This window comes from Cetorhinus maximus, chromosome 16, assembly GCF_964194155.1.
Source record: "Cetorhinus maximus chromosome 16, sCetMax3.hap1.1, whole genome shotgun sequence".
In the NCBI taxonomy this organism is placed as follows: domain Eukaryota; kingdom Metazoa; phylum Chordata; class Chondrichthyes; order Lamniformes; family Cetorhinidae; genus Cetorhinus; species Cetorhinus maximus.
Window position 1 is genome coordinate 16,435,724 of NC_135894.1, and position 72,089 is coordinate 16,507,812.

A 72,089-nucleotide genomic window follows, 5' to 3' on the forward strand; every position below is an offset into this window, starting at 1 on the left:
GGCCTCTGCTTCCCGCCCTGCCTTCTACACACTTTCTGATTGGCTCCTTTCTGATAGCAACAATCCATGGTTGGCTCCTACATCCTGAGTCATTTCCAGGTGCCTGAGATTTTTGAGGGGTTATTACGTCTGCAGGGATGGCTGCTTGGAGATAAGGGGGACCCACTGAAACGCTGGCTGATGACACCAGTGCATCATCCTCAGAGTCATTCCGAGGAGAGGTACAATGCTGTTCACAGCTCCACAGGGTCCCTTATAGATCAGACCATAGGGCTTCTGAAGATGCGCTTCAGATGCTTGGACCACTCAGGTGGCTCACTGCAATGCACTCCTGACAGGGTTCCCTGCATCATCTCAGTGGGTTGTGCCCTTCACAATCTGGCAATGCAAAGAGGTGAACTCATGCCAGAGGATGAGCTGGAGGAGGATGAGAGCTCATCGGAGGATGAAGATCCAGAGGCCCAGGAACCTCACGAGGCTGCTGAGGGTCAGTGTGAGCGTGATCATACCATGAAGGCGGAAGACATGGGAGACATGCCCGTGATATGTTAATTGCTGACAGGTTCCAGGAAGAGTAAAGTTAAGTGAGGGAATTTGGCCACATCCCTCCTAGTCCTCAATGCCATTTTCTTTCATCTCAGAGGATGTCCACCCACTTGCGTGAGAATGAGTCCCACACTCACACTTGCACGTTCTGGCCTCATGAATCACCAGGCCATGATCTTTGCTTTGGTCCATGGGGCCCTGTCAGTACCATGCACAAACATGCAGTAAGTGTTTCCGGTGATCACACACCAGTTGTACATTGATGAAATGATAGCCCTTGTGGTTTATAACCAGTAGGGGCTGCTACCATGGAGCCCATATAGCCACATGGGTGCAGTCTATTGCACGCTGCACACTTACTAGGCCTGAGATGGTGGCGAAGCCCGTGAATCACACAGCCTGGCTGTCTTCACCCAGAGCAAACCTGATATAACGATGGGCCTTCCTGTAAAGGGCATCTGTGACCTCCTTTATACACCAATGTGTTGCGGATTGAGAGATGCCACACAGGTCCCCTGTTGAACCCTAGAAAGACCCAGAGGCCAAGAAATTGAGTGCTGCGATCACCTTCACTGGCAGGGGATACCCTCCAACTCCACGTGGCATCAGGTCTTCACGGAGAATGTGGCATATGTGATGTACCAGAGCTCGAGACAAGCACAGACGTGCATGGCATTGCCTGTCACTCACTTGTAAATAGGAGACTCTTCTACGATAAACCCTAGGTCTGTCAAGTCACCCCCATTGTCTGGGTCTCTCCTCCTGACCCTCCTGTTCATGTTGTGGCTCCATTTGACCATGTCCCTCCTGCTGGAGCTGTGCACAGCATAGCCTCTCCCTCCTTCGCCTCCCCATTGCATTAGGACCCTGACAAAGGCAGCATTGAGCCCTGGATCCACATCTGCTTTTACCTTCTCTCTGAAAGGAAACACTGAAGATATTAATGATTCAAGGGGCAAGAAAGTGAAGCTCAGAGGATGACACGTTTGGAAACTGTAAGGGTCCTTGGTTTTTTGTGCCCTACAGGCCTGGTGGCTGGTGCTGCCCTGCCCCTGAGACACTAGCACACACATCGAGCTGACCAATGTGGCATTGCAGATATGTAACAACTTGAGCCCTGTGTGGGATGCTAAAGGTTCAGTGAGATGAGTGACCCAACCTAACTCTGTGCTCCAATCTCTGATGTGGTATATTAATGACCAATCAGCTGCTCATGGTCAATGAGTGGATGCCCTTTGGCCTGTTAAGAATGTCACATCTGGTAACAGGCCTTCATTGATATAATGCCATATATGATACAGCTTCATCTCCTCCACTATCGCCCGCATTCACAAATTCTACATTCTTATGTGTTACTCTTGAGATGCAGCGACAGTGATGTGAAGCCACTGAGTTCTGAATAGCCCTTTAACAGTGCGAATGAAGCCATTGGCTTTCGGTGGCTTACATCACAAGGAGGTCTTCCTCCTTTCTTTCTAAACAGACTTCTGCTTACTCCGGCGGCAACAAGAGTTTAGAGGGTGACCCCAGAAAGGCCCCTCTCATGTTCGCCCTTCCCCCTCACTGCCATCGCACAGCCTTCCCTCCCCATTGCCCCCCTCGTGTTCATCAACCCCACCCTCGCCTCACAGCCCACCCCCAGTTGAAGTGCTAGTTTCTAAAAGTGAAGGCCTGAATGAGTACCACACAATGTAGGCAAAGGGCAGGGGCAAACCAGCCCTACAACCCCAGCAACAAGACCAGTGCTGCGCTATGGCAGGTAGGCTCTGTATGTTTCACTCACCTCGAAGTCACGAGCGAACTGAGGTCCGACTTGTGCACACCACCACTTTTCAAACGGGTTTGAGGCCGATGCCATTTCCCGCTGGCATGGCGCAAGATTAGAAAGCCTGGCAAGATGCAGGCGAGCAGCTGTTTTAATGAGCATTCATGGCATGTTAATGAATGCAAATGGCATTCGCGCCACTAGTCAGGGGGAATAACCGACCCGCCATTAACCCACCATCGGGAGAATTACAGCCTATTTTTACGACAGCAGATTTGCGACTTTTTGCCTGCTGCTGGATTCTCCACCGCCGTCCGCCAGGAAACCCGCTACAGGCGGGATGGGGAAATTCCACCCTTTAACGCAGATGGCCAAAAGCTTGGCCAAAGAGGTAGGTTTTAAGGAATGTCTTATTGGAGAAAGGGAGGTAGAGATACAAGTGGTTTAGGGAGGGAATTCCAGAGCTTAGGGTCCAGGCAGCTGAAGGTATGGTCGCAAATAGTGAAGCAATGAAATTTGGGGATACGCAATTGGCCAGAATTGAAGGAGCGTTTTGGAGCTGCAGAGGGTCACACAGTTAGGTAGAGATGAGGAAACAATGTGAGCTTATGGGTGCATCTATCACGTGACTGGCATGTCATGGCTATCTATGACTACAGGGAATAGAAATGAGCCCAAGGTGAGATACAGTTCTGCTACTGTTTTACGTTCCTGATTTCAGTCAAATGAATTGTCCGCAGGTCTAATTTATTCTCCAAAACCTTGGATTTAGAGTAGCATATTGATCCACAATAACAAGTCAAAATAATACACCGTCTTAAAAATCATCTGCTTTCCAGTTTATTTATTCAATTTACAGGGTAGAACAATTTTTGCCTTTGCAATCACTGGCTCAGTTTACACTTTCAGATACAAGCACTTATTAAAGGTTTGTAAAGGAGCACTTAAGATAGTGCGAGTTATTAACACACAGAAGCACATGACGAACACACAATATACATCATTGGAACAGGTGTATATCATTCAGTCCCTAGACACTGCCTCGCCATTCAATGAGTTTGTGGCTAATCTGTATCTCAACCCCACCCACCCGTACCCGACAGAAGTCAACCTCGGTCTTGAAAACTCCAATTGTCCCAGCATCCATTCACTTCTGTGGAAAGAGTTCCAGATTTATACTGCCCTTCAGCTATTGATGGCCTGCAATTCCTTCCAAAATACATTAAAAAGTCAAAGCAAAGTCAGAAGCATTTTTAACAATCTATTAACCTCAAAAGTAAAGACCATGTTTCATGATCGATCTACGGTGTATCAAAAACATGGTCTGTGCACTTTAGACACAAGCGAACAGAAATAAAACCAGCCCATTTCACTAGAATCCCTGGATTCAGCTGTATTTCTAATGAGCAGGAATTTATTGACCTTAGGATCAAAGCAATGTTCTACCTTAATTATGGATGACAGCATGGTCCCTGTACAGCTTAATCTTACCAATTTACTCATGAGAGTCAAGTTAATTATCTTTCAGCATCTCTTGGTCTTTTGAAGAATCAAAACAGATACTCTTGGCTAAAATTATATCACTCAGTTCAATAGAGAGCCAGTGTGCAATGACTTTTGATTGGTCTTTGTCAATAATGAGGATTAATCCACTAATTTGGATCAGCCAGCTCTGCCATTCTTTTCATCCCATCTTCACTCTTCATCTCCACTGGTCCAACCTTGCTTAGTGGTTTGGTAAAAGCTCCCTAGATTTTGTCATGTGCCAAAATCATTCAATGTCAAAAATCAATGAGATATAAAAGCAAACAGTTGTTTTAAATGCGCATGACTGGATTCAGTGCCGGGCAATGGGGCAAAACAGGTAGTAGTGACTTGGGAGCCAGATTTCTTCTCCATTCAAGTCAACATGAAAGACTTGCTGAAAGAATAGCAACAACTTGCATTCATATAGTGCCTTTAACATGGTCAGACGTTCCAAGGCACTTCACGAGAGCATTCGCAAACAAAATTTGACACCACACTACATAAGGAGATATTGTAACAGAAAGTCAAAAGCTTGGTCAAAGAGCTAGGTTTTAAGGAGTGACTTGAAGGAGGTAAGAAAGAGTGGTACAGAGGCAGAGGGATATAGAGGAAGGATTCCAGTGCTAAAATCTCATCAATTTTGTTGGAGGAGGTGATGGCATAGTGGTTTTGTCACTGGATTAGTAATGCACTGGGGACCTGGGTTCAAATCCTGCCACAGCAATTGGTGGAATTTGAATTTAACTTTTTTTTAAAACTGGAATTAAAAGCCTATTTTTAAATGCCCCCTGAATGAGGGCAATTAGGTTAGGAATGGGCAATAAATGCTAACCTAGCCAGCAACACTCATGAACAAGTAAAAAAAAACCTAAAGCCATGGCTGCCAATGGTACAGCAATTAAAATTGGGGCTACTGAAGGGACCAGAATTGGAGAGAGACAGGTATCTTGGACGCTTACAAAAGCAAAATGCTGTGTACTTTGGAGGTCAGGAAATGCTCACGCTATTTTTAGCACTGGTCTATGGCTTTTGTACGAACTACGGGCGGGATTTTAGTCAACAGACCTTTTGCTGGTCCATCAAATTTTCCGCTCCACGATTCCGGCGGTGGGCGGGTCCGGCCTATATGTGGGCATTTGAGATAAATTGGTTCATCTTACGAGTCCAGGACACTTCCACCGTAGACTATGTCATGAAATGGTAAATTTTTTATTAGATATCGGTACTTAAAGTTTTAGTGCTCTATTTATCACAATCAAAATTAATATCATAAATCCATTGAATTATTCTTAATCCAATGAATTTTTCCTATGTTGACTATTCAATGTGCATTACAAAGAAAACAATGAATGCTCCCCTACATAGTCAGTGACATAGCAACTTTGTGCAACCTATTTACCAGATGCAATAACGAGCCATCATGTCATCACAAATTGTCACGCGTGGTCACACCCACCCACCTACACACACGCACACCCACCTACCCACACACATCCTAATAGTCTAATAGTCATAATAAAAACAATGCTGAATTCTTGCCCTTAAAAAGGCATTCAACATACTTGACATATGGGAAAATGGATCTTATCATCTTTTTCACCTAGTCCAATACTTTAATGTAGGAACTTTGTAATATAATAACATATACTAATATTTTCAATAGCTTGATGTTAAGCTCATAATGTTAATAATTGCGTTCCTGAAAACATGAACTCAAATTCCAACATGGCAAATTGACAATCTGAATCTAGTTTAAGAAAAAAATTTGGAAATAGAGAATTGGTATCCATAAAAATGACCATAATACTGCTTTTTGTTATAACTGGTCCACAAATACATTTTAGGGAAGGAAAGCTACTGTCCATGCCCAGTCAGGCCCACTGTATCTGGCTCCAGTCTCATTGACAGAAAAGTAAACTCCTGATTATATGGGATACAGTTCATTTAGAAGAGAGGCCATTGGCACTAGCATAAGGGAATATCTAAAGTAGACCTGAATTTGTAACAGAGTGTAGAACAGCTACACAAATACAAATTTCACTCTGAGTGACACCTTAATTCAACAAATTGGCTTAATTAACAGCTTCTTGCCAGATAAGAATAATGTGCTATCCTCATCAAAGACTTTTGTGCGACTCTAAGAGACAAAATGTGGCTATTATTCTGTGCCAATTGCAGCACCACCAAGTTCTCAACTTTCTGTTGGTCGAGGTAATGAATTATGTTTCAGGGAATAGACCGTTTTGTCTAATATGGCACCTAATGACAATATCAAGCATGTCAATGCTGTGCACTGCTGCTGTTATTGTAGAGTCTTCTCTTGGCTGTATAACAAAAGCACATCAATGCTGACATTGATGACAACCTCAATAATTAAGTAAGCAATGCAACAGGTTTATTCTACTCCACCTCTTGCATCTTTGAATTAGAATGCACATCAAGTGATAACTCAAAATTATCATGGTAGGAAAATTTAATCTCTTGATATGAAAGGATTAGGTCCAGTGATCATTTGTACAAGCAGAAATGGTTTGATGTCTTGAGGAAGACAAAGCTATCACACATGTCCCCTATGAGAATGCTGTTAACCAAATTGTTTCCTTCAATCAATACTACCACACTTACAGATGCACTCTCAGGCCAGATGTGATCAAGTACGCAATGAATATGAATGAGCAAAAGAAGCCTGAGGTAATCAGAGTTCTGCTGAAGTGTTAGCTGAATCTGTTCATCACGTGGGAAATAGAAAGTCAATTAATTTGCAGTTTTGTTGATGCTAATTGGTTTCAAAGGACATGTTCTGTTTGGAGCAGTATTGCTACATTAAGTCTACAACACATCACTTAGGTTGTGAGCCTGTGCAACAGGAGGAATATTCTAGATCTCTATTAGATTAGTCATGTTCATTTTATTCACAACCACAAGTGGCAACCCTATGTCACTCATGAGATACGAGTCGAATAACTACAAGCTAATTGTGAATATTGCACCTTAATTTACAAGATTGCAGTAAACATTGAAAATTGGACACCTGCCTTTCACCTAATCACATTTCAAAGTGTGGATAATGTATTTCTGAATCTCTATCACTGACAACCAGTCACCAATCACCATGTGGTCAATTCAATTCAATACCGTGTCAGACATTTCACTTTGAGTGTTTTGAGGTTTTCAGATTCCAGTAAGTCACACACAGAAGCTGATTGTTCTTGGCCTCATAACAGGAAATACCCAACACTATTAACAGGCGTAACTACTAAATCTAAAGACAGGAAAATGATTCTATCATAGAAAATATAGGTTACGCAATTGCGCCTGCCTCCTTTAGTCAAATTTTCATATACTGACATACTCTAAACTCAATGAAATAGAAGGTAGCCCCAGCAGAGGCAGTGTACAATCCTGAAACAAAAGGCCCAAGGGTCGAAAGAAATTGGCTCTTGGGCCTCATCCACATCCATGAGGCAAGCTGCCTATGTGGAGACAAGAGATGTCAAATTGAGGCTGCTTGCCTGGCAGAGCCTTTGCTAAGTCCTTGCAAGGGGAATTGGAATGGCTGTGAAGGCGAATGGTGACTCCTGTAGATTTAAAGGAGCACTATTGCTCCGACTCCATGGAAATTGTCTTTGAAAAACATTGAACAAAAATTTATCTTTGGAGTTGTGGGAGCCAGTGAAGAACGCCTGAGTGGAGCAGGCCGAACCCTTCACCCACTAATAAGGAGGTCAGTTTGTCAAAGGGGAGACGATGGTGTAGTGGTATTGTCACTGGACTAGTATTCCAGAGACCCAGGGTAATGCTCTAGGGACCTGGGTTTGAATCCCACCACAGCAGATAGTGGAATTTGAATCCAATTAAAATCTAGAATTAAAAGTCTAATGATGACCATAAAACCATTGTCGATTGTTATAAAAACACATCTGGTTCACTAATGTCCTTTAGGGAAGGAAATCTGTTGTCCTCACCTGGCCTGGCCTACATGTGACTACAGACCCACAGCAATGTGGTTGACTCTTAAATGCCCTCTGAACTAGAGCAACTAGGGATGGGTAATAAATGCTGCCTGGCCAGTGACACCCACATCCAATGAATGAATTAAAAAAAAACAGGGGTCTTATAATGAGCACCAGACCTTTAGTTTACATATTTAAAGGCTCTTTATCAGATGCCTAAAAAAAATTGGCCCCACCAATTTATCAGTGGGAGCTGCACCTGCATAGATTGGGTACAGACTGTCTCACTGCCAGAATGGTGTATTATGTGAGGTTTAACACTCAATAATTACTCAGCATTTCTCTAGGTATTTTGATTGAATCCCTTTTCTTGTTGAATGGAAATTATTGAACTGTATTGGGAGTGACTACAAATAGTATCAAATATGTGACTGTAAATATATTAGACATGCCTTATGACACTGTAAAACGAATCACGAGGATGGGTTTTCCATTTCCTTGTCCAAAATGAGATAACCTGAATGCTATGAATGGACATTAGAAAAGATTGGGGGCAAGGAGCCTTTGATTTCAGATGTGCACTTGTGGCATGTAAGGTGCCTGACTATGGGCAAGGCCTCAGAAAATTCAGTCTCCTGTAGCAGACGCGATTGCTGTCCATGATGGTCTCAAACAGCCTGAGGTCAGTTTTACTTTTGACCTGTATATGCAGCAGCTTTCACAAACTCTTTATAACAGCTAATATTTGCACATTGCTCACAGTGACTGAAGCACAAAGGATTTAAGTGATGGCTACAGATATGCCACTCAGAAGGATCATGGACATTTAACCCAATCCAGTGGTCCTGGAGATTTTGTGATCAAATCATTTATTTCTTTAGAAGTTCCATAACGATTGGCATCTGGTCTAACTTGCAATTATATACATAACGAAACATCACTTCACAGGAGCACAATTAGACAAAAATTGTCATTGAGCCAAATAAGGAGACATGAAAACAGGTGACAAGATGTTTACTCAAAGAAGATTTCAAAGAGTGGCTCAAAGGAGGAGAGATAGATGGAGAGGTTTGGGGAGGAAATTCTAGAACTTATGGCTTATCCTCCCCGTGGTATCTTCTCAGTAGTGGGCCTGACATTCTATACTTGCCTGACATGCAATCAAAGCCAGCAGTCACTTCACCGTACTTACTCAGCACAATTGTAGTTGAAGTACGGGCAGCTCTGTCTATTGTCACACTTCTTTGCTTTCAAATATAGTTCCAATGCTCGGATTTTCAAAATGTACAGACGGCCAAAGGTTCATGACTACTCCAGTGGAAATCTGGTGAAATATATTTTTAATTCTTTCATGGAGTGTGGGCATCACTGGCAAGGCCAGCATTTGTTACCCATCCCATTCTGCCAGAATGACCAGAAACAAAGACAGAGCTCAGATACCCGGCTTTGGCCTCATGTTTTGATGATGGTCTTCACAAGATGGAGCCTCTGCCTGGCCCTTACAAGACCATGGTCATAAGTGGGGTGGAGCAGAGATGCCCTATGTTGGGCTTTCAAGTGGATACTGGTATAGGATTGGTGCAGGTATGTATTTTACAATGCCAGGCATGAAGGCTGACTCAGCAATGGGTGTGGGAGGCACCTTGGAGACCAGGGTTCAATCATGGCCCAGACCTCTGAAGATTTGGAATGAAGGTAGGCAAAGTTTCCAGGGAGGGGAACACGATATTTCCACCGGGCTGTGCCTCATCTGCCAGAATCTCCAGCCTTTCACAACAGCTGGAAACTCAGATAGGCCCCTCCTGGTGGAACCACCTGAAAATGTGGAATGTGAAAATGAAAACCCCCTGTTTCTGTGAACTCTGACAGGGTCTGGGGGAGCTGCATTCGCTCAAATATGTTCACTCAGATGCTCTGCGCTCTCTATTTCCAGGGCCATATTCATCCCTGGTGGGCCACAGCCAGCTTCTTCTTCACTTATCCGACTTCCCTCTCTGTCTTGCATTTCTACAACACTTTTCATAGTCTCAGGATGTCTTAACATGCTTTACTGCCAATGAAGTACGTTTGAAATGTAGTTACTGTTATAACAATGTAGGGAACACAGCAGCCAATTTACAAGCTGCAAAGCCCCACAAATCTAAATCTGATAATAACCAGACAATCTGTTTTATGCTGTTGGTTGATGGATAAATATTAACCAGGACACCAGGGAGAACATCCCTGCTCTTCTTCAAAATAATGCCATGGGATCTTTTACATCTACCCAAGGGAGCAGACAGGATCCACAAAACAACACCTTGGACAATGCAGCTCTACCCCAGTACTATACTGGAGTGTCAGCCTGGATTTTGTGCTCATGTGCTCATGTCCCTGGCTGGGGGCTTGATCCCACAACCTTCTGGCACAGACCGAGCGTGCTACCACTAAACCACAGTTGACAGCCTCCTCCAACTTTACAACCCTCTGAGAATGTTGTTGCTCCAAATCTGGCCTCCATCAATCTTAAATTAGGTTTGTTTCTTCTTGGTTTAATCTCTAAATGGAGTCATGTTTTCAAAAATGAGACATTTTGCCTTGTCTGCTGTTCTTATGTTTACAGCACCAGCTGAGAACCCACTGAGCCTTGACATGTAAAGTGCAAATCAATATATTCACAAGTACAGTGTAGTATTCATTCCCATCCACAAATGCCCCAGCATATCTTATGAAACAGAACACTGTTGATCCTAAGCTTCGATGCTAGTTGAACGGAATCCTTAAATATAGCGAGCAATCATGGTTTTGAACCATAATATAGCAGAGACCCATGGCTAACCTTTCTAACAGTGAACAGTAGTGAAAAAGCCAAGAGAGCTGAAATCTGATAAAAACAAAAAACTGCGGATGCTGGAAATCCAAAACAAAAAATAAACAATACCTGGAAAAACTCAGCAGGTCTGGCAGCAGCGGCGGAGAAGAGTACAGTTGACGTTTCGAGTCCTCATACCTGGAAAAACTCAGCAGGTCTGACAGCATCGGCGGAGAAGAGCACAGTTGACGTTTCGAGTCCTCATGAGGACTCGAAACGTCAACTGCACTCTTCTCCGCCGATGCTGCCAGACCTGCTGAGTTTTTCCAGGTATTTTTTATTTAGAGCTGAAATCTGTCTAGAGATGGCAGCTAACAAGGATAATGAATCAATAATGTACCTGATCTTCTTTGCACTACACAATGGTTTTTTGACGCATATCTATCAAGACATTAACCATGACAATACAGTGTGTGACTATTTAGCATTTTTGTCTCAAATTACTTTCTCCCCCATTTTATTGGAAATTTTAACCCATTTTAAAATGAATTGTTGAACAGAAGAGAAAAGGATTTGATACAAAACATTACCATGGGTTCATATACTAACACCAACACAATGTTGTTCAAAAGTCACTATCAGCTTGCTCAGCTTAATTTTAGCAATAAAGGATATCACTAGTAAAGTTATTAATGTAACAAATCTCACCTTGCCATCTTACCTATTTTCCCAGAAACATATGAAGATAGAGACCCGAGATTAATTCCTGTTTGATACAGCACCCAAAAGTTTTCAAAAAGGGCAATTTGTTCTGGGTAAACTCTTCACCACTGGCTAAGGTCCATGCCTCTTGTTAGTAATATAAAATGGGAATCTCTCAGCATACGTAGGAATTTCCATACCACAGCAAAAGCTTCAAGGTGTTCCTGCTTCACAAGCTAGCCATCGGTTACAGTAGAATTACACTTGAAATTGACAAGTTCCATTTTTGTTGGAAATCCCACCACCAGCAGCTTGCATTTAGATAGCTCTCGCAATGTGGTTGGAGCATTATCGGACAAGAAAAAAGAATTGACACCAAGCCAGCTAAGGATAGATAACCAAAAGCCTGGTCAAAGAGGTGGGTTTAAGGGGTGGCTTAAAAGGACGAGAAAGTTAGAAAGGAGGAGTGCTTTAGGGAGGCAATTCTAGAGCTTAGGGCCTAAGCAGCTAAAGGCACAGCCGCCAATGGTGGAGTGATGAAGATTAGGTGTGCAGAGAAGGCCAGAACTGGAGGAGCACAGAGATCTTGAAGGGTTTTTAGGGCTGCAGACAGTTACAGAGATGGGGAGAGCATCAGTCCCTAGGAGCTCCACTGTAATCCGATACACTACAGCCAACTTTGTATTTTGCTGGGGAGCCTAGACCACAGAGAGAAGAAAGCAGGGGCATATCATCATCTTTGTGAAATTGTGGGGTAGCGAGGCTACAATTTCTCCAATACCCATATCTACAGTGTGCTTAACTCCCACTGTGTCACCATGGTGACCTGACCTCTTTGACCAGCAATGGGATATGGATATTCAAGCATGCTAGCATGGGAAGAACAATGATTTAACCATAGTTGGTCGATTTTGAGCGTAATGAAATGAAGCGAACTCCACAATCCAATATTCATGAAATACATCAACAACAAACTTACAAACATAGGCACAAACACTTCTTCTGTGCGTTACTTGCAACAAAATTATGAACCCATCTTCTGCTTGCACATTAGCACTGAGGTGTCAATTTTACCTCCCAAAGCGGCTGTCGCAGTGCTTTACACAATGGGTAGAATTTCCCTCCCGTTGGGAGGGTTGCGCGGGGGCGGGTCCACGCCATTTTACGCGGGCGGGCCAATTAAGGCCCGCCCAGCGTGACGCGCGCTCGGAAGCACTGAGCACTCCCCGTGCGGGCTGGGGGGAGGGGCGTGAAAGAGCGCAGCTCCGTGCCTCAGGGAGATTAGGTTAAATTTCAAAAATTTGAATAAAGAAGAAAAAAAATTGAAGACATGTCCCCTCGTGTGACTGTGTCACATGAGCTGGGACATGTCAATGGACTTTAATAAAAAAATTAATTTAATTTATAAACCCTTCATGAAACCTCATCCCGCCCCTGGATGAGCTTCCATGAAAAATGCGAAGGCCGCCTGGGCTCTTCGCCTGCCCCCCGCCAACCTTAAGGTTTCTCAAAAGGCTTAATTAGTTCATTAACGGCCTTAACGGGCCTTTGGTTGTTCGGCGGGCGCTCAGCCAACTTAGCTGCACGCCCACTGAACTGAAAACCTAAATGACGCGCGGTGACATTGGGACGCACGCCCGTTTTACGCCTTGGCGAGTGGGCCCTGCCCTCGCTTGCAGAGCCGAAGATTCAGCCCCAATGGGAGTGGTGCCCATGATATCGCTTTCTGCAAGATTTTCCATCCATTTGTTTGTGTAAACGCTGTGGGCCCCAAAGCCATTGACAGCCCCCTCCCCCCACCCCACCCACCCACCACCCTAGCCCCATCAAGGTCTGCGTCAACAGCACTAGATTGTAAAACTTACTGCTTGGCACAATGAAGAATTCTCTTAGCACAGTTCAGCTTCTTCCCTCCAAATTGTCTACATATTTCTACACATAATAGGCTAATGAAATGTTGGCCTTTATCTCATGAGGGTTGGGATCCAAAGGGATTGAAGTTATACTAAAGTATAGTCCAGATGGTTCGACCCCCATCTGGAATACTGTTTCCAGCCCTCTCCCGGGAAGGGAACAGTGGCCTTGGAGGGAATGCAGTTCAGATTCATTATAATGACACCAGGGCTGTGGTTGTACAGGCTAGGGCTGTGTTTGTTCACACAGATGCATTTAAGGGGAAGCAAAACACACATGAGGGAGAAAAGAATGGAAGGATATGCTGATACGGTGAAACGAAGTAGGGTGGGAAGAGGCTCAGGTGGAGAATAAACACCAGCATAGACCAATGGGCTGAGTGGCCTGTTTCTGTGCTGTAAAATTCTAAGTAACATGTTGATGCAAATACAGTTTAATATTACACAGGGACCCTGACCAGACTCCTTCTGAACTCAATAGGTAAATAAGGAAATTAATGCAAGGTCTTTAACACTGACATTTTCTGTGCTAACCATGAATCCAAACAGACTCTGGAATTATTCCCCATTTTGCCTTGCACAGTAGCTCTTAGCTAGTGTCTTGTAGTCTGTTACATCACTGACCAGTATCAACGTGCTATGCATTTATTAATCACTATTTTTTTTACCCCTAGTGGGCACACTTCTCAGACAAAGCTGGGCAGCTGAGATGTTAGTATAATATGCATCATCTACCAGGTCATCAGACTTTGCAAAAGAGCTGAGGGTTTGGCTTCTCATCCTTCACTCATCTAAAAGAACACAATGAACTCGCCGTGGGTCAGTCGTCATCTCTTAATCCAGTGCATTGCTGATGGCTCCTCTCCCGAGCAAGACTGTTTTCGAGTCACGTTTTGTTGATCAAGTGATCAGAATTCAGTTCACTCAAAGGCCACCTCAATGCTGAGACTTCAGTCTTACCCTTTACCTTATAAAATCAGAACTGGGTAAGGCTGGCACAGTGAGCATGCAAGAGGTCAGTTGAACATGATGGACTCAGGGTCCTGATTTGCCATTTGGGCCATGTGCCTTAGTACGTCCTTTTTAGTTAAGATGCCCAGGAGACGTCTGTAAACAGAAGAAAAAAATACTTGCAATAATTACATTAAATAATTGATGTGCATTCATGTGGTTCAAGGCATAGAAGAGGTTACAATTATCTGATGGTGTTAGAAAGCCTGTGTTTTCCTGCAGGCCATTGTGGAGTGGGAATGTGTTTTAAAAAGCTTTGCCAACGCCAGGCTGGATTTATTGCCCACTCAGGAAGTGTTTGGTGGCAATATTTATTATGGTGTCCTCCAAAGTCGCCATCATCCTTCCCGGGAAAATGGTACCATCAGTATGTCCTCTGATATACTATCCTCATATAGCTCCGGGATTTCACTTGCTACATCCATCTCCGAACTCGGAGAACAGTTTGTCAATGCTCCGCCTGAATCCAACCTATCAACATCATCATTATCCAATCACCAGGGTTTCTGACTTTAACTCTGGGTCCTTGTCTATTACCTCCTATTTCCTACTCACCATCTGGTTTGCATGAATCCTGGTTTTTATGTAACCAATGTAATTTAGCATCCACATTTTGCTTGCCACCCTGAGCCCGAGCCCATCATTCTATTCTACTTTTGCCTCTTTCCTCTTTACCCCTCCTAGACTCTTTCCTATCATTGTACCTAATTTCCTTTCTCCTCTCTCAGATCCCTGGCCCTGACAATTCCCTGCTCCGACCCTTCAGTACTCCTTGGCTTTGCTGCTTCTTTGCTGCATCCCGGGCTTGATTCCCTCTTAAATAAGCCTACCGTTTCTCTCCGTGCCTCTCTTGGCATCCTCTGACAGGCCGGCCTAGTCCTGCTCCTAATATGTATGTTTGTATGTATGTGTGTGCCAGCCATGCGTTGGTAGCACTCTCACCTCTAAATCATAAGGTTCCAGGTTCAAGTCCCATAGAGTCATTGAGGTCTACAGCACAGAAAAAGGCCCTTCGGCCCATCGAGTCTGTGCCGGTCAAACAAGTACCTAACTATTCTAATCCCATTTTCCAGCACTAGGCCCATAGCCTTGTATGCCATGGCATCGCAAGTGCACATCCAAATACTCCTTAAATATTATGAGGGTTTCTGCCTCTACCAACCTTTCAGGCAGTGAGTTCCAGATTCCCACCACCATCTGGGTGAAAATATTCTTCCTCACATCCCCTCTAAACCTCCTGCCCCTTACTTTAAATCTATGCCCACTTGAGCATACAAGTCAAGGCTGGCACTCCAGTGCAGTACTGTGGGAGCACTGCATTGTCAGAGGAGTTGTTAAACTGTGGTGCCATCTGCCTACTGAGGTGGAAGTAAAAGATCCCATGTCACTCGTTTGAAGAAAAGCAGGGGAGTTCTCCATGGTATAAGAAATTTCCACTATTTTTTGTTCTTGTTTCAGATTTCCAGCATCCACAGTATTTTTTATTTTTGCTTTTTTATTAGTGTTCTGGCCGATATTTATCCCTCAATTAGCATCACAAAAAAAAGATACCTGGTCATTATTACATTGCTGTTTGAGGGGGTTTTGCTGAGTGCATATTGGCCGCCACATTTCCTGAATTACAACAGTCAATATACTTCAACAAAGTATTTAATTGGTTGTAAAGTGCTTTGAGGCATTTGGAGGTTGTGAAAAACGCTATAGGAATGCAAGCCTTTCTCTCCCTTTTCTCAGTGAGGCACTCGGCACTGGTTCATTACAAGCTGCCCCAATTGCACCACCTCATTGACCCCCCCCTGCCCAGTGCGCCCAGGTGCATCCCCTGCATGATTCCCTGCCCCCCCCCCGATTTTCAGAAGGAACTTCTGAAGTAAGCCGCGTGGTAAACAGCACTGGTTCATGGGACTAACAACACAGAGCGAGAAAAACAGTATAAACTGGGAAATAAGAATACTGGTCTGACCTGGTCTTGTATACCTTAAAATGGAACACAAATAAAAACTGGGAAGTAAGAGTACTGATCTGAACTGTCTTTTTCCTGCTGGGGACAGGAAAAGCTCATTCCAAGGATCTGAAATCCAATAATTTCCAATAAGGGCATTAAACTCCCCTTTCAAAAGGCCAGAGGGAGGAGTTAGATACTAGTGCACTCAGTTACACACAATAACATCACCAGCAGTCACTTCTACCCTCCTGTGCCCCTGTACCTCCCTCTCCTCCTTTAAGATGCTCCTTAAAACTTATCTCTCTCTGATCAAGCTTTTGGCCATCTGTTCCAGTCTCTCAGATGTTGTTTGATAATGCTCCTGTGGGTACCTTGAGATGCTCCACTACACTAAAGGCGCTACATAAATACAACTTGTCGGTGTTTCAAAAATAACATGACCTCTATTTTGTCCTATGCTTGACAGTTTCTCGTCGAGATGACAGTCATTCTAATGATTTGGTATCCATAAAGACCTTTCTCATTGTGCCTTCTTGCAGATGGATATTCCGTGGGAAGGCAGTAAACTGATTGAAAAGCTGCCCTTTGCCCTGCCGCTTGCAAAAGCTACTTACCCACTGCGAGTGACCAAACATTGCCGGAGGCCAAGCTTACGAAAGATGTCCACCACCGTCTCCATGGGTGTGTGGTCCGTCACAGTGAAGGGGCTCAGGTTGAGAATCCTCCGCAGTTTGAGTGGGCAGGGGCTGTTACCAAGCAGTGGCGGTGGATCCTCAGTGAAATACACAATGGAGTTGCTGACCACTCCATCTTGTACCTTTCTTGCATTTTCTGACATAGATAGGAAAAGTCAAAAATTGGGAGGAAACAAAATCTTAGCATTCTGATTAATTAATTTTTGATTTCCCCATGCACCCTGCCCCCTCCCACACTAGACATCTCAACACCCGCCCCCACCCTAGCCCCCACTCCCCCCCAACAACTTTCTCCCTTCCTCCCCAGAAGACATTGGAAACATAGCCCGGGATGAATCAATGAGCATTATCAAATGTCTAATAGAATCACAGAATCACAGTGCAGAAAAGGCCCTTCGGCCCATCGAGTATGCCCAGACACGTGAGAAACACCTGACCTACCTACCTAATCCCATTTACCAGCACTTGACCCATAGCCTTGAATGTTATGACGTGCCAAGTGCTCAAATAGGTACTTTTTAAAGGATGTGAGGCAACCCGCCTCCACCACCCTCCCAGGCAGTGCATTCCAGACTGTCACCACCATCTGGGTAAAAAGGTTTTTCCTCACACCCCCCCCTAAACCTCCTGCCCCTCACCTTGAACTTATATCTCAGCCAACGTTCCTAGGCAGCAAACGCAAGGACCAGGTCATCTTCTTGGTGTATCATAATCAACCTCACTCCTACCTTCATCCCAAATTTACAAATGTACACTTTCCAGCAGAGAGGACAGAATTACTGAGGGAAGAATGCACGACTGATTCTTCCACCAATTTCAGCAACGTGCAATCTGTGCTGAGATTGCCTGACTCGACACAAACTAGGCATCAAGTCTGAGCCATTTTGGGACAGCCTTCCTTTGGTGTCACACACCAACCCCTCCACCAGCAGCCACCCCCTCCCCACCCAAACCCCATTTAATTTATGTAGCTACTTAACTGTTCACGTATTTTCAAACTGTATTTTGCCACCATTAATTTATACTGAGGAACACTTTGATAAATACAGTTTAGCGTCTTCTGCAAATTTTGATAATGTGCCTCTGATTTCTGAGTCCAAATCATTTATGTAAATAGTGAACAACATATCTAGGCCTTAATTATAAATCCCATGTAACTTTTGCCTTCATACATTATTGCCTTGTAAATGGAGGATTTTTTGTGTTGTGAGTTTTTCAGAGCCCCTGTCCTTTGATGTTGCCAGTCAGCTTTAGCTAGTTTTCTGGTTTTGCAATTAATTTAATTAATTAATTGAATTTAAGTGGCATGGAGGGATTAGCAGGCTGATTATAATCTGACCAGCCATTACATCAATGATCCCTCCAGGGACAGAGGGCCAGAATCATTTTCTACTAGCCAATAGGCGGGTCAGCCCAATATGGAAGGAGAGCGTTATGAGCTTCCCAACCCAACCCAACTCCCTCGATTGGGGGAGGGAGGGTGTTCGGGGGGGGGTGGGGGGTGGAGGGGGGTAGGGGTGAGGGGCCACACCCATACCACTGGACGTGAGTACTCCGCTGGAGGTGAACCCAGAATTTGGGGAGGCAGTGACATCGTGCTATTATCACTGGACTAGTAACCCAGGGTAATGCTGTGGGCACTCGGGTTCGAATCCCACCACGGCAGATAGTGAAAATTTCAATTCAATAAAAAAACCAGGAATTAAAAGTCTGACCGCAAAACCATTGCCGATTGTCATAAAAACCCATCTGGTTCACTAATGTCCTTTAGGGAAGGAAATCTGCCATCCTTACCTAGTCTGGCCTATTCCAGACCCACAGCAATGTGGTTAACTCTTAACTGCCCTCTGAACAAGGGCAATTAGGGGTGGGCAATATATGCTGGCTTAACCAGCGATGCCCGCATCCCATGAATGAATATATTTTTAAAAATTCAGAGCTGCAGCTCCAACTTCCACTCGCTAGGACTGTCTTGAGCAGGAGCTCAAACCCAGTACCTCTGGTTAGGAGACTGGAATGTAACCACTAAGCCAAAGGCTCACTTCAACTTAAAACATTAAAAAAACACTGTCAGGCTCAATTCGCAATTCTGTGCTGAAATTGAAGTCAAAATTCAATGTAAAAGAAACAGCTGCCAAGCTAGAAAACTTACTTATTGCGGGAATGAGATCCCTTCTCTGGACAAAGCCAATGAGCCGCTCCGATTCCTTAGTGACAACAACAGGGAAGCCGTTGTAATCTGTATCTTTAATAAGGGTCTCCACGTCCTCCACTGTCATACTGCCTTGGGTCAGAACTGAGAGGGGAGGCTCAGTGCGTCTTGGCCTCATGACATCAGTTGCCAGTGTCCTGTGCCTGAACTCGTCCTTTGAATCCAAGAAAGGGTAGCCATTCAAGTGTATGTGCGCTTCGTAAATACCCACTTTCCCAAAGGCGTCTGCCACCCACTTGCTGGTCACTGCTGCAGCCATTAATGGTACAATGTACTCCAAACCTCCAGTTAACTCGAACATGATCACAACCAGAGACACCGTCATACGAGTCACTCCACCTGCAGTAGAATTATCAACAGCCAGAATGAAACACTTTGAAACTTCTCATTTAAATTGGTGCCCTGACAAGTGATAAGGCTGGCACAGTATTATTTAAAATTCTCATCCTTGTCTTCAAACCCCTCCATGGCCTCGCCCCTCTCTATGTCTGTAACCTCCTTCACCTGTACAACCCTATGAAATCTCTGCACTCTTCTAACTCTGGTCTCTTGCACATCCCCAACTTTCTTCACTCCACTCTTGGTGGCCATGCTTTCAACTGTCTGTTTAAGCTCTGGAACTGTCCCCCCCCCCCCCAACCCCCGCTAAACTTTTGCAGCTCCCCATCCCTCACTCCTCCTTTCACAGGCATCTTAAAACCTACTTCTTTAATCTTTTCACCAGGTTTCTGATCACCTCTGTGACTTGCTGCCAATTTTTTTTTTGCCTGATTACAGTCTTGTGAAGAACCTTGCAATATTTTACTGCATTAATGGTGCTATATAAATGCAAATTGTTGTTGTTTATTCCGAAGTAGTTACAATCTCTCATCAGAACAGGAAATGGTTGAGTTTACACAACATTCCTGTCATGAACTAAACCCAAGACTGTATACTCTTGTCTATTCCAAGGAGTGGACTCCTGACTGGTCTCCCACATTCTACCCTCCATAAACTTGAGGTCATCCAGAACTCTACTGCCCATGTCTTAACTCACACCAAGTCCTGTTCACCTATCATCCCTGTACTCACTGACCTACACTGACATCCTGATCAAGCAACATTTTGATATTAAAATTCTCATCCTTATTTTCAAACCTCTCCCTGGCCTCACCCCTCCCTATCTCTAATTTCCTCCAGCCCCACAACCCTCTGAGATACCAGCACTCCACTAAGCCTGGCCTCTTGAGCATCCTCGATTTTAATCGCTATACCATTGGTGGTCGCATCTTCAGTTGCCTAGGCCCTAAACTCTGTAATTCCCTCCTTAAACCTCTCCGCCTCTCTACCTTTCATTCCTCCTTTAAGACACTCCTTAAACCCTGCTTCTTTGACCAAGTGTTTGGTCACCTGATCGAACACCTCTTTATCTGCCTCAATGTTATATTTCATTTGATAATGCTTTTCGATGTTAAGAATTTGTAAGTTGTTGTAGTGTTCGCCTTGGCTCAGTGCTAGCATTCTTGTCTCTGAGTCAGAGAATTGTGAATTCTAGGTTTTGGAAAAGAAATCCAGGCTGACGCTCCAGTGCAGTACTGAGGGCGTGCTGTTTTGTCAGAGGTGCTATCTTTTAGATGAGACGCTAAACCAAGGCTGCCCTTTAAATGGACGTAAAAGATTCCAGGGCACAATTTCAGAGACGAGAAAGGGAATTTTCTGGTATCCTGGCCAATAATTATCACTTAGCCGTCATGATCAAAACAGATTATTTTGTCATTTATCCCACTGCTGTGTGAAAATTGGCCTTCACATCTGATGATAGAACAAAACTGATTACATTTCAAAATTCACTGGCTGTGAAGTGCTTTCAGGTGTCCTGAGAACATGAAACTCACTATAAAAATACAAGGCCTTTGTTTAAAAACTAATTTCTCATTTATTTTGACTTCATGATATTTATTTTCTCCTCCACCAGAACCACATCCAATTTCATTGGAAGCCAAAGTCCTCCCAGGCCTTTCCCTCATTCCATTGTCCAGTCAGGAAAGACACACTTTCATGATCTCAAGATGTCTCAAAGTGTGTTGCAACTGATGGAGCGTTTTTGAAGTGTAGTCACTGTTGTATTTCAGGAAACACTGCAGACAATTTAAGCACATGAAGCTCGCACAATTAACAGTGTGATAATGACCAGATCATCTGTTGAAGGGTCATGAGGACTCGAAACGTCAACTCTTTTCTTCTCCGCCGATGCTGCCAAAGTAAATGGGGCCTCAGTTTAATGTCTCATCTGAAAGAGGGCACCTCCAACAATGCAGTGTTCCCTCAGCAGTGCACTGGGAGGGTCAGCCTAGATTATGTGTTCAAATCTCTGGTGCAGGATTGAACCCACAATCTCCTGACTCAAGATTGCTACCAAGTGAGCTTCTTTTAGGCAAGCTCCAGGTAAGTTCAGTATCTACCTGGGCACACAAATTCACAAAAGGCCTCCAAAAGCTGCAAAGCTTTGCCCTACAATTCAATGGTGCTACCCAATGAATAGGGGTCAACGTTCAGATTGCTATCAAGAGATTCCAAAAGGGATCAATAAAAAATGTTCAAGTGAAATATAAACACTAAGTTTGTTGGCTTTGCTGCAGAATGATCTCTCTTTCAAAAGTTGCTGGTCGACGGCAAATCAGGTATCACTCACCAAGGCACGCGGCAGCCCCAACCATAGCATACAGCCCTGGTGTGACACAGTCAGCTCCTGGCCTACACCAGCTTCTGAAGATGAACCAGTCATGGTGGTGATAGGCCATTTGCTCCACACCAATACCAACCATTCTGCCAGCTATCGCCCCGACAGCCATGCTCGGGATAAACAGTCCTGATGGCATCTGCAGAAACAAGGTGCATAAAAAACGTGATGCATTCTTTCAATGTATGCTAGTATGCTATACTACAGGGTGCTGTTAACACGAGGTGTGTTAACAGTGTTTAACCCTCATGTCTTGTCAGTAATTTTAATGAGAGGATTTTTCTTTTACACTGTGAGTTGTTACTATCTGCCTGAAAGGCAGTGGAAGCAGAATCAATAATAACTTTTAAATGGGAATTGGACATATACTTGAAAATGAAAAAAACGATCAGGCTATAGGGAGACAGCAGAAAGTGGGACTAATTGAATAGCTCTTTCAAACAGCCAGCACAAGCACAATGGGCCAAATGGCTTCCTTTCATGATGTAAGAATTTAATACAGGAGATAATTCGGTGAAGACACAACCTAAAGGCCTGGATCATCACAGTGTACAGGAAAACACAACTGTTTCAATAATCTGCTGATAAAGGAGGGTCTGTCCTTACGCTAAATGCCAAAGTTGTAGCTCAACACCAAAAGTGTAAGATTCCCTAGGGCTTTGGCGTGCTATAAATGATAGCTGTAAATGATAAGTTAAATCATTAAAAGGAAAACATATTTTCAAGGCTTGGCCTTATTTTGCTGAATGTTGAATGAACTGAGCTAACCAGGTTTGAAAAGCAGTCCAAGAACACAGGAAAACCAGTCCTGGCTCATTCCAGAACAAACAACAGCCAAAAATACATGTTGGGGGAGGGGTCATTTTCAGGCCAATGCCACACTGTGCAAGTAATAAGAAATCAAGTGTGAGGGAGATCCAATATGGTCCCAACTCACTCAATTAATTTATTGTATAAGTTGATTTACATAACTCCCTGTCTGATCCAAGTTCAGATGACCACATCAGCTATTCATTTAATTCTTGTGGTTTACGATTCATCTCAATTCTCCTGTTGGATTATTGGCCTGGATTTTCTTAATCCTGCCCCTTACCCCATCTCCCACCACTCCTGTCACCCCAAAGAGGTCGACCACTGCCACAACCCCAGTCATTGCACCTTTAAGAGGCTGCATTAAAGGGATTACTGGGCCCTGTAAAATAACTGAATGCCTTGGGCTAACTTGGGGGCCTTCACTGGGTGTGTGATTGGAGGGACAGGAGGCCCAAATTATGCCATCTCCATTAGCTTCAGGTGAGTCCATACCTGGTGTCACCCGAGGCCTATTATATGGTTTATCTGGTGGTCTGAGGGAGTGGCAGGACCAAGGGTGGATGTGAAGGAAATGGGCCAGGACCCCAAACTGCACACCTCACACCTCAGGCCACTGCATGCAGTGGGCAGGAAAGAAATGGCCAAAGCAGTTAGTACCAACAGGGAAAAGAGAGGGAAATTCAGGTCTGAACATGAAGCGATGTTAGCCCACCCCCACAAACGTTCAATTTTTCCCCATGTTCTGTTGCTCCCTTACCCAGTTTCAGTCAGGATAGCAAAGGAAAAGGCATCCCACTACATTGTAAAGAAAAAACGTTACCTGTATTCCATAGTGTACATTTGTTCTGTGCTGTTTTGACCTGGGTTTAACTGCACAGTGAATGAATCCCATAGTCGCACTAGCTTCTCTTCAATTTGCTCTCCCAATTTTTCTCCTCAGTTCTCTTCATCTGAAGACATTCATTCCTTACTGGATAGTTGTCAGTCACACCCTAACCCACACACCCTCCCACCCCTTTCACCTCACACTGAGCACCTGCACATATTTTAAAAATCAATGCTCAGAAACGTGGGCATCATTCACAAGTGTTACTTGTAGCAGAAATTTATTTGCAGATTTTTTTTCTTAAACCGAATTCAAATTTTCAAACTGGTGGGATTTAAGCTCATGTTCTACTAGATTCACAGCCTGGGCCTCTGGTTACTAGTCAACTAACACTGCCGCTATAGAGCTGTGACAACATAATCAGACCCCTATCCCGTCCAGTCCTTACTCCCAGTCAGAATCACAGGATAGTGGTCAGAATCTGAATTCTGCTCGCTGAGGACTGGCCTTTTTTTTTACCAGTTCTGTTTCAATATTAAACAGGCATTGGTAAGTTAGTCCTGTGCTGATCAGGATCATACAGTGGAGGCAGTTCCAGATAAAACGACTTGTGTTGCCCATTCTCACCTTCATGCCAAAAGTAAATATGGTGATAACAATTTTGAAAACCAGGGCAAGAGCTAGCTGCCATATAGCTGCGTAGACTCCTGGACCAGCCGGCCTGTCCGGTATATCGTCCACTGGACGAGTCATGTTCGGATCATTGATGTAGTCGCAGAGCTGTGAAGATTCAAGTGCCCCACAGTCATTGAAGAGCTCAGAGATTAGTTCACTGGTGCTCTGTCTTGTGTATTGATTCGGAAAGGCAAAGATGGCCGTGATGGCAGTCACCGCGATCACCTCCAGTACCGGGTACCTTCCAAGCTTGGTGCTCTTACGCTTCCTGCACCAGGCAATGTTCCCTCGGATGAAAAGCGTTCCCCACAGACCTCCAAAAACCCCAAGTAGGATGAAAGGCACCAGTTCAGCCATGTACCAGGGCGTGTGGTACTCCACATAGAACAGCACCAGCCGACTGTTACCAAATGGGTTGATTGACCGGAGGGTGAAAGCTGCCACCAAAGCAGCAAAGAATGATCTCCAGAGTGTCTTCAATGGGAAATAGTAACTGACCTGAAAGAGAACAGCAGATTCCACCATCACTAACACCATCATTTCTCTCGCTTCAGAATATTTTCACCAATTTTTGGAGTCAATCCTTGTTTGTTGCCTCCCACCAGACTTCTCGGAAAACCTGGAGGTTTCAAATGCAGATATCTCTGCCCACTATGAAAAGTGCTTTATACTGGCTGACAGGGGATAATGTTCTTTCCTCTCTAACCCAGGGGTACCTGGGTCTTTATAACACCCCTATAGCCAGTGGAGATCAGCATACACATCAACAGTGAGGGTCAAAGCTGGGAGCTTGCTGGCTTGCATAATGTTGTTATAATTCAAGGTACTGTGCCTCACTTGCTGAAATTTAGGCAAGACTATTGATATATTAGCCACTTTCATTTCCACAGGCGTTTCAATTCATCAGCTGATGAAAGCAGCATTTTAGCTCACTGGCCTCGAAGTTAGGGTGCATCATTTTTGGGCCTGAGCCTTTATTCCCATGGCAGCAGTGAGCTGTACAGGAATGGCACTGTAAATTAGGGTGCTGAGCCCCTCAGGTAAGCGAGGTAGGGGAGGTGATCAGGTGGGAAAGTAGATAGCCGAGGGTGGGGGAAATCTGTGAGTAGGGTGGGGAGGAGGGGTAATGGTGGTTGGGGGTTGAGCTGTGACCCTTGGGGAGCATTTGACCTTTACCACTATGGTGGATGACTGCACTTCCAACTTGTAATGGCTGTGTGCTTCCTGCCCGCCATATTGAAAACATGGGAGGTCATTCAGCACCGGGAAAATGGGTGCTGCACAGCCAAATTTCTAGCTCAATTGAATAGTAAATTGATCCAATGAGACCAGGGTCCATTGATAACTGAAAATGAGAGCTAGGCGAACATCAGTAAAGTTTAGGCACAAAAATTTTCAGATCGAGCTGGGCAGCTCCTGGACTTCAATTCAGTCGACTGCCTGTGGGTGAACCTGAATTATAAATCGTCAGGGGCTCGTCATACTTTGGACATGGTATAAGACTGAGAGTGATGGGGTTCAAAGGAATTATTGGGAGCTGTACCAAAAAGAATGAAACCTCTTATCAAAAGCAGCAAGAAACAATACTGAAGATTCTGAATTCAATTGGATTTTGGCCATGCTTTTGGTCATAGGGGATAAATGAGTAGCTTCCCAAGGGCATGGCACTGATTCATACACACCAGCAATGTCTGATACCAAGTCAGTGCAGAGCTAGGTCAGTTCAACCAGCTCTCAGTGCCCTCCATACTAGAGAGAGAGCAAAATCAGCAACTTCCAATTGTTGTTCAATGGCCCTCTCTGAAAGTGTATGCGTGTCATCAGACTGAACCATGATGCCTCCATATTATGCCTCTGGTGTAAGCTAATAAACATTCAAACCCTTAAACAATGAGGTGCTAATGAAAGCGATCTCTACAGCTTTTACCTGACAATATCATTCTTATAGCATTCACATCAATCTAATAACAGTTATCCTTTGAGCTAATCATTCTAGCTGTGCGATAAAATATATTTTTACCAACACGCACAATAGGATAATAAGTCTCAGTACCAACACAATATTATCTCCCAGCAATGCTCCCTTTAGACAAAGTTAATCAATGGGAGAGTGAGGGTGAGCTCACATACCCTTGGATCTCAAGGGAACTTATGACCGCAGTCCATTATTTTTCATGTATATAATGTCTTGCGATAGTGGACAGACTGCTGACTTAGGACTGTTCTGACTTAGCACACCTTGTTCATTTTAACCTGGAGCTATGAAAACAACACACTTTATGTAAAAGAAAACACAGGCAAGACCATTTTAGTCCAGAAACAGGAATCTGCTGAGGAAAGGGGTGGCGTCAGCACTGCTGAATCTAGGAATGGGTGCTGAAGTCACCCTGCTTAGACTAAGTATAGTCCTCCTACCCTCTCACACTCCCATTCCTTTCAACAGCAGATCTTTTGGGGATGATGGTGTTTAATAGCTCATTGATCATGGGCTGGCTAGAGGCAATGGAAATATTTTGGCCAATCCACTCCCATTGATGAGAACACCCGGCTGAATGTCAAGCCAGTACTGGGAAGCCAGAGCTCGGAATCCTGCTCACCAGGACTACATCACTGGGTGGTGGGGGACACCCGTGACCTCTAGCACACAGAAGATCAAGGGCAGCAGGTCCATAGGAAAACCACCATCTGCAAGTTCCCCTCCATGTCACACACCATCATAAGTGGGAAATATATCGCTGTTCCTTCACTGTCGCTGGGTTAAAGTCACCACCACCTTCTCAAGGGCAATTAGGGGTGGGCAATAAATGCTGGTCCAGCCAGTGAAGCCCACAGCCCATGAATGAATTTTAACAAAAACAAGATTGACAATGGAGTTTAAAACTTATGTTTGCAATATTTTATTGTCCTTGCTTTTCTAACCTACTATAATCGATTGAATTGGCAATGGAGGAAGTTTCAGTTCTTGGCAGGAATATGGTTTACCTCTTCCAAACTGAAAAGCACGCCACCAATGGGAGCACCAAATGCAACGGAGACACCTGCAGCAGCAGCAGCTGACAAGACCTGAAAGGAAGACAAATACTCGAGTTGTATAATGCCCTAGTACTTTCACCAGCACAATGAACACACGATGAACACACAATGAGAACCTCCCCTTTCATCATTTTCTTCCCAATCTCTGGCCTATGGCAATAAACAGTGAATTCAGATAACACAGCATGGCCACTTATCTCAAGTCTGTCTTTTTCCATTTCATTTTTCAGTGGGTACTGTCTCCCCCAGAAGATCGTGGATTCTGAATTGACATCTTCAAGATTGAGATGGATTTGTTGGGTACAGGTTATCAAGAGGTATGGACCAATGGTGGATAAATGAAGTCGAGGAAGAGATCAGCCGTGACTTGATTGAATGGCGGACCAAGTTTGAAGGGCTGAATGGCCTACACCTCATTTGCCTGTCCTTTCGTGGCATTTCCAACATATGGAACCATTCGACCACCACTTGCACATTTCGGAACTGGATTCAGGCTTATAAGGTTGTCTCCATCTGTATTTGATGCTAAAAAGCCTCAGTCTAGTTCCTAACTGATCCTCATCCAGTTTCTGTTTCATGAATTACCAGAGATATTCTGCTATAAATTGAAGTTACCACTTACCTCTCTCCTCTTCCCTTCATTCTTACTATACTTTGAAAACAGGCAGCAGAAGAGGTTCCCACAGCAACATGCCACATGAACCAGGGGTCCTTCTTTCCCAAGGCTTAGGCCCGAGGATACAGCCAACACCAGAGTTACTGTTTTAATCAGTAATGTCCATTTGCCCAGATAACCTCTGATAATAAAGCCACTAAGGATGGTCTTAATCTGAAAAATTAAGATTTAAGTCAATTAAAAGGGAGCCAAACACATCAACAATCTCACTAAAGCACAGTACAATTCAAAGCTGATAGATTTTTTCTCCAAGCTAATATATATTTCTAGTTGAAGAATGCTCAACCTCAATTAAAAGCTGATTTTTAGACACATTAGGGGCAGATTCTATTGCATTCATGTATCAATAAACTGTTCATTACAATCCTCCTCCAACTCTCTCCTCTTGTCTCCCTCATTTTTTTTCACCCGTTGGTGGCTGTGCCTTCAACCGTTTAGGCTTTAAGCTCTGGAACTCACTTCCCAAACCTCATGGCCTCACCAGCTCTCTCTCCCCCCATCGATTCAGCCAGGTTTATGGTCACCTGTCCTAATATCTTCTTATGTAGCTCAGTGTTAATATTTTTGTCTCACTGCACACCTGTGATGTAGCTTGGGACGCTTTACCATGTTAAAGGTGCTCCACAAGTGCAAGTTAGTGTTATTATACCACAAAAAGATCAGAAATCGACTTGCAAAATTGGGTCTGTTTTCATTACAACAGAGAGACTGATAGGGTGGCTTGATAGGCGTTATTATGGTCCAGAGTGCACTGCCCGAAAGGGTGTTGGAGGCAGATTCAACAGTAAATTTCAAAAGGAAATTGCACAAATAACAGAAGGGGAGAGAATTTGCAGGGCTATGGGGAAAGAGTCAAGGGAAGGGACTGGGACTAATTGGTTAGCTCTTTCAAAGAGATAGCACAGGCAAAATGGGCTGAATGGCCTCCTTCTGTACTGTATGATTCTAAAGAAGGGGCAATATTCCCTGCATACTTTAGGTGCTAATGAACCTCCATTAGCCAAAGTGAATCATAAACAGAAACATTGGTTTAACCCCTGTTTAGTGCAACGCACCATCTTGGTAAAGGAATTGAAGCTGGTGCTAGGAATAGCCACCAGGAGGCTTGTTTGAGGGCTGATTGCTGCTTAAAGTGCCTCGTAGTGCTTATTACGAAGGCTGCATGGCATTTTGGTGGCTAGACTTGAACTAACAGCTCCCCCTAACTGTGGCCAGCTGATGAAGAGTGAGCAACTCATTGCAGAGGGTGTTGAACGCGACTTTCAAGCACCTCACTCTTCACCTGCTGCTGGAGGTTTGAACAGGACCATTGAAATACACTGGGAGACTTTATGAGACACTTTCTCAAGACTTCCTAATTCTATCAACATTTAATCCTGAAATTCACTGAGGACTTCACCTGAAAGGGGTCATTGTTGTGCTCTCCCACCTTATAGGAGCTGTGAGGAGAAAGGTATTCTTCGGTTATCGGCATTTTGCTAGGAGCCCCCCTTTATCTGGATGAAGACTGGGAGGAGGACATGAGGTCAGGCAAAACAGCAGCAGGCGCTGCAGGAGAGGGACAGGAGGGCAAGAAGAATGAGGCGGTGTCTTTCCCCAATGTGACTACAGGAATTTCCTGGATGCCCTCCACCTGTGTTCGAGTGAACCTGTGCGCCCTTTCTCTCAGTCCCGGAGCCACTCTGTGACGATCCATTGTGCGTCAGCCAGCATATTCCACACTTCAGAGGAAAGAGGTGTGAGGAGCCCACATACACTGCTCCAGGACAATTGTGTCTAATTGGCACGTAAGTGCTCAGCCTGCAGGTTTCTCTTGAAGTGCCCCCAGGCAAGTTTAAGTTATAGTAAGCAGTTACTGGGGCCAAAGCGATGTGCTAAATCCAGGCTTTGAAACTGGGAAGAGTTGATAAAAACAGTGACTTCGATATTGTCCCCCCAACTCCCCACCCAATGGGTGGGAGACAGTTGGGAGTTGAGAAGTGAAATACGGGGAATTTGACCACAACTGCTGTACATATCTCTGCCCCTTTTTTACAGCAGGAATATCAGAGTGTCCACTGAGTTGAGGCAGGGCAGTTCATGAACATATTTAAATTGGACTCCCACAGAGCAATTAGGAACCCAATGTAACATATACTGTCACCATGAGGATTTACCAAGGCTGGGACACTTGACAGCTTTTGGGTCCACAAAGTTAAGTGTCTCGTTCAGCATTTCTGGCTGTGCAGCAGAAGGATTGCTCTCTCAGAACCCTCAACAAAGCCTCCAAATGTTCCTCACCCCCCCCGCCACCGATTGCAGGCTTCACCAACCTCCCATTCACCAGGCACCACCCCTCGGGGTACCTGGCTCTGGCCTCCTGCCAATGGTCTCCCCTCGTGCCCGCCAGCCAGCTCTCCAGGTAGGTGACAAAGCTAAACATTATTAATGAGGACCCGTTGCTAAGGTTGGTTATTTTCGACGTTACTCGTGGCTTCCCTGTAATTAAGGGGTCTAGACAGAAGGGGCACAGATTCAAGATTAAATAGAAATTATCTAGGAAAGTGTGGAAGTCAGTTTATTTCCATGGCTGTGGAAAGTATAACCAGAGTTAGTGACAGAAGCAGAGAAACAATTAAGGACATGTTACCAGAGGTGTTTGTAGGGAAAGGGAGCTGGTGACATGGTAGGCAGATAGGACTAGGACACTGCTTGTGAGGAGGCTAAATACCAACAGAAACTGTTTCGGCCAAGCTGCCTGTTCCTCTGTTGGGATCTCTATGTAATGAGCTCAGCAGCATGATTCACCGCACATTGACTTCTGGGACACAGGTAGGTTAGTGTGTGAAAAGGAGCTACACTGCTTCCCCAAAGGCCAGGGGAGTAAAAAGAAAAGGATGAGCAAAAGGCAGTTTCACTCATGAAGGTCCCAGTTTTGCATGTCGCAGCATTTGTACAACCTTGGCCCATGTTACTTAGCCAGCTTTAGGCCGGGTCCATTACGAAGCATTATATTCATAATCGCCAACGATGCTGGAGGTATATGGGCCAGCTGCAAGGTGTTTTGTCAATCACTTAATTTGATGACTGATAGTTTTTGATATGTAGAAAGCAGCAGCACGTAAAGGGTCATTGCTGTGAAATACAGAATGTAGCTTTAATCTCTTTGGACCGGTACCTACCTCTGGAATTCCAGAGCCACATGCGTAGGGTGCAAACATTTTGACCAGTGAGACTCCCAGGAAGGCAAAGGTCAAAGCCCAAAGAACATATATAAGATAGTTCAAAATGTACGCACTGGCGCCCTGTGGGAAAAAAACATAGACATGGGCACTTACAATTAACTTACAGTTTCCAACATACAGTACATGTCATGCAAAAGCTGTGATTGCCTAACACTGCAATTCCTTAGATGGAAAAGGCTTAGATCCATTCACCATCCCAGAGGTTGCATGATACAACGAAGATGGAGTTGCTGACTAATTGTAACAATCAATCTCAATTAATTGATCATCAAAAGACCCAAAGATATATTAGATACAAGTTAAATGCTATTTACAGAATGCATGGAGCATAGCTTTTTGAAGTCCTTGGTAAGAATACCTGGGCTGTTACAAGCACGGAGTATCGTCAGTAATTTTCTAATCCTCATACATGTACAACAATATGCGCACCTATAAACATCTAGTGGTGGTGTGTTCCAGTTCACACAGGGAGTCTGTTTTGAGGTGGCAACATGCATATTACATACATATTGTAGTCTGGAACTATGTACAGTGATGATAGAGGCTCCAACTTTCTTTCTATCACATGACTGATCAGGAATCTCTCCCACTCTTCCCCACCTGCCATTGGCGCATGTTGGAAGGATTTGCAGTTAATGATCAACCTATTTGGCTGCATGATGAATGCATCTTCCTTGGCTGTCAAGTCCTGGGGTGGGAGGAATTGAGTTAAAAAGAAAAATCAATAATGGCTCCTGATTTCACAATGCATCGTGATACACTAGTGTAGGTGACACCTGTGGCTTCATGTTACCACACAATCCAGCTGATACAGCTGTGCAGTAGTGAGGGAGCGCTGCACTGTGAGAGATATGTATTTCAGATGAGATGTTAAATCAAGGTAAAAAATTGTGCATTCAGAGAAATTTTGCCATTATTAATGCTTGGCTGTGTTTCAAAAGCTATAATTATCTCATAAGGGGTTTAGAATTCACAGTTTCATTGACAGTTCAAAGATAATTTGATGTGTAGTCTGAATAGAAGTTTATTTTTATGACAGATTAATCACTTGAGATTTAAAAGCTTTGAATGGGATTTATTGATGGGAGTTTTTTCATGATCAAGTGTGTAGGAGTGAAAGCTGTATTAGATTGTTAGAAGTTTTTTTCATCTACACAAGGCTCCTGAAGTCTGCCCATGGTGGACACTGTGTAAGTGGCAATGGAATTGGCGTAGAGGATATAAGAGGCCGTTGGGGGGGGGGGGGGGGATGGGAGGCCATGTTTTGGCATGGAGGGTATGAGGGGTCAAGGGCATAGGTGGGTAGGGGCATGAGTTAGCACGGAGTGTACAAGGGGCTGTGGACGTGGGTAGGAGGCATGAATTGGCATTGAGTTGACATGGAGGGTATGACGGGCCATGGGGGTGGATAGGAGGCATGAGTTGGCATTGAGTTTGCATGGAGGATATGAGGAGCCATGGGTGTGAGGAATGAGGGCTAGAGGAATAACAACTTCTAAAACAACCGAGGCAGGCCTTCTAACCAGCAGGCCTTGGCACTCGCCTGTCCCCATGGCCACCCAAGTTCTGGTTTTGGGATCGGCTGACCCGACTCCATCTGACAACCCCCACCCCCTCATGCCATAATAAAAACGCCACGTTTCGGGAAACTTTCTACTGAGGCAGATCCAGCAAGTCAGGAAATTTCCCAGCTCAAACCACCTGCCTGAGTAGCCAAAATCTGGCCCCTGGTATTTGTATCTGGTGGCTAATATATCAATAAATATGCAAACTCCTTAACTAGACAGTATTAAACCAATAGGATTGCGGACAGTTAAGTTTCTTAAGTTTCTTATTCCTTAAGAAAATCAGAGCTAAAATGCTGAGAAACTGTGCTCTCAGCACAGTGAGTGAGTTGATCTTAGCTCCATTTCCAAACACCAGGAAGAGATGTCCAGAGGGCCACAGTGAACTGCGTTACTATTGGGTATGTCCTCCTGGATGGTTATTGTTTGATAGGGGCAGAGTGCTGGGATGGGATCGTTACCTAAGTTGAAGCATGTTCATGGCACAGGTGAAAAATTAATTTAAAAACTGATATTGGGGCAAGAGTGAACTTCGAACATGCTCAATTTAGCAAAGTTGCAAATTTCATTGTACTCTTTTAGTGAGTTACATTTCAAGAATGCTTCTGGCATGTACACACTGCGTGCAGCGTGCACATAAACACTGCGCGCAGCGTGCACATAAACACTGCGCGCAGCGTGCACATAAACACTGCGCACAGCGTGCACATAAACGCTGCGCGCAGGGTGCACATAAACACTGCGTGCAGAAGGTTTTCTAAATTTTAAACTTCACTGAACAGAGGCCTGGAACACGAGTATAATTCCAGAGCAATTGGTGTCTTACAATTCAAGGGCAATTGGTTCATTTCAGCTCTATGCTTGGATCAGTTTGTGCATTTATCTAGAATCAACTGCATTTGAAGCTCATAGCTGTGACTGGCATGATGTGTTGCAGTGTATAGGCCCAAGAGTCAAACGGAGTCCTGTAATTTCTTACTTCTGGCTGGCCAGCCAAAAGCTCTGACCATGTCTTCCACTGAGGACATTTGTCCCTGTCCTCAAAGGTCGTCTCATTAGATGTCCAACAGCACTGTTCATGACTAAACCAGAATCCAGCCAAACAGACTCCCTCCTTCAGGTCCGTCATCCAGTCCACAGCCAGATCTATCACTCCAGCCAGTGTCCCTGAATAAGTGAGACACAAAGTACAGCATTAAAACCAGCAAGGACAAACAAGCTCCATCAGCTTATTGTTACTGTAGCTGTTACCTACTTCTGATACGGGGAGAGACAGAGAGATCCACACTTTAGGGGAAAACTGTCTGATAATCAAGAGTCCTCCAGTGTTTTGACAAGTATGGCACAACAATGTTGGTAACTCTTCCACCACCTTAAACATCCATTCCCTCCAACAGCGGCATACCATAACTGCAGTGGGCACTACCTGTACGATACACTTCAGCAATATGCCATGTCCTCTTCAATAGCACATCCCAAACCCACAACCTCCTCAATCTAGAAGGACATAGGAAGCAGGTGCATGGGAACATCACGACCTGCAAGTCACACACCATTCCAATTTGGGACTGTGTCACCATTCCTTCACTGTCACTGGGTCAGAATCCTAGAACTCCCTCTCTTATACCACTGTAGGAGTACTTATGCCATATAGACACCACCATCTTCACAAGGGCTACAGCAGCTGGTGGAATCTGAATTCAGTTAATAAGTCTGGAATATAAAGCCAGTAATTGTGACCATGAAACTATAATTGATTGTGGTTAAAGACCCATCTGGTTCACCAATGTCCTTTAGGAAAGGAAATCTGCCATCCTTACCTGGTCTGGTCTACCTGTGACTCTACACCCACAACAATGTGGTTGACTCTTAGCTGCCCTCTGAAAAGGCCTAGCAAGCCACTCAGTTCAAGAAAAATTAGGGACGGGTGATAAGTGTTGGCCTTACCAGCAACACCCACATCCCATGCAAGAATAAATTTTTAAAAGTTCAAATGATTTGGACATAAACTGAAGAGAAATGATGTTGACATTTTTTGATGCCAGCAAATTAGGGTTTAAGATAAACTGAGGAAAGATCTAAGAGACTTGGATCAGCAGAACATGGAAATAGGTGACAGATGGAGTTCAATGCAGACAAGTAGTACACTTTTGGAAAAAAGCATAATAAAAAGCAGACACTAAACAGGAAGTCTCCTAACAGTTGGAACACCCTGAGGGTATGTTATGGTACCGAGAAAATGTAGCTTTATTCTTTGTTCCTTACAATTATATCAGGAAGGAGAGCTTATATTGCTGAAGGCTCAAAACTCTGGGCCTTTCTTCCAACAGAGCAGAGACGCTTAAAAAGGATAATCTAATAGAAGCTTTCAAAATTGTGAAAGGTTTTGAGATATTAAATAATGAAAGATCGTTTTTCAATAGTTAGAAATCAAAGGGCCAGAAACTCATGATTATCAATAGAAGATCAAAAGAGAAAATGAGAAGCCGTTTGTTCACACAAAGGGTGGAATCATCCCAGATTTGCACTAAGTGCAGTAATGGGCAGATAAATGAGGTTTTACACACCGGCCACAATGGCTGCTTTTCACGCTGTATCATCCCAAACCCGTCGTATTAATTATGCATTCCCGGGAAACACGCCATTTCCATGGCGGGCGGGCGGGCGGGCTCTCATTCGCCTGTCATGCCACCATCTCGCCGCTTCATCACACCGAGTGCCATGTCTAAACCTCACACATCCTGCTTGGGAGGTGGTGGCAGCGGTGGTCAGTGCCAATACCCTGCAAAACTGGACAGCCACCCAGTGCCACAAGAGGATGGATGATCTCCTCCGTTCTGCCAGGGTAATTCACCCTTCTCATCACTCTCAACTCTCACACACTCTCAAACCCATCACACATCCACAGGGCTCTCACTCACTCCCAGTTCAAGGGACATCACCATTCAGTCTCTCATACACACCTTCATTGTCCTCATCCCGTCCATGGGACCACTCAGCACCCACACATGCCAGGCATACTTATCATCTGCCTGGCAAGCATCCTGCTTACACTCTCTCCATCTCTACTTAGGCAGGACAAGTTGGCACACAAGAGGGAGAGGTTGCTTACCAATGAAGGAATGCCTCACGGACTTTAAAAACAGAGCCATCCAGCTGGCCAGTGATGACCGGGACCGGTCCTGTGCTGACAGTGAAGTCGGTGCTGCTCTACCAAGTGAGGGTCCAGCAGTGTAACATCCATCAGATAACCATGCTGTGAATGATGTGTCCTTTTTGACAGGCCACTGCCCTACACTAATTATCTCCCCTTCGGAGGCACATCTGCCAAACAGTCCATGACCCAGGGCCTCCAATCAAGCTCTGAAGAAACCTCTGAAGAGGAGTCTGAAGGCACCCTCCTTAAAGTCTTGTCACAGCGCCCACACTCACCCTCCAACAGTGTGTACACGAGAGGGGTGTTGGGCAGCTTGATCTCACTCCAGCTACGCCTTCCGCTCACAGCCTCAACGCCTTCAAGGACCTCCTCACCCTCATTCCCATCAGCGTCCTCCTCATTGGAGGAGACATCCAGCTCCCGCATCTCCTCCTCAGCCAGCTCCTCTCCCCATTGCAGCGTCAGGTTGTAAAGGGCGCAGCAGACGACGATGATGCGTGACACCAGCGACAGCTCACTGTGACCCTTCGGCAGCGTGTGCAGGAGCCCCAGCCGCCCCTTCTTCCAGAGGGTGCTGCTCCTCCCCCTGCGCAGCCAGGCACCTGGGTCACTCTCTTCTCCGTCGTCTCCGCTCACTGTAAGCCATGAGGCATACAGCTAGGTTACCAGGCTCTATGATCCTGCTGTACTCTTGCAGAATGAAAGAGAGAGGTGCGTGGGTTAGCATGGGTGTACAAAGAACCTCTCTTGGTTAGGTCTGAAGGCCCCTTAATGCATCCTGGAGAGTGCTGGCCACCACTTGGATGGCCAGTGTTTAGTGCACTGCATGGCTGCCCGAAACCCCACCCATCTCCGCCCCACTCCACCTGACCAATTGGCAGCAGCTTTGCCCACTGGACTGTATGCTGTGCTCTCAGCTCAGACACAGGCATTCTCCTAACCCACACTGCAAGGCTGCACTGTTAGCTTGAACCATGGGGGAGACTGGTCCAAACCGGGATGATGACATTGCAAGGGGCTGTGAGCACCTCCACCAGCGACTGCTCCATGTCCAGCTTTAGCAAGGAGATTGTACAACGTTCCCAATCGTCCAACTGTTCTGCAGTCCCCTAAAATGCTCATTAGTTTGCAGCCTGTGCCCGAGGGGTGAAAAGCTCTGGAGCATGTGGTGGCACTTTGATGCCTCTGCGTTGCTTGAGTGGGCAGATAAACTAGAGACCCGACTCTAATTATATCAATGAGGCTGCGCCTGAACTGTCTCAGCTGCAGAGGAATGGTCACTTTATACAAGGTTTCCCTAATGAGTGGCCGCTTCCCTCACCCACCTCCTCCCAACCCCGCACATGCCTGTGCACTACCTTCAACCACAGGGAAGCCTTTGCCACCTCCCCATAAAGTCACTTCAACCACAGGCTAGCCTTTGCCCAACCCCCCAACATGCCTCAACCGCAGGGCAGGTCTTGCCCCCCCTCCCACCAATGGGCCTCAACCTTGAAGTCCAATAGGCGTCCCTCACTAGCACTCCACAACATTACTGTGCAATCACCTCCAAGTTCCCCTCAAAGTGCAGCCAACAGCCAACTCATGTCCTCCGCCCACCTGTCCACCATACACCCTCATACCCTCATGACATCTCCATAGCCAGTCACCCAGTATCCACCATGGGCAGCCTCAGGAGCCATGTGGAAATGAAAAAAAAGCAATATAATACAGTTCTCACTTATACCTGCTTGATAGTGAAAAAACTCCCATTCATGAAATCCATTCAAAGCTTTTAAATCTCAAGCGGTTAATCTCTAATAAAATCAAATTTCTATTCAAACTCCACACCAAAGACAGGTAATCCTTTAATAGCATCTTTAAACCATCAATCAAACTGAATGCAGAATCTCCGGCTGAGATAATTGTAGTTTTTTTTAAAACTCAGCCAAGCATTCATAATGGCATAATAATAATAATAATAATAATAATAATAGCCCTTGGGAAATGTCAACAAAGAGCTCGACTGAAACTGTGCAAACAGTGCTAACCTTTTTTTAACCTACACCAGATGGCCTGTCAATCAAAGCAGTTCAGCAGATTTTTAAAAAAACTTTCACTTACAGTTGTGGTCTGTTTCTATTAATGTTTAAAAGGTGGGGCATTTAAGAAAAAACAGGTCATGACACTTAAACATACCTTATCCACCCTTCAAAAGTGTTTACGTCTACTCCATCAATTCATGATTCCCACACTGCAGGTTAAGGCCCTTGCAACAACCAAAATGGGATATGTTTGGACTTAGCTTTAATTTCAAAACGCCCTGTTGAGCTTGGGTTTCCCTCCTGAATGAATCACACCCCGCCCTGTTCTCCCATTAGCAATAATGGGATCTGTCAGGAATAGGATGGGACTTCCACATCTGGGTCCCTTCCACCATTTTTAGAGGCAAAATCTGGCCTAATAGTTCAGATCTGTATCCTTTCTTCAGAACTGGAAAAAGGAAAAAGTTAGAAATCTAATAAGGTTTGAGCGAGTGAAAGGAGGGAGAGGGGAAGAAGAATATCGGGGAGGTCCATGATAGGGTGGAGGGCAGAAGAGATTAAAGGTTTCATGGTACAGATTTTGGGACAACTGTTTTATCATTGTTACCTCCAGCACTTACTTGTGTCACTGACGTATACATTGAGACACAGAACAGAAAAGTTACATTGCGTAGATCAGTTGAGGATAGGCTCTGCTGTTCATCAAACACTGGTTGCACTGATTGCTGAGTTTAAAAGCACAGTGAAAGGGGCATACACGCTATGACAAAAATGGTCAGAAAGAAAAGACCATCAAGCCTGCCCCACACTCAATGGTTGGAGTATCACGACTGGACTCTTCACCCCCAGCTCTGCAATCCCTCAGCCCACCCCATGGTTATGTGATATTCTGAGAGAGTCAAATAAAAAGTGAAAAACTCAGGAGCAATAGGGGAAAGAACATTCTGGTAAATTCCTCTGTCCCCTCAGGCAATTACAATCAATCGAGGTGATCGCATGGACCATTTGAACAATATACTTTGGGAAGTATACACTGTGACATCATACCTGCCAGTAGTCCAATGAGCAACATCACAACCCACCCTGACCACGCATCCAACAAGCCTTTGATACGTTCCCATAGCGACTCTTTACTTCTGCTTGTGATCTGAAAATAGAAGCAGATTGATGATGTTTTGATTGTTCTCAATAAAGCCATCATATTTTTTTACTGTTCTGCATTAATATGCAATTAATGTCAGTTTTGCTTAGTTGCTGGGTTTATGGGTAATAGGGTCTGTTCATGGTCAGACAAACAAGCTATAAATGGTCAAGGGAGAGCGTGGGCGTCAGGCTTGACTCAGTTGGTTGCGCTTTCACCTCTGAATCAGAAGGTCGGGGTTCAAACCTGCTCCAGAGAGCTGATTACAAAATACAGGCTGACATTTCAGTTCCATACTGAGTGATGCGCTGTTGAAGGTGCTGTCTTTTAATCGAGGTGCTACACTTCTAAAGTGCATGTAAAAGACCCCATGGCATTATGTCGGAGAAGAGCAGGGGAGTTTTCCTCAGTGTTCTGGTCTACATTTATCCCTCAACCATTATCACTAAAAACATATCGTTGATCTCACTGGTGTTTGTGTCCAGTGGGATCTTGCTGTGTGCAAACTGGCTGCCATGTTTCCTGCACTACAAACAGTGATCATACTTCAAAAGGACAGTTCTCAATTAGCTTTAAAGCACTTTGGGATTTCCTAAGGTTGACAACTGTGCTCTATAACTCCGATTAATTCATTTCTTTCTTTTTCTTCTATTATTTCTTTTCATAAGTAGATTAATGTACAAGTGTTTGTCAGTTCTGGCTACAACCAGGCTAGTTCCAAATCACTGGAGAGTACAGAAACACTGTGACACACCGAGAGCAGTCCCAGCATGGAAATCTAGCGTGGCTAGTTTGCGCTGAAGGTGTTCAATGGTTGTTAAAAATCCTGTGTTAACGTTAACAGGTTAACCTTGTTCACATCTGATCCCAAGTCCTGTGGAGGTACTTAATGTTGGATAATTTCTTCCTTACTCCTTAAACAAATCCATATCAACTAGAGACAGTAATATGTTTGATTATTCATTTATTACCAAGAAATCATTCATCTTAAACACCCCAACCAACAAAGTGTCCATCTGACACACCCTCACCAACCATTCAGAATAGCACACGTTAGCCCTGTGTCCAAAACTTACAGTGCGGAGATTTAATGGGAAATCATGAAGATGACTTTTCCAAGCCTTCCAGGATTTTGTTCCTCGTTTCCTTCCTCTCTTCCTTCTCCAAATTAAAAATAGCATCCATCTTATAACTGTTTTGATTTATAGTTCCCTGCCTGATAAATGCAACCCTCTATAACTATCCACTTGTTTCAGATAGTTTACCAGAGGATGAGAGGTCTCGTCCATGCCCTTTAGCACTCAAATGTTAACTCTTTATAGTCTTCTCTTATCAGCAGCTCTGAGGGCTGCCAACAATATGATTTAAACAAGTACTTTCCACATTGCAGATTTATCTCGATTAAAACAAAAACAATGTCAAATCATATTGAACAAAAACAAAAATACCTGGAAAAACTCAGCAGGTCTGACAGCATCTGCGGAGAGGGATACAGGTGACGTTTCGAGTCCGTATGACCCTTCATCAGAACTAAGACATATAGAAATGAGATGAAATATAAGCTGGTAGAAGGGGGTGGGACAGGAGAGCTCGATAGGGGGTCAGTGATAGGTGGAGGCCAAGAAGAGACTGCCAACGATGTCATAGACAAAAGGACAAAGGGGTGTTGTCGGTGGTGATATTATCTAAAGGATGTGCTAATGGGGACATTAAGGGAAGCAAGCTAGTGGCAGATGGCCCTAGTATGGGTGGGGTGGGGGGAAGGGATTGAAATGGGCTAAAAGGTGGAGATGAAACAATAGATCGAAATAAATTTAAAAATAGGAGGGAGAAGAAAAATATAGTGTGTAAAAAAAATTATAAATTATTGGAAAAAGGGGGATCGGAAAGGGGGTGGGGATGGAGGAGAGAGTTCATGATCTGAAATTGTTGAACTCAATATTAAGTCCGGAAGACTGTAGAGTGCCTAGTCAGAAGATGAGGTGCTGTTCCTCCAGCTTGCGTTGAGCTTCACATATTGATATGTGATATTGATCATATTGATACTCTTACACTTAGAACCATCAGTATTCCCTCAAACTCTCCTTTTCCTTAAAATGGAGATTCTTTCCAATGTTGTCATGGTTGCAATCTTCAGCTGAGCATTGCGCCTTTGACATTAAACAATGTATACATGGGAAATAGGAGTATTATAGTCATAGAGCAATTGTGAGAATTTGTGTGTTTTCATCCATTTAAAACATTGACTTTGTTCCAAACAGTGTATCCACAAGAAACAATGGATTTGCCTTCATGTAATCACTGTGCATTAGTATTGGTAGTACAATTGGGAGGCATAATTAATTCACATTCATCGTTTGCTCGTGTAGAGTGGTGAATTTACATTAATAGTAGAAACCTTGGGGGAAAAAATAGGGAAATTCTCATCACAACACACCAAATGAGGGATGACTTATATTATCCTTCTGGAATAGGAAATTTATATTCACAATACCAGCAGGAAGACAGGATGATGAATACATTGGTAATATATCATCCTTGAGGAATAGCTGATTTATATTCTCAGGATGTCGATTTAGTAGATTTACATTCGGGAGAGGAAGAGTTTCATTTGCAGATGATAGATTTATGTTTACAGAATGGCTATGGGGAATATCCTTATATTCACAGTGATCCTACATTCATAATATGACTGTGAGATTGCGGAGAAAATGTTACTTTTATGCCCATGGCAATTTTAAAAATTCAGCTTTTGTTTAACTCATTAACCAACACAGTGAAAATGAAAATAAAACACTTTTGTTCATTATCAAACAAAGTGCTTCTTTCAAAGGGGATTTCACACTAAAAGGGGGAAGGACAGTTTTAATCAAACTGGCCTGGCAGAAAACTGACTGGGATCAGATCAGTTGCTGGTTTAACAACACCGCACCATTTTACACCTCCTTTATTTCATACCCCTCCCATTTAACTTTCTAACAACTCTAATAGAAAGTAAAACTAAACGGGGTATAAAAGGAATGCATGAACTGACCCTATCAGAATTCTGTTGTGTGAATTAGGTTAAAATCTAAAATGTTACTTTACAGATGGAGTCATAAAGGCACAGAAGGAGGCCATTCAGTCCATTGAGTCCATGCCAGCTCTCTGTAGAGGTGGACAGTGATGTAATGGTAATGTCACTGGACTAGTAATCCAGAGGCCCAGGCCTGGTGCTTGGGGACATGGGTTACAATCTCACCACAGCAGCTGGTGGAATTTAAATATAAATTTAATAAATCTGGAATCAAAAAGCTAGCCTCAGTAAATGGTGACCGTGAGACTATAAGATTGTTGTAAAAACCATCCTGTGCATTAATGTCTTTCAGGGGTGGAATTCTGCCTTCCTTACCCAGTCTAGCCTATCAGTGACAAGCACACAATGCGGTTGACCCTGAGATGACCCAGCAAGTCACTCAGCTGTGTCAAACCGCTACAGAAAAGTTGAAAAGGAATGAAATCGGACGGACCACCAAACACTGACCTGGGCAAAGGAAACAACAATGGCACTCCGTGCCCAGTCAACACTGCAGAGTCCTCCTTACAAACATCTGGGTCTTGTGCCAAGATTGGGAGAGCTATCCCACAGAATAGTCAAGCAACAGCCTGATACAGTCACACTCACCGAATCATATCTTACAGTCAATGTCCCAGTCACCTCCATCACCATCCCTGGTATGTCCTGTCCCACCAGCAGGACAGACCCAGCAGATGTGGCAGCACAGTGGTATACCATCAGGAGTGTTGTCAGGGAGTCCTTAAATTGACTCCAGGCCCCATGAAGTCTCATGGCTTCAGGTCAAATATGGGCAAGGCAACCTCCTGCTGATTACCACGTACCTCTGATGAATTAGTACTCCTCCATGTTGAATACCACTTGGAACAAGACTGAGGGTAGCAAGGGCACAGAATGTGCTGTGGTCTCTAACCTGCAGACAGTGCACCAAGAGGATTTTGGACTTTGGGAGGACAGGAAAGGTGAATGGCGTAGCTTATTCAGGTGCCAACCTTCACACTGACTTTCGCAGCACTCCTCAGGTGAACACAGCTTGCAGCTCCACACATTCCTCTCCCTGCAGGCATCTCACCTTCCCATCTGAACAGCCAAGACTCACACTCACTCTCATCCTATTGCCCTCTCACACCCATGCCTCAAGAGTCACCCTCCACAAACGCTGTCCTTCCCTCCTCTCCACACAAACTATTACAAACATTCACATCTCTCTGCATGCTTTCCTTACAAGAGAAGACAGCAAAAAAGCCTCAGGGAACAGCAAAAGACCCAGAGGCCCCTGGGGGTCGGTGGTAGCCCTCCAGTGACAGCCACCTTCACAGCCATTGGCATGCATGCCCACCAGGTCCACTGGAAAGGAAGTCTTGTTCCAGGAGGTTGCAGAGATCAGTAGCAGAACCTGCTGTGAAAGTCTGAGCTTCCTGAGGCACTAATGGTCAGACATGCCAGGAGGGCTGATCCTCTGTCTGTAGACCCCGTGTTGAGGGTCTCCTTTTAGCTGCATCTCAGTGTCCAATCCTTCTGCTCTGTGGAGTGGCATGAAGCTGAGAGGAAGGGGCTAGTGGCACTGCTGGTGTTGGTTTTACTACTTCTCTCGTTCCTCTACCAGGGGTACAAGGTAGAGCTGCATAATCTGCTGCCATTCTGTGGTGAAGGCTGGCAGCAGGAAAGTGTAGCTGAAGGTGAGTAAAGTACAAGACAGGTAAATTGATTTCCAAGGAGATAGCAATCATCCGTCAGTGACAGCGCTCCCTGGGAAGGAGTGCTATGTGCAGGAGCATCTCACCGGGACATGGGGGCAGCTCCTCAGTTTCAACGATCAAAGATTTCCCATCCCGTCAGTTCCACTGGAGAAGCACACGTCTCAGTGCAATCACCTCGGCCACGCTGGGGAGTTGCTCACAGGTTGGGAAATCTGCTTGTTGGCTGATAGAGCCCGAATCCCTGGTTAAAACAAAACTTAATGACTGACGTGAAGATTTAAGTGCCTCATATGAAAACTGCACCTCCCCTTGCCTGGAAAAATTCCACCCAGTAAAGCTAACTGGACAGCAATACAGAAGGTCGTTTATCAGAAAAAAATCAGAAGAAAGGCTTGCATTTATTTAGCACCTTCCCTGACCTCAGAAAGTCCCAAAGAGCTTTGCAGCTAATGAAATAGTTTTTTTTGAAGTGTAATCACTATTGTAATGCAGGAAACACAGCAGCGAATTTGCACATAGCAATGTTCCACAAGCAGCAATGTGGTAAATGACCAGATAACAATCTTTGTGATGGTTGAGGTGTAAATATTGGTCAGAAGTTCGCGTAGAGCCATGGGATCGCTGAGGGGGGCAGATTGTGTCAATGTCTTCTTAATTACATTGTTTCAACTGGCATGGATCCAGTTAACAGATGGGGCCTAGGTTTAATGTCTCATCCAAAGGATAACACCTCTGACAGTGCAGCACTCCCTCAGTACTACACTGGAGTGTTAGCCTGGATTAGGTGCTCAAGTGCTTGGAGAGGAACTTGAACCCCCTACCCTCTGACTCAGAGGTAAGAGTGCTATCACTGAGTCATGGCTAACACACACAAATAAACAAGATAACAGTGAGCCCATTATGGACGGTCAGGACATGACAACCCTATTTACGGTACGGAACTAAATCAGATTTATTGGAATAGCTATAAAAGGAGATGCCTGGATTATCATTTTATACGAATGCTACGTAGCTCCTAACTCTTGCAAACATCTTATCTTTAACATGGCTCTGTAAATTATGGCTTATCCAGACTGTTGCTCTCATATGCTATAAAGTTGCGTACCACAGAGCCAGAATCTCATATCTCCATATCTCCCTCAAGTATACAAATATCTCGAGTTACTGTCAATATCAGATCTCGTTCTGATATTGGATTCACTTCCCAACTAAAAACAGACCTTTTCCAAAACTGCAGGCACATAAAATTCATCCAGGACATATGTGAAGATACAAATTATTGGCTGCCTGGGCTTTGAGCATGTCCATCAGTTGAACACTCCCTACCATTGATATGTTTGAAGATCTAAATGTAACATTTTAATTCTCTTAATGTACTTGTGTTCTATTTCAATCAGGCAATGGTTGAACTCCATCTGATGTATTTAAATGTTGTGCAAATACTTCACTTCACATATTCAGAGTTACGATGGCTTTGGAAGAGGGTTTAGCACTTCCAAACCTTTGATCCCTCAATCTCCAGTTAGCTCTTTCAGAGAGTTTAGAACAAGGCAGTCAGCACCTCTTAACGGGGAGGTGTCTCTAGCTGCAGAGAGTAGTTTCACTGATACCACTGTGGAGGCCCTGGTGCGTGCAGTCCTCCAGACAACTCCTCCATCACTAATGGGAAGAGGTGGCTGAGGCGATACATGCTATGTGCTTAAGTCTTAGCTATAAAGCTGAAAAATGCTGAATGATTGTGCCAGCAAGCTTGGGCATGATGGCTCAGAGCATTGTAAAGTCCTGCTTCAACTTACCTTGGGGCTTCAATGGAACATGGTGAGCATTTTGTCCAACATGGAATGAATGCTCCATGAATACAAAGTGGCACCAACCATGCTGGGGCCTCTGCTGGCAGCTTTGATGGCAACTTTTCATTTAATTCATTCAAAGGAGGTGAGCATCATTCAAGGTCAGCATATATTGTCCATCCCTAATTGCCCTTGAGAAGGTGGTGGTGAGCTGCCTTCTTGAACCGCTGCAGTCCATGTGGTGGTGTAGGTGCGCCCACAGTGCTGTTAGGGAGGGAGTTTGAGGATTTTGATCCAGTGACAGTGAAGGAACGGTGATATATTTCCAAGTCAGGGTGGTGAGTGGCTTGGAGGAGAACTTGCAGATGGTGGTGTTCCCATCTGTCTGCTACCCTTGTCCTTCTAGGTGGTAGAGGTCACGGTTTTGGAAGGTGCTGTTGAAAGAGCCCTGGCGAGATGCTGCAATGCATCTTGTAGATGGTGCACACTGCTGCTACTGTGTGTCGGTGGTGGGGGCAGTGAATGTTTAAGGTGGTAGTTGGGGTGTCAGTCAAGCAGGCTCCTTTGTCCTGGATGGTGTTGATCTTCTTGAGTGTTGTTAGGGCTGATCTCATCCAAGCAAGTGGAGACAGATGGCGGACAGACTTTGGGGAGTCAGGAGGTGAGTTACACTCTGCAGAATTCCCAGCCTCTGACCTGCTCTTGTAGCCGCAGTATTTATATGACCGGTCCAGTTCCATTTCTACTCAATGATAACCCCCAGAATGTTGATGGTTGGGGATCCAGCAATGGCAATGTTGTTTAAAGTCAAGGGAAAGGTGGTTAGATTCTCTCTTGTTGGAGATGATTATTGTCTGGCTGTGAATGTTAATTGCCACTTATCAGTCCAAGTCAGAATATTGTCCTGGTCTTGTCCTGGACTGCTTCAGTATCACAGGAGTTGTGAATGGTGCTGAACATTGTTTAATTGCCAACAAGCATTCCCACTTCTGACCTTACGATGGAGAGAAGGTCATTGATGAAGCAGCTGAAGTTGGTTGGGCCTAGGACACTACCCTGAGGAAATCCTCCAATGATTGAGGGGTTGTGATGATTGACCTCCAAAAACCAGAACCACCTTCCTTTGTGCTCGACTGACTCCAACCAGTGGAGAGTTTCCCCCCTGATTCCCGCTGACCTCAATTTTACTAGACTCCTTGATGCCACACTCGATCAAATGCTGTCTTGATGTCAAGGGCACCTCACCTCACATTGGATGTATTGTCATCTATTTCTCTACGTTCCCACCCTGGCAGTGTATTAAGTGGGAGGTTCCTCACCATGGCACTGCAGGAAGGCTTGCCCAGCAGATCTGCTTACTAGGCTTCAGTTTCAACTAACACTCGCCTGCACATGGAAAAAGTGCACACTCTGTTATGAACTCTTTTTAAATGGAGCATTTATGTTCAATCGTTGCTGGATCAAAATTGTAACAGTGCTGTGGGAGTACCTTTGTACCTTTACTATACAGGCTGCAGTGTTGAAGAAGGCAGCTCACCACCACCCTCTGGAGAGCAATTAGAAATGGGCATTCAATGCTGGCCTTGCCATGAGTGACTAAGTAAAATAATTAAAAATATACCTTTCTATGTCTGTCGGTATCACGGGACTTTTCTCTTAACCAGTCGATTGTGTGGAAGTCCTCGTACATTCCAACCTCTGGGACTGATTCATCCAGGAAGTCCATTAAATTCCCTGAGCCATTCATCTCACTTCGTGTTGCCATACCAGATGCTGTCAAAAAGGCAAAAACAAATTATACAAGGAAGAATGTATTTCAATGTAAAGAAAATGTTTGGACAGCAACTCAAAATCTGTTACAATAGTTAATGCTGTTAATGCATGGTCTACAGAGTATATTTGCAATACTGCACAGTGCAATGGTATTCTAACACTGCTGTTTGATAACACTTCTGTGAAGCATTTGGGATAAAGTGGCGCTATATAAATGAAAGTTATTGGTTTGGTTATAATGGGAAAGGCAGGATGACTCAGCCCTGGTGTTAACGTTGGGGGTAGGCCTGCTCCCATTTTGCCGGCTCACCACTCCTCCCACCCCACCCCCATGCCACCCTCACGGCAGAGGAAGTCCTGCCGCTGAGAGTTGCTGGCCAATCAGCTCTCTGGTCACAGCTGGGACTGCAGCGAGACCCCGAGGGAAGCATGATGCAGGGTAAGTCCAGAGTCTTGTTGGGGCCAAGCTGGAAGGCCACCAGCGAAGGTGGACAGGCCAGGGGAGGAGGGGAATCACAGGGGTGGGAAGACCTTGGGGTGGGGGCCTCCGGCAGATACAGAGAGCCAATAAAGCAGGCTCACCTCTTTCATTGGCCACCAGCCAGACCAGTGAAGCCAAGGCTGCACCCTTGGTATGAGCGTCTCTCATCACCAGGTAAAATCCCAGCGGCAACAGTGTGAGGCCCTTACGTGGCCATTAAGTATCACTACTAGGCCTCAACTGACCCACAGGCTGGTGGACTGCCCACCTGCCCCACCCCGCCACTGGTAAAGCCGCTATGGGGGGGGCAGACAGGGAGGTGCCAAGGATGGCATCCATGGCATGGCGCCCAATTTTACAGCACCCCCGCCTGCCAACCCGTCCCGGGGAGCCGGAAAATCCAGCCCATTGTTGTTGTATACTCAGTAAGCTAATGGAACCGTATACTCTGTACACAGTGTTGTAACTGTATACTCACTAGGTGGTGTTTTACCTTTACTTTTAACTTACCTTAATATGCAGCAGGTAGGAGCTGCAGTGCTCTTTATGCCTCCATATTTCTATTGTTGACCACTGTCACCCCCTCCCCATCCCATTTGCTTCTACCCCCTCCCCACCTTGATTTACCTATGAGCGGCTCGAAGTTAAACTGGCTGAAATTCAAAGGGCCCAGGCCTGTGACCTGCATCGTCGAGTCTGATTGTCCACCCCCCCCCCAACCCCCACAGCTCATTTATTCTAACAAGGCCTGAGGAGTCTCTACGGGCAAAGGAGTTCATCACACCAGTCCTTTCCACCTGTCCTTGGGTACCATCAGACTTAGGCCTGTCAGTCGGGTCCGAGTTTCACTCTGCAGCCTGTGCTGTAACCGTTGCTGAGACTGGAGGATGTCAGCTGAAAGGGTTTCCACCTTCGATGTCAACAATCCTCATCTTCACACAACTGTTTTAGTTTACAATGCAATAAAATCTTCACAGGTGATTTTTTCCCCCTGAAGCCTTTATATCCAAGTCAAAATCATTGAAAGGATTATCAAGCATTTTCAGTCTCAGCTATGCTACAAAGGAAGAGGCCAGCTGGAAGTCCAGCAATGAACAGTGCTGGTCAGCGGGAAGGCCCCTATGTCCATTGGGCAAGGTGAGGGGGAGAGGGGAGAACCTTCTTTGTGGGTCCCCTGTGCCCCTACCTCAAAGTCATCATTTGCCCCCTTACCCTACACCTACCACCCCCCGGCATCTCAAACTTGATCCCCCATGTCCCCAAGCCCCCTCACCAGGACCAGGCCCTGGCAATACCCCAGACTTAGCTCAAGTCTGGGCTCCTATTTGTCAGGGCTGCCTGTAGTTCCAGCAGTGGCTGCCACTCTTGCTTGGCACTGGTGAGACTACAGAGCTGCTGGCCAACCAGTTGGCTGGAAGCTCTCTAAGGCAGGACTTCCTCCTGAGATAGGGGCGGAAGTCTCACTTTAAGGCCAGTAACACTGCTTCCAGCATTAAATTGCTGAGGGGCAGCCATCACTATGGTGGGTGGGTTCACTGCTGACGTTTTAGTCATGCAGTCGGGGACCACAGTGCCCCATAGTACCCAGGCCGATGTCTTCACCTGGCTTGCGATGATAGCTAATGGAAGAGAGCACGGAGAATCTAATCTACAATCAGTGGGGAACTTGCCCCACTAGATTACTGACAAAAACGTTCCATATGTGTTTCTAAAATGAAAACAAAAGAAATTCACTCGTGTTTTCCAAGACACACCCAAAAAGCCTGCCGATCAATTGATCAGATAGCACCTCTGCACATACAGCTTTTAGACTCTTTACATTTGCCAAGTGCACAAGGCACTTCATAGTGTCACAATCCCAATTGCTGTTAATTCTGGACAGGTTGGATCCCAGAGTGAAACCGAGCTTCTGAGGTCCTAACTTTTTCTTAGAAAACATGGAGGTAAATTACTGAACAGATTCACAGGGGTCCTGCTCAATACAAAGAATAAAGTATTTATGAAAACAAGAAAAGTGAACTACATTACACTAGACAAAACAGTTGGAAAGATCTCAATACAAACACAAGATGATGATTCAAATTCCCAATATTCCTTTACCCCAGCAATAACGCTACAGACACATAAACCAGTGAGGCATCACCACGAGATTGACACAAAGGCTTTTCGCTTGGGTCTAAGGCTGCCTCCTCAGATCTTCAGGGCTTCTCTCAAGCCCACTTCACTTCAAGTCTACTCACTGCAGCCCATTCTTTAACTCAGAGCCTATTCCTCTACCCCTTTCTTTTAGCTCAACTTAACAGAACCTATTCCTGGTCCCTGTTTTTGTCCCTTACCTGGTACTCCCATCTGGGACCTTCTCCCTGTCCCCCTCCTGTATCCTGGTCCCTGAGACACCTACTTGATAACGGGGCTCCAGCTCAGGGTCATCTGACCTGCCTTTCACACTGTTTGCCCTTCCTTGCTTCTGCACAGGCACACAAGACCGGTTCCGGCCTGAGGAAGGTAAAAATCAACAAACTGCGCAGCTTCAGCCATTTCCCGGCCGACGCATGAGCACAAGGCCTGAGGCTCATCGGGAACCGGAGTTCCCGACCTCCAACTTCAGATTAAGGTAGGTATTTGAGTTTCATCACAATAGGAACAAAATCAAAACAAAGATTAACACCCAAGCCCAAGGAGACATTACGAGAGGTAGCCAAAAGTTTGGTCTGAGGTAGATTTAGAGAGTGTCTTCATGGAGAGAGATGTGGAGAGGCAGAGAAGGTGATGAAGAGAATTACAGAGCTCAGGGCCTAGATGGTTGAAGGCACTGTGTGTTTATTTTTATCACAGCCTTGCCCAAAAGATTTAACGTAAAGTGCATAAGAAATGGGAGCAGAGTGGACTACGTGTCTCCGGCACCTGTTCTGCCAGCCAATAAGATCATGGTTTCTGTTTCCTGCCCTCTCCTATAAACAATGTCTTCTGTCTAATGCAACCTGGGAAAATTGTCTTAGCCAAACAAAGTTTACAAGTTGATCAAACTGCAGCAGAGGCAGTAGCACAGTTTACTACTTCCCAAATCACAGTATCCATACACCAGGCGCAAAGAGGTTTATTTTCCAACTAGCACTATTCCCATACAAACACACCTCCTAAATTCCTGTGCATGGCATTTTTAAACACTTCTTTTATAGAGTTGATTTTTCAGGCAACTTTTCTTGGTGGAAACATTGAACTTTATTTACAAGGCAGCAGCAGCCACCACAAGTGTGCATCAAACTCTATAACTAAAGAAGAACTCTCTCCTAGAGATTCCCCATGCTGCTAACTCATTGGTTTACACAGATCATGTGATCTTACAACACAGGATTATTCTTAAAGCTACAGTCCTACTTTGATCAAAACTATAATTACTACATTCCTCCCCCTTTAACTTTTCTGTACATTTTGTATTTACAAGGATATTTATCTCGTGACGTTACAATATTTACACAGGTCATGAAATTTACAAGTTCAGTCTTTCAGGTGGTTTCCTGATCCGTGTGGAACGTCGCAGCTCCACAACTTCAGATTCTTTGGCAGGAACCACATTCAACATCAGGTACCTCATTAGGCACAGGCAGTTCAGCCTCTTCCAGTCCGACAGAGACATCGGGCATGTCTATCCCTGGCTGAGAAACTTCAACAGGAACCACAGGTTCAGCAATGGTTACAGGTGGAACATCATTTTGTTGGAGTATCTCCCTGCTTCTTAAATGATCCGCTTGCTTATGGGTGATCCAACCCTCCACTTCCACATGGTACAGTTCGGCCACACAGCTTACTTTACCAGGTAACCACTTCGGTCCTCCACCGAAGCTCCTTACATATACTGCTTCTCCAACATTAACTTGTTGCTCATGACTATGCAAATCATGAGTCGCCTTTTGGTTCCCTTGACTTTTCTCCACCCTCCCCACCAAATTGGGAAATATCAGCCTTAGTCTTATTTGAAGTCAGTGCCTCATCAGTAATTCTGCATCCTCTTCCTACGTGTCTTCTTCTTTCTACCACAGAATTTAGCCACTGCCTCTGTTTTTGACTTCACTGTCAGCCAGACTTCTCTCAGGTGAAATCTCAACTGGTTTTAGTTCAGTATTTGAGCTACCCATGACTTCATTATCTACTCGCATCTTGGAAAGTTCTACAACTTTTACTTTCAAAGCCTCTTTAGCTTCATTCAGCTGATTCTTCAGCTCTTCTGACCCCTTCTTGTATCTGTGGGCTTCCTCCTGGAATACTGAACGTTGCTGCATCTTCTCTGCCAACTGGTTCTTCAGTTTGTTCAGAGTGAAGTTAAATTCCTCCTGCGTCTCTTTGTAATTTTCCAGAGGTACAAACTTTGACCTGAGGGATCCTTGTCGTGTGTGAAGGTCTTTCAACAGGTTTTCCTTTTCTTTGCGAAGCTCACTTGCTTCATCTTCAATCCTGTCATTCAGCAGAGTCTACTTGAGTTTCTTCTGCTGTTCTTCCATGTCATTGTTTAAGACAGTCTTCATTTCCTCAGGTTGCTGAATAGCTACACATTCCTTTTTCATCCAGTTGTGGTCCTTGGACTCTCCAGGCTCTTTCTGAAGCACCTTGTCTTGTTCCTTTTCCAACTCAGGAACTCTTCCTGCTTCCTTTTGAAATCTCACCGGCCAATCACGGTTAATTTCCCTCAACCAATTTCGACCTAGAAGGCTTGGTCCTCTTCTTTCTAATACTATCACTGGTAGATGTGCTATTTGGTGTCTATGATGAACAATTACCCTGGTGATACCTTTTACCTGGATTTCTTCGCCTGTGTACGTTTTCAACTTGGTAGATGTTTGTTCCAAATTTAATTGTTGAGCACCTTTATTTAAATATCTAAAAGTGTGTTCTCCTATTACAGTGGTAGAAGCACCTGTGTCGACTTCCATTTTTAAGGATTTACCATTCACTTGCAATGTGACAGTGATTGGCTCTGTCTTCCCAAGTTTCATGTTGAATAAGGAATAAATGTCAGAATTGGTTGTTTCTGGCTCTTCCACACTATATACTTCATTAGAGTTTGTTTATTGACTGGAATCCTGTTTAAATCTCACCTTGCAATGTTTCAATATGGGTTCACTTTTGTGACAAAAATAACATTCTATTTTTTTAAATTGCCAATCGTTAGGAGTGTGATTGTTTCTACATTGATAAAAATTAGTTTTCGACTTTGCTGCTAAGCTGTTTCCTCTAAGTTTTTGGTTAGCAGGGGCTGTGTCCTGCTTTGTGACAGAGTCCCGTCTTTGCACGTCACTTTTGGCTGACTGTTCCCACCCAACTAGGATAATGGCGCCATTTTGCGCACCTTGAATCGCTTGTGAATCCCTTACAGCGCTTTCTATCACAAGTGCTATTTCTAACGCTTTCTTAAAATCAAGATCCACTTCAGCCAGCAATCTTCACTGAATAGCATCATCCTGCACGCCACAGACTAAACCACCCCTGAGCATGTCATTCAGGGTTTCACCGAAATCACAGTATTCCGTTAGTTGTTTTAATTTCGCCACGTAGGTAGCAATGGTCTCCCCTGGGGCTCCATTCTGTGAATTGAACCTGAACCTCTGCATTGTGACTGAGGGCTTGGGTTGAAAATGTCCCTTAACGAGGTCGACTAATTCACTGACAGTCTTCCAATCTGGGGCACTGGGACTGTCAAGCTTCGCATTAAACTGTAGGTTTTGCACCCATAAATACTCAGGAGAATCACTCTCCTCTTTTCCTCCCCCGTGATTTAATTTGCTTGACAGTGAAACGCAAGACGTTCTATATATTGAGACCAGTTGTCTGTGGCTGGCTCAAAGGGATCGATTCTGCCAAACTGTGGCATCTCAGATGAGTATATCTTCCTTTCTTTTTAATTATCTTAGATACTCACAATCACTGGGCAAGGAACAGTACCGGATCTGATTTATCCTCGTCGCCAGTTTGTTATAGAGTTGATATTCCAGGTAACTTTTCTTGGTGGAAACATTGAACTTTATTTACAAGACAGCAGCAACAACTACACGTGTGCATCTAACTCTATAACCAACGAAAAACTCCTCCCTTGAGGTTCCCCATGCTGCTAACTCATTGGCTTACACAGATCATGTGATCTTACAACACAGGATTATTCTTAAAGCTACAGTCCTACGTTTACCAAAACTATAATTACTACAACTTTTTCTGTTAACTCGTTTAAAAACAAATGGTTAATTCTTGCATTAGGAAAAAATAGCATCCCCAGGAGAATTTAGAATGAGTACATTAAACCTTAGGGAACAGCCCCAGTGAGGAAATGCATTCTTCAATGTTGGATTTCTACAATAGTGTCCGGGAACTCAAATTTGAGAAAGTTACCAGGGGTTTCACATCTCAAAACTTTAAAAAGATTATTTAAATTCCCTCTTTTTTAAAACCGAGACATTCTCTCTTAAATCCCTCTTGAGCACACAGTAGTTAGTTTCTGTGGGAAAATTACTGACTCCCAGACCTCTACTTATACCATTCTGTAAGTGGCCTCCAGATGGTACACCAAACCAGCTTAGAAAACTCTATTGGTAATTGACTCTTCTTTCCTTTTCATTAATTCTGGGCATGTGGGCATTGTTGGCAAGGCTGGCATTTATTGCCCATTCCTACCTGACCTCGAGAAGGTGATGGTGCGGCAGTCTGACACAATGAATTCAGAGTGAGGTTAGTGCAGGGGCTAGAATCACCTAGGCCCAACCAGGGTAGGGATGGAGCCCCGCTGGCCTAAAGGATGTCTGTAAACCAGTTGAGTTTTTACAACAATCTGGCTTCATGGCCAACCTTACTGATGTTGGCTTTTTCTTTCCAGACTTTTCAACTGTCCCACTTCTCTTCTTCAAAAAAAAAAGTCCCACGGGATCCTTTATGTCCACCTGAGAGGACAGGCGCAGCTTCCGTTTACACTTTATTTGAAAGTCAGCGCTTCTGACAGTGCAGCGCTTCCTCAAAGTGTCAACCAAGCTCTGGGTGAGACTTGAACCTTCAACTTTCTGACTCAAGAGACTAGAGTGCAACCCACTGAGCCAAGGCTGAAGTGTAAATAGGGCAAATGTCAGAAGATACTGGAAATATTTCAATGTCAAGTTTGAAAAAGTCTGTTATTGGGTAAAAATGTGCAACTTTTTTTATGTTTGATAAAAGCAGATTGCAATATTTTGGCCAAAGTATGGCCTTGACAGAGCTCAACAGATTCAAGTATCTTCCAGCAATGTTCTCAAGGTTTTCTGTTCAAATTAGTCCAGACGGTAGCCTATGAATTTTAGCTGGGAATCAAGAGCTTCTTGAAGCCTCTGAAGCAGCTGGTGCAGCCCCTGGAGCAAGGTGGAGGACAATGTCAACACTCTCAACGCCATCTCCCAGGACTTGGGCTCAGTGCCGGAACTACTTCCACCTGATCCGAACAGCAAGGTGAGAACAATGTCTTCCTATCTCCATTCCTCCATGTTGATTCTGGCCACTGCTCTTCCTCTCTCCCCTGCTCCACATGCATCTCTACCAATCAGAAGGGAACACTGCACCATCTCTCTGTCTCATTCCAATCACACATTCCCCTCTCAACAGGCTCAAGCAGCAAAGCATTGCACCTCTCTGTGGCTGCTTACACATGGCACATGGAGCCACTCTCTTGTACATGACTATTTTCATCCTGTTCGCACTGTTTGTCCATCGCTATGAAATTGGTTCACCATTATCTGAACGCAATGCAAACTGGAGGAACAGCACCTCATCTTCCGACTAGGCACTTTACAGCCTTCCGGGTTGAATATTGAATTCAACAACTTTAGATCTGAAACTCCCCCTCCCCCCATCCCCACCCCGTTTCTCCCCCCTCCCTTTTTTTTCAATAATTTATATAGATTCTTCTTTTCCCACCTATTTCCATTATTTTTAAATCTAAAACTAAAACTTTGTTAGTCTCTCCACCCCACCCCCACTAGAGCTGTACCTTGAGTATCCTGTCTTCCATTCTTAATTAGCACTTTTCTCACACAATATCACCACCTTCAACACCTCTTTGATCCTTTTGTCTGTGACATCTTTTGATTATCTGCTCCTATCACTGCTTGCTTATCTCCACAATCACCCCACCCTCAACTTCTCTCTCCCCCCGCCCCCCCCACCTTAGACCAGCTTATATTTCACTTTTCTCCTAACTATACTCAGTTCTGCCGAAGGGTCATGAAGACCCGAAACGTTAACTGATTTCTTCTCCACCGATGCTGCCAGACCTGCTGAGTTTTTCCAGGAAATTCTGTTTTTGTTTTGGATTTCCAGCATCTGCAGTAGCTTTTAGCTTTTTGTTTTTATTATCTGAACTTTCATTGGTGAGTTTTTCTATTCATGCTGTTGGTTCATTGGGAGACGCCCTGTTGGCTACATGGGTGCAGCCAATCAGTGCCTGATCTAGGGTGAAGCCTGCTATGGCAGCAAAACCTACAACACTTTCCAGCTGCTGTCCATGGGGAATGTAATAAAGACAATGGTCTTAGCAAACAGGATGACAGTGACATCTTTCTTCCGAGCATGGGCTTCAGACTGATGATTGTGATGGGCCTGGAGAGGACCCACAGTTACTTTGAAGGCCACAGGCAATGCACAGCCAGGTGGGAGAGGATGTGACAGATCTTCCTGCATAGATCTATCACATGCTTTCTGGAGGAAATGCTTTCTGGAATGTAACCTCCTGATAGAATGTCCCTCTGTAAGCTAGAAGCAACTGACACTGGGCATCTGGTGAGCAACCCTCCTCATGTGCAAGTTCTTCAGGGTCCCAACTGCATCTCTTTGAGTGCCCTAATCTGGTGCATGTTATGCTCCAATTAAAGTAAGCTAGCCAATATGACTCAATACTAAGCCTTGGGTTTCCTGAAGGTTATGAGACAGAAGACGAAATTCAGTAAAATGAAAAGGGAAAACGTGTGAACAATTTGCAGGTGAGTGCCCCTTTTAGTCGTGCTTTAAGTTGAAGATTCATGCTTGTACCATCTAGTACCACGTGGCAGGTCTGGGACTGCGTGCTACATTAATTTTTTTCCCTCTAGTGAAAATAGCGTTAGGCTCTTATCAACATTATAGGAATCTGATTTAAATATTTGGACTAAGGCTCCTCTCTCTTGCTTCAGGCCAGGGCCAGGGCCAGGCCACCTCTCCAGAAGGTTCCGAGCAAATGTAGGAAGTGCTTCAAAGCACTTCAATTTTCAGCCTGCCACCACCCAATCACAACCAGACAAGCAAGAGTTCATTCACATTGCTGGTAAGATCTTCCTGAAAATTATCTCCTGGTATTCATTTCCCTCTGTCTGTATCCAGTACTGTCAGGCTATGAACAGCAATTATATTCATCGCCATCTGATCTCAAACAGGCAGTTTAGACCAGATTCTATCAAACGTTCTCGTTCCAAAACAAATTGGGTTGATCCTACTACAGCCCACCACAACTTGCCTGAAAACTATGAACCCTTGAGCACCAAATTAGTGGAGTATTTTATAAACGTTGGCCAGAAATTCATTCATACAAAGACGGTGGCGAAACCTTTCTTCCAATAAACATATTTTTGCCTCTCTGAGGCAAATGATTATGAGGTGAACAGTGCTATTTAAAAACCTCACCATTTTAAACCTGCTGTTTAACAAGAACAATAGCTTGTGTTCAGATACTTTGAACATAGTAAAAAAGCTCTACAGGTGCTTCACAGGAGCACAGTGCCATATAAAGAGATATTAGGATAGGTGATGAGGTAGGTTTTACAGAGCATCTTAAAAGGAGAATGGAGAGATGGAGAGATTTAGGGAGCAAATTTCAAAACTTAGACCCAGACGCTGAAGGAATAGCCGTCAATGATGGAGAGAAGGAAATGGCGGATACAACAGTAGCCCGAGGTTTCTGGAGGGCTGTGGGCTTAGAAGAGGTTCTGGAGATAGTGAAGGAGCAAGGCCATGGGGGGGAGTTGAACACGGATGTGAATATAAATTTTCAGGTTGCTGGACTGTACTACCACTTCATTAAATTTTCTAAAATATTTGTTGCCCAAATGAAAGGCCAGGATTTTACAGGCCCGCTGCAGCGAACGTGGATGCAGAAATCCATTTAAATCTTCATTCAGTTCGGCAGGACCGTAATATCCCACTGGGCAGGTGGGGCTGTAAAATCCTGGCCATATAAGAATGTTATTTCACTTGTGCTGTCATCTTTGTTCAGTGCCTTCACTCTGGTGTAACCAGTGCTCCTCCTAGTGGTTTGGTTTTGTAATTCTGTTATTGTTTCAGCCACACTTATGTAACACAGGAAATGGGGGTAGGCCATTCAGCCCCTCAGGTCTGTTGCAGGAACCCGTCCGCCTGTTACAGGAACAGGAGTAGGCCATTCAGCCCCTCGTGCCTGTACAGGAAGAAGAATAAGCACAATAGGCCAAAGGGAGAGGTAATTAAATATATATAAAAACAAAAAACTGCGGATGCTGGAAATACAAAACAAAAACAGAATTACCTGAAAAAACTCAGCAGGTCTGGCAGCATCGGCAGAGAAGAATAAAGTTGACGTTTCGAGTCCTCATGACCCTTCAACAGAACTGAGTAAAATTAGGAGAGGGGTGAAATATAAGCTGGTTTAAGGTGGGTGGGGGTGGGGGAAGAGAAGTGGGGGGGGCGGGGGTGTCATTGTAGGGACAAGCAAGCAGTGATAGGAGCAGATAATCAAAAGATGTCACAGACAAAGGAACAAAGAGGTGTTGAAGGTGGTGATATTATCTAAGAGAATGTGCTAATTAAGAATGGATGGCAGGACACACAAGGTACAGCTCTAGTGGGGGTGGGGTGGACAGACTGACAGGGCATTACAGGCATAGATTTAAAAATAATGGAAATAGGTGGGAAAAGAAAAATCTATATAAATTATTGGAAAAAACAAAAGGGAGGGGGAAGAAACGGGGTGGGGATGGAGGAGGGAGTTCAAGATCTAAAGTTGTTGAATTAAATATTCAGTCTGGAAGGCTGTAAAGTGCCTAGTCGGAAGATGAGGTGCTGTTCCTCCAATTTGCGTTGGGCTTCACTGGAACAATGCAGCAAGCCAAGGACAGACATGTAGGCAAGAGAACAGGGTGGAGTGTTGAAATGGCAAGCGACAGGGAGGTCTGGGTCATTCTTGCAGACAGACCGCAGGTGTTCTGCAAAGCGGTCGCCCAGTTTGCGTTTGGTCTCTCCAATGTAGAGGAGACCGCATTGGGAGCAACGAATGCAGTAGACTAAGTTAGGGGAAATGCAAGTGAAATGCTGCTTCACTTGAAAGGAGTGTTTGGGCCCTTGGACGGTGAGGAGAGAGGAAGTGAAGGGGCAGGTGTTGCATCTTCTGCATTTGCATGGGGAGGTGCCGTGGGAGGGGGTTGAGGAGTAGGGGGTGATGGAGGAGTGGACCAGGGTGTCCCGGAGGGAACAATCCCTACGGAATACCGCCAGGGGGGGTTGAAGGGAAGATGTGTTTGGTGGTGTCATCATGCTGGAGTTGGCGGAAATGGCGGAGGGTGATCCTTTGAATGCGGAGGCTGGTGGGGTGATAAGTGAGGACAAGGGGGACCCTATCATGTTTCTGGGAGGGAGGAGAAGGCGTGAGGGAGGATGCGCGGGAGATGGGCCGGACACAGTTGAGGGCCCTGTCAACCACCGTGGGTGGAAAACCTCGGTTAAGGAAGAAGGAAGACATGTCAGAGGAACTGTTTTTGAAGGTAGCATCATCAGAACAGATGCGACGGACGCGAAGGAACTGAGAGAATGGGATGGAGTCCTTACAGGAAGCGGGGTGTGAGGAGCTGTAGTCGAGGTAGCTGTGGGAGTCAGTAGGCTTGTAATGGACAGTCTATCACCAGAAATTGAGACAGAGAGGTCAAGGAAGGGAAGGGAAGTGTCAGAGATGGACCATGTGAAAATGATGGAGGGGTGGAGATTGGAAGCAAAATTAATAAATTTTTCCAGGTCCCGACGAGAGCATGAAGCAGCACCGATGTAATCGTTGATGTACCGGAGAAAGATTATCTGCTCCTATCACTGCTTGCTTGTCCCTACAACCACCACCCCCCGCCCCCCCCCACCCCCGCACTTCTCTCCCCCCACCTTAAACCAGCTTATATTTCACCCCTCTCCTAATTTTACTCAGTTCTGTTGAAGGGTTATGAGGACTTGAAACGTCAACTGTACTCTTCTCTGCCGATGCTGCCAGACCTGCTGAGTTTTTCCAGGTAATTAAATAGGTGAGTTTGGAGGTACAAAATTGGGAGGAACAAGAAGAGAAGGCTTGTGACAAAACAATTGTGTGATTCTGTAAAGTTCAAACTTTGTAAGCGGTTAAAAGACAGACTTTCCTGTACCAGCAACATGAAATCACTGATGGGAGCAAGTGGCAGGAAATCAGAAGGACCAAAGCCAACTGACAGAATTCTTCTTTTAATCATGTGTGACTCATTTACCAAGGTGTAAAGGACAAACTTAGAAAATCTCACAAATAGATCAAGAACAGGTGGTATGAATAACCAGAGAAGGAAGAATGAGGAAGGTGGTATGGAAGATCCAATCCTAGGCTTAGCCTAGGGCATTAATGCCAAGTTTCACAAACCACTGCTGCTAGTTATCTTGCATCTGCCATATGCACACAGGGCACAAACTGGTTCTGGGCAGTGGGGTGGTCGATGGCAAATTGACAGCATGTTTTAAACACTGCCCGATTCTCTTGTGTGCAATTCAATGGAGCGGAAAAAACAGGTGAGGTTTAAAACAGGCGTCTGATTTATCATGACCACATTTATGCTACCACTCAAGACCATCTTTCACCATACAGAGTCAGAAATGTAAAAGATCTCAAGTACAATACACTGGCGGTGGTCTTTATTTGGTCTTCCCATTAGGCAAGCACACGGGGCTGGATTTTGAAGAGTGGTTTGCTTTGGTGTCTCTCTCAAGCTGTATGGCCAGAAACAGAAGAGTGAAAAAGAACTGCAAGTGTTGCAGGTTAAAATTAAAAATCAAAGCTATTTTTGGAAGTAGTCCACAGGCTGTCAGGCAGCATTCTGACAGTGCTTCAGCAAAGGATCTAACACCTCTTTTCACAAGTGCTGACTGACCCACTATGGGCTGCACGATTGCAGGTGATTTTTTTTCTCCAAATGAGAGCAGGCTGCTAACCTCTATCTGGAGTGAAGCCACATTAAAATGCAATGGCACTGCTCACAAACCTTGGCATCATTCCAAGATTTAATTTCTCCTTACGCCAGCACGTTACCTATTGCCTCTATATTGCTCCGTGCATCAGCAGCACGTATCCTAATAAAACATGTTCAGGTTTTTAGCAGTCAAACGACAGGGAGTGACCTCTGCCCAAGACAAATCTTATGCACAGTCTAGACATGTCTATGTCGGATTATTAATAGGGAGTCCCAATGCCTTAAGTTGGCAAGCCAACATGAAAATGAAACTGTTAGCACATTACTGCCAACTTGTTCACACACTTCTTTTTTGTCTGGGTTCAGAGAAACCAAATTTAAAGTCATTTGGATCCTGCATAACATAAGAAATGAGAGCAGGCGTAGACCATAGTGCCATCAAGTCTGTTCCACCATTCAATAAGCCCACGGCTGATCCTCTACTTCACCTTCCTCCACTAACCCCATATTCTTTATTTCCCTTAGTGCCCACAAACCTATCGATCTCAGTCTTGGATACACTCACTGACTGAGCATCCACAACTCTCTGGGGTAGAGAATTCCAAAGATTCAAAACCTTTTGAGTGAAGAGATTTCTCCACGCTTCAGTCCTAAGTAGCTAACTCCTGACTCTGAGACTGTGTCCCTGAGCTCTGGATGCTCCGACCAGGGGGAAAACATCCTCTCGGCATCTAACCTGTCAGGTCCACTAAGAATGTTATACATTTCAACGAGATCCGCTCTCATTCTTATGAAGACTACAGAATAGAGGCCCATTGCACTCAATCTACCCTCGTAAGGCTGCTCTCTCAAACTAGCAATCAATCTGGTGAACCTTTGTAATAACACCTCCAAGGCAAGTGTATCCTTCCTTAGATAAGAGACTAAGGGTGGGATTTTCCAGCCCCGCCCACTGCCAGGATTGTCCGGTCCTGCCGAAAGTCTTTTGGACTTTTGGCCAGGCTGCTGAATCTCCCGCGGGAGGTACCACCACGGCAGGCCTGGAAAATCCCGGCCTGAAACTGCACATAGTATTCCAGGTGTCGTCTCTCCAAAGCCCTACATAACTGCAGCAAGACCTCCTTCCTCTTAGAATCCAAACCCTTTGCAATAACATTCTATCTGCCTTCCTGATGCTTGCTGTACCTGCCTGTTAGCTTTCTGTCATTTGTATACAAGAACATCCAAAACCCTCTGGTTTCCAACACTTACCAGTCTGTCACCTTTAAAACAAAAATGTATCCTACTTTTCCATTTTTCTGTCCAAAGTAGATAATTTCATGCTTCCTTACATCATACTCCACCTCTACATACACCTTCTTCACAACTACTCAACTGCATCCTCTTTACATCTTACTTTCTCTCCTAGCTTTGTATACTCAGCAAACTTGGATACTTTACACTCAGCCCCTTCACCTTAGTCATTGAGATGGATTTTAAATAACTTGAGGCTCATGTACTGATCCTTGCAGCACTCCACTAGCAACAGCCTGTCACCCTGAAAATGTTGAAGAGAATAGTATAGGTCTTTATTCCTATTCTATTTCCTGCTTATTAACCAATCCTCAGTCCATATTACTATATTACCCCCAATCCCAGCAGCCCTAATCTTGTGTATAAATCTCTTGTGTGGCATCTTATCTGTAAATACAAATAAACTACATTCATTGGTTCCACCCTCATTGATCCTGCTACTTATAATCTCAAAAAACTTTAGATTTGTCAAACAGAATCTCCTTTTCATAAAACCATATTGACACTGCCCAATCATATTGCGATTTACCAAGTGCCCTTTTGCTCCATCCTTAATAACAGATTCTAGCATTTTCCCTATTACTGACATCAGGTTAACTGGCCTCTAGTTCCCCGTATTCATTCCCCTCCCTTCTTGAACAGTAGGGTCACATTTTCTATCTTCCAAGCCGCGGGGATTATTCTAGAATCTCAGGAATTCTGGAAGATGAAAACCACCTCTGCGGATGCCTCTTTTGAAACACTTGGATGTAGACCACAAGGTCCAGGGGATCTGTCAGCCTTTCGTCCCATTACTTTCTCCAGTACTTTTTCTTTACTGATATTAATTATTTTAATTTCCTCACTCATATTAGACACTTGATTCCTCACTGTTTCCAGGATGTTCTTTGTGTCTTCTAGAGTAAAGACAGATACAAAGCATTCATTTTAATGTGTCTGCCATTTCCTTCTCCATTATAATTTCTATTGTTTCCGCCTCTGTTTACTTTCCAATGTTTACTTTCACTAATCTCTTCCTTTTTACATACTTATAATTTACATTTATATTTCTTCCCAGTTTATTCTCAGTTAGTTTTTTCTTCTTGATTAATTTCTTGATCAACCTTTGCCGATCTTTAAAGCTCTCCCAATCCTCAGCTTACTATCTTTTTGACAATGTTGTAAGCCTCTTGTTTTAATCTAATAAGGTACTTAACTTCTTAACAAACCCAATGGTCAGTTGTTTGTAGACTGGGTACGGGGTCAACAGGTTTCCTCCCCCAAAGGATATAAGTAAATTAGTTGGGGTTTTATTTTCCAATTTTTTACTTTTAAAAACTGACTTCAAACCTTCAAATTGCCTTGGGAGGGATTTGAACTCATATTCTCTGGATTATTACTCCAGGCCTCGAACTCATCACTAGCTTAATAATGTTAACACTATATCTGAACACTGACTAATACTCACACATACAGTTGATAGTTGATCATTAAAACTATAGGATATAAGGCACAGAAAGCGGTTACCTGGCACAACCGGTCCATACCGGTATTTTTGCCCCACTCAAGCCTCCTTCCATCTTTTCTCACAACCAACTATTCACTTCTCATCAAATGTTTGTCTAGTTTCCCATTAAATGCATCTATACTATTCTCTTCAACTACTGTGTCATGAACGTCAAACTTTACAAGGGAATTATGTTTTGAAATGTACCCTTAACTCAAAGTAAAACAGGGAAATCTGCATAAACCTTCCAAATCGGAGACATGCCCATGGAATCCAATTGTCATGGGGGAGAGAAACCCAGAGGCCCATTAAAGTGTGACGGCCTTTGACCCAGAAGCAGTAACAACAAGGAAAATTTCCAGTACCTTAAAATATTTGGGTAATCTGAAAATGTTTTTTTTTTAAAAGGTCGAAAAGGACTTAATAGTTTGTATCAATTGTAAAGGGATCAATTATAATTTTTGAATAATGAGAAATACTGGCCTATGTGACCTGGCGACCCTTGACCTCGGAGTACTGCCAACAAGAAGGAAGTTAAAATATGGAGGTTGTATGGCACACAGACACAACAACAGAGAGACCAAGAGAAGAAAGGAGCTGAGTGTTGAGAAAGCCTCAGAAAGAAGTGCACCTCTGAGGAAAGATTGCATGGGAGGAAGCCTGTTTACACAAAAGCTGTTGCCTCAGGAGGATTGGCTAAGTCCTTGAAGGAAAGGGACTGGATTTCTGCTTGGAAGAACTAAGTGGCTAGAACTGGGATCATATAGGTGGAGTGGACTATCTGCTACCTTAGTGAGGTAGTCTTTGCTATATCCACTATTCCTTGTGTAATATATAGCTCATAAATTTTCCTGTTAATCCATGTTTATTTTGTGTTGACTCTGATTCATGTTAAAGTTATAAAATGTGAAATTTTGTCCAGTAATTTCTTCATTTGCGGGTGGTTTGGTAAATTTGGTTATTTTAGTTTATAGATTCCCATGAGGATCGTAACAACTGTCAGGGGTGCTGGTGTTTGAATGCGATGTTAAGCTGAAGCCCAGCCTCTCCTAATATAGAAACATAGAAACTAGGAGCAGGAGTAGGCCATTCGGCCCTTCGAGCCTGCTCTGCCATTCATTATGATCATGGCTGATCATCCAACTCAATAGCCTGCTCCCGCTTTCTCCCCGTATCCTTTCATCCCTTTCACCCCAAGAGCTTTATCTAACTCCTTCTTGAAAACATACAATGTTTTGGCCTCAACTACTTTCTGTGGTAGCGAATTCCACAGGCTCACCACTCTCTGGGTGAAGAAATTTCTCCTCATCTCAGTCCTAAATGGTCTACCCCATATCCTCAGACTGTGACCCCTGGTTCTGGACTCCCCCACCATCGGGAACATCCTTCCTGCATCTACCCTGTCTAGCCCTGTTAGAATTTTATAGGTTTCCATGAGATCCCCCCTCATTCTTCTGAACTCCAGCGAATATAATCCTAACCGACTCAATCTCTCCTCATGTGTCAGTCCCGCCATCCCAGGAATCAGTCTGGTAAACCTTTGCTGCACTCCCTCTATAGCAAGAACATCCTTCCTCAGATAAGGAAACCAAAACTGCACACAATATTCCAGGTGTGGTCTCACCAAGACCCTGTATAATTGCAGCAAGATATCCCTGCTCCTGTACTCGAATCCTCTTGTTATGAAGACCAACAAACCATTTGCCTTCTTTACCGCCTGCTGCACCTGCATGCTTACCTTCAGCGACTGGTGTACAAGGACACCCAGGTCTCGTTTCACATTCCCCTCTCAATTTATAGCCAAGAAACCGTGAAGCCAAATGCCAGCTTAAAGTAACCTGGTTTGGAGCAACACTGACGCATTGCGAGCACCCTATCTACTTAGGAGTCACCCTTGACAGATGCCTCGCCTTCAAGAACCACATCGAAAAGACAAAGGCAAAAGTGAACACATGAAACAACACCCTGAATAAGCTCACTAACACCAAATGGGGAGCAAGCTCGAAAACATTGCGAACCAGTGCACTTGCTCTTTGCTATTCCACTGCTGAATACACCTGCCCTGCATGGGAAAGATCTACTCATGCTAAGAAGATGGATGCCGTTCTGAATGCAAGCTGCCAACTTACCACAGGTTGTTTAAAACCAACAAACACCAACAGCCTATATATCCTGGCGGGTATCGCTCCCCCTGATATAAGAAGAACGGTAGCCAGCAAGAAAGAGCGACTCCGTCAAACATCAGATGAGAGGCACCCTCTACACGGTCATACACCTACACCCAGCCACCTAAAGTCAATGAAGAGCTTCATGAACAGTGTTGTTCCATTACAATCAACCCCATCTGAAGCCCGCATCGCCTTGTGGAAAGACCGGCTCGCCAGTCTCGAACAACCCCCAGCAATGGAAATTCTACCGGATGAAAGCCTTCCCCCAGGAGCTAATTGCAACTGGGCAACCTGGAAGTGCCTTAACAGACTTAGGACTGGTGTATGTTGTTTAAAGGTGTCACTAAGCAAATGGGGATATACAACCAGCCCGACAACTTGTGAATGTGGAACTGAGCCACAGACTATGCAACATCTCCTGCAATGCCTATTGCTAGAGGAACCCTGCACTGTTGTAGATCTTGCCGAATTCAACAACAAGGTGCAAAAATGTGTCCAGTTCTGGCTGGGTCATGTATAGACTGTCCGTGGACACGACAAGAAGAAGAATTTATAGCCATTCAAATAATAATCTGCCTTCCTGTTTTTGCTACCAAAGTGGATAACCTCACATTTATCCACATTTTACTGCATCTGCCATGCATTTGCCCACTCGCTCAGCTTGTCCAAATCACACTGAAGCATCTCTGCATCCTCCTCACAGCTCACCCTCCCACCCAGCTTTGTGTCATCTGCAAATTTGGAGATATTACATTTAGTTCCCTCATCTAAATCATTAATATATATTGTGAATAGCTGGGGTCCCAGCACTAATCCCTGCAGTACCCCACTAGTCACTGCCTGCCATTCGGAAAAAGACCCATTTATTCCTACTCTTTGTTTCCTGTCTGCCAACCAGTTTTCTATCCATCTCAATACACTACCCCCAATCCCATGCGCTTTAATTTTACACGCTAATCTCTTATGTGGGACTTTGTCGAAAGCCTTCTGAAAGTCCAAATAAACCGCATCCACTGGCTCCCTCTTATCAACTCTACTAGTTACATCCTCAAAAAGTTCAGGAGTACTTAAAAGATCCAGTGGCACTATTTCGAAGAGCAAGAGTGTTGTCCTCAATCCACATCACTAAAACAGGTTATCTGGTTATTATCACATGACAATTTATGGGAGTTTTATTTTTTTGTAAAATAGCTGCTATATTTCCTACATCATAATAGTGACTATCTTTCAAAAAGTGCTTCTTTGCTTGTGAAGTGCTTTGAAACAAACTGAGGTTGCGAAAAGTGTTAAATTCAAATCTTTCTTTCAGTCAGTTCACAATCGCTCCTTCATATCTGCTGTGTATAAGGTAACAGGCCGTAAAACTGTGCTACAGGTTAAAATACACAGCACATCACGGTCAATCAGTGAACAGATACTTTCCTTCCTGCAGAAAACGTCAGCAGTCAATAGAAGGCAACATGTGCAGTCGGGCAGAGGATCTAAGCAAGACTATAAACAGTAACTGCCTTTGAAGAGATTATAATAGAATAAAGCACATTGCATTGATGAGGCACAAGCTTCAGGTAGGAAGTGGCTCCTGCTTTAGATCATTGAAAACACATGCCAGAATTGTCTCTCAGCAGGGGCCAACTGAACACACAAGAATGACAGGCAAGAAAAGACCAACTGGCTCATCAAGCCTGCCCCTTGCTTGGTCACGATCGCTGGGGCGCTGTGACTTAGAAACTCCCAACCCTGCCTCAGCTGCATCACCTCCTGGGAGGTGAAAAAGAAAATCGAAAAAGTACCCCAAGCCAATAAGGAGGGAGAAAGACTTTGGATAATTCTTCTCTAACCCCCAACCACCCCACACCAACCAAGAACCAGTCCAGCTCTCTTTTGAAGGCATGCAGAGAACTAGCACATACCACAGTGCATTCCAGAGGTTTCCTGCTCCCTAAGAAAGGAAGAACTGTGTAACATCCTGTCTATTCCAATTTCTATTAGCCTAGTAGAGAAGGTGGGAGTATGACAGATACCAGCTTGATAATACAAGGGACAACCAGGCTGAATGGAAAAGTACAGAGAAGTGAACAAGAAACAAACAGCAAAGAGAAAGTACAAGAATGGATTGGCAGTTAACATAAAAAGAAATATAAATGTCTTGTAGAAGCATATTAACAGTAAAAGGGTTATCAGAGGAACAATGGGGCTAATTAGGGGGGATACGCATTCAATAGTAACCTTCAAAAAGGGGATTGAATAAATACATCATGATGAAAAAATTTTCAGCATATGGAAAGAGTGGGGGAATGGGACCCGATAGGCCAGATGGCCTCCTTATCGACCATACTGTTCTATGATTCTATATAATTTAAAAGCATATCCCCTGGTCCTCCATCGTCTGTCAAACTGAAAGAATGTCATGCACCATGAAACATGTCAATTATAGTCCACAAAAGCATAATATGGAAAAGTATGGACAGGCACTTATCACATGCACCATTGGTTTCCAGTTATATTGATACTGGAAACACAGGAACAGCAGACCAGGCTCCTTCAATACTGCACTCTGCATGGTGTGAGAATGGGTGCTATGTCCATGTGTGTGTGTGTGTATGTGTGATTTAATTCAGCTGGGCAAAGTTGATAGGAATCAGGTTGTCTGGAAACATGAAAAGGTTACAGGTGTTAAGTTTGAGGTACAAGTAAATAGATTAAATCTAATATTTGCAATTTTAGATAAGTTGAGAGATTTTTTGAATTTCAAAGAGGAATCACAGGCGACAAGGAAAATGTTTGCAACTTGCAGGAGTCCATAGGCAAATAATAACCGGGATATTATATTTTTATTGACCCAAAATCAAGCACAAGATGGAAACATGAAAGATCTTATGTTTGGAATGGTTTGAGTTTCAAAGGGGTGTGAGAACAATGGGACTTAGATGAAAGGGGAAAAAGGTATATTAGAGATACTGTGGATAGCTGGTTTTTAGCTATTAAGCTGGATAAGATGTTAAGCTGGATATGCCTGGAGACAGCTGTTTGAGCTGTTGAGAAGTCTTGGGCTGCAGCAAGCAGTTTTATTCTGAAGTGAATTCCATAGCAAAGTGGAAGAAGGTACAGGTCATCCGGTACACCTTTATTGAAGCTATTTCAGTCTTCCTTGTGTGATACTACTGGATTCTATATTTAAATATCTATAAGGGAGTGTTGCCTGGAAAGTGTTTACTTATGGGTTGGGGTTTGACAAAGTAGAGAGTTTTGGGGGAATGTTTTGTAAGGCTAACCTTAATTGTGTAACTGTAATCTTGAGTGTTTTAAGTTTTTTTTTGTTAATAAAACTTTTACTTTTAATTTTTAAAATCCAAAAGCGTTACTGGACCTCTTACTGCTGAAATTGGTGCGTATTCTTCTCATTATTAGAATACAGAAAACAGGTTGTGGCCTGTAAGCCAAGTTTCCCTCTAGGAATTGGTTTGCACAGCAATTAACACAATAACAACAGCCATTGAATCGCTGGGTGGAAGGGCAAAGTGTCCTGACTGAGGAAGGGCTGACTACTGCTGCTGACTGAAGGACCAGCATCTCGACTTGTCAACTCAACCTTTTGTTATATAACTGATTAGTATACCCAAGTCTTTTAAAGCCTCTACTGTGATGATCTTTGCCTGAAGCAGAACAGCAAGGAAAATTTGTAATTGTTTTCAAAAATGTTTGGAAAGGAGTTTTAAGAGTTTACATCGCTTATAAAGGGATCAGTTACAATTTTTGGATCATAAGAAAAACTAGTCCATGTGACCTGGTGACCCTTGACCTGGAAGCAGTACCAAGAGGAAAGAATTTAAAATACAGAGGCCATGTGCTCGCAGATAGAAAGAGAAACAGGAGAGCTGGAGAGAAGAGTTGAGAAGGTCCCAGAAGGAAATGCGCCATATGGGGAAGACTGCACGGGCGAAAGCCTGTTACACGGTAGCTGTTGCCTGCGGAGAATCGGCTACATCCTTGGAGGAAAAGGAATGAAATTCTGCTTGGATGAACTGTGCAGTTGAAACTGGGACCATGTAGATGTTCGGACTGCCTGTAAGATTTGTGAGATAGTCTTTGTGGCATCCGCCTATTCCATGTGTAATTTATAGTTCATACTGACTGAAATGAACTGACTATAGTTCGTTTGCCTGTTAATTTATATTTAATTTACATTAATTCTTACTTGTGTTAAAGTAAAAGTTACAAAAAGTGAACTAGCTACACTCCTAGCCAAGCTGTTCCAGTATAACTAAAACACAGGCATCTGCTCAACATTGCGGAGAATTGCCCAGGTATGTCCTGTCAACAATAAGCAGGACAAATCCAATAAAGCCAATTACCGGTCTATCAGTTTTGAGCTGAACTCAAAAGGCGAGGTGAGAGTAACAGCACTTGATCATCAGCAAAATGATGGAAGATAACATTGGCAGTGCTATCAAACAGCACTTACTCAGCATCAACCTACTCACTGATGCTCAGTTTGGTTTCTGCCAGGACCACTTAGCTCCAGACCTCATTACAGCTTTAGTCCAAACATGGACAAAAGAGCTGAACTCAGAAGGTGAGGTGAGAGTAACAGTACTTGACATCAGGCAACGTTTGACAGAGTTTGGCATCAAAGAGCCCTGAGAAAATCGAAATTAATGAGGATGAAGGGGAATACTCACTACTAGCTGGAGTCATACCTAGCACAAAGGTTGTGGTTGTTGCAGATCAATCACCTCTGCCCCAGGACATCACTACAGGAGTTCCCCAGGGTAGTGTCCTAGGCCTAACTGTCTTCAACTGATTCAAAGGCCTTCCTTCTAATATAAGGTCAGAAGTGGGGATGTTCGCTGATGATTGCACAATGGTCCAGCTCTTCAGCTACTGAAGCAGCCCATGTCCATATGCAGCAAGAAACGGACAATATCCAGGCTTGGGCTGGCAAGTAACATTTGTGCCACACAAGTTCCAGGCAATGACCATCTCCACCAGAAGAGAATCTAATCATCTTCCCTTGATATTCAATGGCATTACCATCACTGAATTCCCCCACTATCAACATCCTGGGGGTTATCATTGTCCTGAAATAACTGAACCAACCATATAAATACTGTGGCTACAAGAGCAGGTCAGAGGTTAGGAATTCTGCAGCGAGTGACTCACCTCCTGACTGCCCAAAGCCTGTCCACCATCTACAAGGCACAAGTCAGGAGTGTTATGGAATACTTTCACTTGCCTGGATGAGTGCAGCTCCCACAACACTCAAGAAGCTGGACACCGTGCAGGACAAACCAGCCTGCTTGATTGGCACCACATCTACTACCTTCGATATTCACTCCCTCCGCCACCGATGCACAGCGGCAGCAGTGTGCACCATCTACAAGATGCACTGCAGCAACTCAGACAACACCTTCCAAACCCATGAACTCTACCACCTTGAAGAACAAGGGTACCAGGCACATGGGAAATCTTCTCTCAAGCCTCTCTCCAAGCCACACTGCATCCTGACTTAGAAATATATCACTGTTCCAAAATCCTGGAACTCACTTCCTAACAGCACAGTGGGTGTATCTGCACTACTTGAATTACAGTGGTTCAAGGAGGTGACTCGTCATCACCTTCTCAAGCAATTAGGGATGGGCAACAAATGCTGCTGTCCAGAGATGCTCACATCCCTCCCATGAATGAATAACTAAGAAAAATGAAACAGCAGCAGATGACCACATTGATGGGGTGTTATCATCAGCTCACCCAGGCACCAGCAGAGTGGGGACAAACACTATATGTCTCTCTCCCTCTCCCTCAACCTCTCCCTCCAGCAGCACTGACGCACCCTATTTCTAAGCTGCGCGTGCCCCCAGTTTCATTTTATTCTTCATCTCATCCGACGCCTCAACAAGAAACTTTGTCTCTTTCTTTCAGGTGCAAAAGAACGCAAGCTCCAACAACTCATCGACACCAACACCCATCCAGGACCCTCCACCCCTGCCTGTCCCTCTGTCCCCATCCCGTCTTCCAATCCCAGCCCCGGCCGTGTATTCACTATACCCCCTGACCTTCCCCTCTCTGATGCTGAACGTTCGGTGCTCAGCAAAAGACTCAGTTTCATACCCTCACGCCCTCATCTCAATGAATTTCGGGCTCGGCATGATGCTGAACTCTTCTTCCGCCGCCTTCCTCTCCATGCTCACTTCTTTGGGCAGGAGTCCTCTCCCCGTTCAATGGATCCTTTTACCC

General features: G+C 44.5%; 1 protein-coding gene across 1 annotated transcript; it reads right to left on the reverse strand.

The window, feature by feature from the left end:
* Positions 1-13,404: 13,404 nt before the first annotated feature.
* On the reverse strand, positions 13,405-47,223 carry clcn4 (chloride channel, voltage-sensitive 4). Its single transcript, XM_078560493.1, has 11 exons — positions 47,080-47,223; positions 38,820-38,919; positions 33,571-33,758; positions 30,964-31,086; positions 27,749-27,955; positions 27,076-27,156; positions 24,046-24,591; positions 21,732-21,918; positions 19,001-19,399; positions 16,768-16,984; positions 13,405-14,304 (listed from the first exon to the last, which is right to left on the reverse strand). The coding sequence occupies exons 1-11, from the start codon at positions 47,221-47,223 to the stop codon at positions 14,214-14,216; spliced, it is 2,283 nt and encodes a 760-aa protein (XP_078416619.1). The 3' UTR covers positions 13,405-14,213.
* Positions 47,224-72,089: the final 24,866 nt, after the last annotated feature.

What these genes read in the sequence shown, in the direction of transcription:
- clcn4 (XM_078560493.1), bottom strand. Translation starts at nt 47,223, where the DNA reads ATGGCAACACGAAGTGAGATGAATGGCTCAGGGAATTTAATGGACTTC. An exon ending in GGATCTCATTCCCGCAATAA is followed by an intron (nt 16,985 to 19,000) that starts GTAAGTTTTCTA and finishes TATCTATGTCAG; the next exon opens with AAAATGCAAGAAAGGTACAA. An exon ending in TGTTTGGTCACTCGCAGTGG is followed by an intron (nt 14,305 to 16,767) that starts GTAAGTAGCTTT and finishes TTCTGTTTACAG; the next exon opens with ACGTCTCCTGGGCATCTTAA.